Raw genomic sequence first — 57,572 nt, 5'->3', positions numbered from 1 at the left:
GTGGCAGCTCGAGAGAAGTCCTCGCTCACACGAGATGCGTGTGTGAACGTAAGGTGGCTGCGTGGCAGGGCGTGGGGCCATGGGAGAGGGCAGACGGTGGGGCCGGAGCTGCTGTACCAGCCTGGCTAGCGCCTGGCACGGAGAGGAGGCATTGTGGATGGGATTTCCAGGTGGCGGTCACCTCTGGCCTGCCCCGGGTCCTCTGTCGCTCGTCATCCGTCTTGCGGCTCCTTCTCCCTTCCTGCAGCCCGCAGGTGTTCACCATCGATCTCCTCGATTCAAATCTGCGTCTGCCCCGCAGTGAAGGAAACCCCCAGCGTGCGCGGGCGCTTCAGGCCTGGGGTTTTCTTTCCCCTCCTGGTGCCTTTGTCAAGAGCAGGCCCAGTTTGGGCCCAGGGGCTGCATCTGAAGAGCGTTTGTTTGGGGGTGTGAGGGGTGCTGGGGGGTCTGCGGGACCCCAGGGGCGGGGGAGAGGCACGGCAGCGGCAGCGCCCCCCCAGCCCCGCAGAGAGAGGGACTGCCCGAGGGGTGCAGGAGGTCTGACACCCCAAAACCACTGTTCCCAAGCCTCGCACAGAAACCCCGGGTTACATGCGGTTGGTGCAGGGGCTGTGTTTCCCCCCCAGCGGAGCCGTGCGGCGGCGGCGTGGTCCCAGCCCGGATGGCGGAGGTGCCGGGACCCCTCTGCCCATGCCCCATCATGCGCCTGCCCGTGAGGGACGCTGGAGCTGCACCCGTTAGTCACATCGCTATTTTAAAGAACGAGGCGGACCAGAGCAGAGATTAAACGCTAGCCTGACACAAAACCAATCCAAGTTATCAGCAAACCATTAAATTGCTTCCAGAAAGAAGAGTCCGCTCGTCTCGGTGGGGAGAGAGGTGAGACGGAGGTGTCTCCTCGCTCCCGCCCTTCCCGTCCCCATCCCTGCGGGATGCCTCCCACCTCCTGCCGGGCCAGCGCGGGGGGTTTTGTGCCACTGGCGGCGTTTGGGGTTTTAGTGCTCCTCGCTGGCCCGGTGGGAGCAAAGGCCGAACCGGGGAGAGGAGGGAGCCGGAGCGCCGGGATCTGGGTCTGCAGCGCCCAGCTTCTCGGAGAGACCCAACATAGCACGGTGCGTGCAGATTTTCCTCGCTTGTGCCGTAGTGCTGGTTTTCCCGCAGAAGAGAGAATTTGGCGATGTACAGCAATTAATCTTCGCACACGAGCCCGCGGGTAAGGCTAACGTCGGGTCCCTAATGGTACAGGGCGTTTGGAGGGAGCGCAAACGGGACGCGTGGACGCGGAACCAGGAGCCGCCGGTCGGGAACGGTGTATTTGTTCCGTCAGACCACGATGACTGGTCGTTGTTCCAGTTGGGAAGGAGCGATGGCTCCGGCTCCGTACCCTCCGGTCACCCCCCCGCAGGCCTCCAGGCCAGGCCATCCCAGTGACTTTGGAAAAAATCCCCTTTCCCGTGATTTGGGATGGATGTGCCGGTGGCTCGGGGATGCAGGGGAAACGTACGGGAGAGCACGGGGCACGCAGCACCAGCTCCACACCGGCCGGCGCTGGGCGAGGGTTCGGCGACCGACAGCCGAAGGGGCAAACCCCCGCGTGCCCGGCGGATCCCTGCTGCTGCCGCGACTCTCGCCGGCTTCCGTTTGGGGTTTTTAGGAGCCCAGCTTGCGGGGCGGGCGCCAGTGCAGCTATCCCGGGATCTACGGCAGGGCTGTTTACAGCGCAGCGGTGCCGCGTTCGGCCCCGTCCCGCGGGAGGCGGCGTGGGATGCCGAAGGTCGTGGTTTTCAGGTCAGAGGTCCGAGTCACAAGGGATTAAAAGAGATTAAATATCTGCTTCTCCAAAACTGGAGGTTTGGATAATTAATTGCTCCCTAAACATGAAATCCTTAAATTATTGCCCTCCGTACGTGCCAGACTCATCCTGCTGCTCTCGTTCTTTTCTCCACGGGGGAAAAGCCGTAGGGGTGTTAGAAATATTTCTCGTTTCGTAAAACACGGTCAGCGTTATTCAGAACAGCGACTGACTCTAAAAAGTCAAAGTTTTGCCAGTTATGCTTATTTGGTTTTCCAGGAAAAGCAATACTACACCTAAAATCTAGAATTGCTCAAATTCTGTCCGAACTGCCCGGAACGGCCGCGGCAGAGCGGCGCGCTGTGACAGGCGAGGGCCAGCAGCCTTCCCGCCCTCCCCGGCATCACCCCGAGCCGGACGGACCTCTTCCCGCGGGGGAAAAGGGGAAAATCCTCCCCAAAGGAGCGGCGGTGCTGGGCCCTGAGCTCCGGGGGACGGTGGCATCCTCAGGGATCGGCCGCACGCCGGGCGCCAGCTCTCCGGTGACGCGGCGGCCGCGTGCTGGCAGGGAGAGGAGCCCCCGGATGCGGAGAACACGCGTCGCTGGCGTTGCGTTTATCTTTATCCAAAGGTAAATGCGATGCGGCATGGCTCAAATTTACCAAGCGTCCTTCCTAGGCCTCTCAAAGAAACCCAAGGTTTTGGCAAGGGAGGGTTTTCACCTCCCCACCCCGTCTGTTCCCCCCCGGAGCCGGGCAGGGCTTTGCCTCCCGGCGTCTTGTGCGACTCCGCGAAGGATTTAAACGCGCGTTGAAATTAATCTGCTGGATAAAACCTTTTCTTCGCAGTCCTTCATTAATCACCCGTCCTCCCCATATTTCCTTGTAGGAAAATAGATTTTTAAGCCTGTCAGATGCGGTTTTGTGGGATTCATTTTGTGCCTTCCCGAGCTGTTCTGCTGCGCTGCCGGGGAGGAGGGAGACAATTAACGGATCTTTTAAAAACGCGGAGCGCTCATTGCTGTACTTAGCTAATAGATGTGAGTTATGTAACTGTTGGACGTGCTTAGGGTGTTAAATATAGATATTTTGGGATATGAGCTTTCCTAGCAAGGCAGGGGATTGGCACGGCTGAAAATTCACTTCCCAGTCCTGTGTAAAATAAGTAGCTGCAAAATCTGGGCCCAAATTTGCGGGGGAAAAAAGCAACCAGCAGTAAAATTGGCGTTAGAAAGCCGTATCGGCATTTTTTTGGACAGGGCAGCCCCACCGCGTGTGCTGGGGTGGCCGTGCTGGGCGTTCGCGGCGCGAGGGGGCTTCCCCTTCGGACAAGCGCCTCGGTTAGGCTGGTTTTAGCCCAAAGTGTGTGATTTGCGGCTAACTGCCCCAATTTAGTGCTCTCAATTCGACCACTCCTCTTTCTGGGTTAATCTAAATCCCGAGGGGCTTAAACTTGCCCAGCCACGCGCCGTCTGCTCCGCTCGGCGGGGGCCCGGGGCTCCGGCAGGCGCGGCGCTGGTGGCAGCGGGACGTGGATGGGGACTTGTCCCCGGGCCACCTTCCACAGGTGCTGATGGCAGCCACGTGTCCCAGCGCATGTTCGAGTGCCCTGCGCCAAAGCCCGCGCCCGCTCTGCACCCCGGGTTGGGCTGAGGCTCGGTGCGGGCCGTTTCCCCGGGCGGGTGAACCACGAGGCCGAGTGCCAACCCCGCCGGGGTCCCGCAGCGCTGGGGGCTCGGCCGGCTTCTGCCACCGCGCGCCCACGGCCCCGTGCCTGGCACCTCCACTCGCGCCTCATGGGGTGAGGCAGCTCCAGCCCCGAGCCCCCTCGTCTCTGTCAGCCTGTGACTAACGAGCACGCCGCGGGCGGGTCTCTGTACAAACACACATCCCTGTTACCCACAAACACGAAAGGAACGCCGGGTGGTTTCCGGGATCAGGCGGGATGTGATCATCCCTCGGGCTCACCAAAACCCGTGCGCACCAGAGCCCAGCTGGGGTTCCGCGCCGGCGGGGCACGTCCAGGCAAGAAATCACACCCTGGGGTCCGTTACGGGCTGGAAACGCGGGGATCAGAGGGGGAAAAACTTCAGGAAAGGTGGCAGCGGAGCCCCAGGGAGGGGTGTGATGCGAGGGGAGAGAGGCCGCTGCTCCCTAACGAACCGGGAGCGATTAGCGGCCGTCGCTGACGGGAAGGGCGAAGGCGCTGCCAAGCCGGCGCGGTGTCAGGCAGCTTTAACGTGTCAGGAGCGTCGCTGACGCCCTCCCCTCAGTGAGCGGCTGGCGGACGTGCCGTGGGGACCGCGTGGGTCCCCGAGGGTGTGGGGGGACCGCGTGGGTCCCCGAGGGTGCGGAGAGGGGTGCAAGGGCGGCTGGCCACCTGGCTCCAGGCCAGCTCTGGTTTGGGTACCAGGCCTTTTACAGTAACTCGTTAACGTTTTGGACTTGTTCTTGGCAAACCTGTGGCTCGTGCTGGGATTGCCGCGAATCTGAGTTGTGACTAGTTTAAACGAAGCGCTGTGTGTAGCGGAGGCCGCGAGGGTCGGTTGTCCCGCAGCATCGCCGCAGGATGGGAGCTGCGGTCCGGAGAACCCCCCCGGGCCGTTGACCAGCCGGGAGATGCAGAGCAGCGTGAGGGGGAATAACGGAGACCGGTATGAGCCACGGCTCTCCGGCGGGGGAAAGGGGCTTTGGAAAGGTTCAGGAGCACCATGCGACGGGAAAACCGGCACAGCGGGAGTGACTGCGCCTTTAGCCAGGAGGATTTGCCCGCGGGAGACCGCTGGAACCCCTGTGCTGGTCCTGCCCTGGCCGAGGGGACGGCGTCTCACCAGCCTTGGCCCGCAGACCGCGCGGTCGCACCAGGGCTCTGCCAGGCCGGAGCCAGCAGCCGGGCCAGAGACCTCCGGAGCTCCTGCCAACCTTAATTACTGATGGGTCTGTGACCTCAGCCTCGCAGGCAGACGGTGCCTCGCAGCAGGTCTGCTTCGGCATGGCTGGGGAGGGCCAGCTCCCGCGCTCAGCAGTTTTCCAGGCGGGCGCTCCCTGCTCCGCGGGGTGCAGGACGGTCCCGGCGCAGGTGCGGGTGGAGCACCCACAGCTGAGAGTGGGAACGGCGGAGCTGGGGTGAACGTGAGCTCTCGAGTGCGAAACGTCCTCACACCCGTGGCCGGTGCCCTGTGCCGGGCAGCCGTGGCGGATCAGAGCGGTTCCGAAGAGCCCTGCCGGTGCGCGCCGTGGCTGAAGACGCCCGTCACACGACGCACGACGTTGGTGCGGAGAAACCTGCCCTGCTCGTCGCTCTCCGGTGAACAAGTGTAACGCGTGGCCCCGTTCCACAGCTTGTAACGGGGAAGCTAACGTGTGCTGCTGGTGACGGCGGGCCTTCAGCGAGCACCGCCGCCGCCGCCCCGCCTCAGCTCCCCAGCTCTTTGGGTACGCCAGGATTTACAGCCCGCGGACGCACAGCATCGCTGCGCGGCCAAGCCCAGCGCGGGGACGCGGGAGGCGCAGCTGCCAGCCCTGACCCCTGAGTCACTTCTGCGGGCGTGGACTGCAGAGTCCAGCATTTCAGGTAACTTCTGCATCAAAAAAGCTACTTTTGGCCTGGCAAACGCGTAGATGTCCCTGCGTGATGCTGTCTTTGCAACTTCAGCCTTGTTTTAACGACACTTACCCACGCACCGGACTGCACAGCCGTCCGCGCCCCCTCGCACTGTGTTCACTATTTATAATCTATTTTCTGCCCTCGGTAGAGATGTTCTGCAAAAATCCGACAGCAGGTAACCGCACCCGAGCACCCTCTCCTTCCGCTGGGGTCAGGCCGGGATCGCGCTGTCAGTGTCCGGGGACCCGGAGGTTCCCACCCGGATCCGGAGGATGAGCCTGGGAAGGGCTCCGAGACTGCTCCGGGGGAGAAGCAGCTGATCGCTGCGCTCGTTTGCAACCGAGAGAAATCTATAGGCGCGTGGTGACATTTTTAGGGCACGCTATTTTTACCTCGGGAGTGGGCTGGGAAAATCAGAATGGCTTTCAAGAAATGAAAGCATCTTATTTATTGGGAGAAAACAGCTTGTGCCGATTATCCTCGCGCTTTTCCGCAGCGCCTCTCACGCCAGAAGAGTTAATCCCGTGAGATCGAAGGCGAAAAGGCCGGGTTTAGGGGGTGAGTTTGAAGATGCTGCGGCAAAGGGCCAGAACGGGTTTTAGGGCTGAAAACCTCGTGCAGCCGCTGAAGGTGATAAAACGGTTACCCCGAAGAGTAACCACCCCGAAGCTGGAGCTCCGAAGCTGTTCCTCAGTGGAGAGCGACGCGGCACAGCAGCGCGAGAAGTTAGGAAAATCTGTTCTCCGATGGAAGGGGATTTAGACAGCCAACTGAAAACGGACAAAGGAGCAAAAGGCAGAAAATAAATTATCCCAAACTTCCCCTCCTTCGTTTGCTCCAGAGTTTGCAAAATTTCTTGTGTGCATTGATTTTTTTCATGCATGAAATTCCGTGAAATTTATGGCGATTCTGGGAAGCGAGCGACGGCGCGGGTCGCCCGTCTCTGGGGGCACATACACGGCGAGGGGAATTGAGCTCTTCCAGCCGTCTCACGGCGCAGAGACGCACAAACTGCTCCCAGACTTTCTTGTTCTTTTTCCTTTTCTTTTTTTTCAGTGGGGATGATAATAACAGTGTCAAGGACACCATTCAAGTTGATGCCTGGAGAGCTGTTCAGTATAGACCTATTTACGGCCATTATAAAATGCCTGTGGATAGTTCAACGACCGATTTTCAAGAGCCTTTTTCTACCTTTTGAAGGATCAGGAAAATCTATCAAACTGGAGAAATTAAGCTATTTTTCTTCAGGGGAAGAGAAACGGAGTCGGGAGCTTCGCGCATTAAAATGCTGCCGTAGATTCCCGACGAATGAAAAATTGGCCTGCATAATAACGAGCCGGGAGATGGATTTTTAAACGGCTTAAACCCACTCTGCACAGGCGCCGCGGGGGATTTGGGGCGGCCCGCCCGGGTTTTGCCTCACAGAGTTGAGAGATGGCTGGCAGCAGGGTTCGGCACTCGTGCCGCGTGTCCCAGCGGGCTGGGAGCAGGCAACGCTCGTGGGATGCAGGCGGGCGCGGGCTGGGCTTCGACGGAGCACGGAGCGCAGCGTGACCGGGGCCGGCCTCGAGCGCGCGCGGGGTTCCTCTGGGCTTTGGCGGTGGCTGAGCCGCCGTCCCGCTGGCCAAGGCCCTCGCTCCTCCCTGCATCTTACGCGAGGCGAGCGCCCCGAAGGACAAAGCCGCTGGCGGGGGAGCGCGCCTTGGCGTGTCCTGGCCGCCCTGCCTGCCCCGCAGCCCTTCTCCTCGCCGCTGCTCTCTCAGCCGCTAACGTGCGTCGCCTGCAAATACCGCAGGAAGCCGTTTGCTTTAGGAAAGTGTGGGGTTTGAGTAATGCGCGTTAATTACTAGCGCGATAAAAGTGGATCGATATGCTAAGCAAACAACTCTCTGCTCAAATGGGCTCCCGGCACAGTTTTGTTATCAAGCGCTTGCCCTCCTGCCATCCCAAAGCTGTAAATGGAAGCCCATTTTCTTTTCCAGTGCCTTAAGCTGCATTTAATTGAGTGGGAAAGACATTTATTTTTTCCCCTTAAAAGACGCCAGTTCCCTCTCGCGTGCAGCCACAAAGCGCATCGTCTCCCGCTGCGCCGGGCAGGGTGCAGGCTCGGCTGGCCCGGACGGCGGTGTCGGCCCGGGGCTTCGCGTCAGCCGCCTGCGGACGCGGCCTTGCCTGCGCGTACAGCGCGCGCACCTTCCGCTCCGTGCGCGTGGGGCGCGGGCTGTGGGCCCGCGGGCGAGGATGGTCGCGGTGCCCCGAATCGCTACGTGCCTGCGTCTTTGTTACATGCTGCAGCCGCCTTGGCGGTGCTCAGCGACTCTCCGCCGCGCCGCGGAAGGTGCTGTTTGTGGGCTGGATTTGACCCCAGGCTTAGAACAACAATACCGGTGGTTGTTATTTTTAATTTTTATGACACACCAGTCATTGTTCACGTTTCTTCTTTTGCAGAAAATCTGACGTTTTGAGTTTTCAGGACCCGGTTTGCAAGATCCCGTTGCCGTTTCTCCTCCGCTTCCCAGCCTCGCCCTGCAGAGCAGGTTGCCTTTTTTTGCGCGTTATGAGAGGTAGCGATCGATGATGTCTCCCTTACGAGCCAAGGGTATGTACGAAGCGAATATTAATAAATAATGACGCTTGGATGAAGGGGATTTGGATCTGCCACATGCTCTTTGGGTAAAATTCTTTCCTTTAGACGTTAGCCTCTGCATGTGCCGCTTCTGCATTTTATTTTTTGCTGCGGAGGATATTGCTTCCCGTTAGCCTGTGTCTAGGAACCATTTCCAAGGCGTTCCTGTGGGACGAGAACTTGGACGGCGAATTTCCATGACTGACAGGATGCTGTAAGCGCTCCAGGACACGCAGCCAGCTCCTCGTCTGCTTGCTGTGCTGCACCCACGGCTCCGGCCGGCCGCCACCGCCGGGCCCCGGGCTCTGGGCACCCTGATCCGGTTGGAGATGTCCTGCTCCTGGCAGGCAGTTGGACTGAATGGGCTTGAATGCTCCCTTCCCACCCAAACCCTTCTGTGGTTCTAGGTCTGAGGGAGATGGGGCATCTGGGCTCTGCTCGCCCTCGCTGGGCCGGCACAGGCAGGACACCGGGTGTCCTGGTGTCCCGTGAAGACGTCCCTGCGTCCCACGCAGCCCAGCCCCTGGGGACCTGGGACATGCCGCACCACTCTGAGGTTTCCCCCAGTTTTTCGCCCTCTCGCAGCTTGTCAGCAGCTCGCCCAGGCTCTCCAGCCGCCCTGCAGGTGCTTCTGGCTCTTCCTGACCTGTGAAGAGAGGGGAAAACCCTTTGCTCCTCGGCGTCAGGCAACGAATTGTCACCGTTACCGGCGTCCGTTGGGCACAGCGCAGCGAGCAGGGAAGATCCACGTGGTGACGGTACACCCGGCTCCCCCGCGGCCCATCACAGAGCAGGTTTCCGAGCCCTTCACGCGGTTATCTCTGTCCCACAGCTGGAGAAACAGAGGCACGGGGCTCTGGCTCTGCTGGGGACAAGGGGGGCTGGAAGGTCCCCCTGCCCCGCAGCCCCTCTGCATCCAGCTCTGCCCCGCGCCCATCCCGCAGGATGATGCTTGGGTGGGCGAGGGCCGCCGCCGGGCAGGGGCTGCAGTGGGGGGACGCTCTGGGGGTCCCCCCAACGTCGGTGCCGCTCGGCCGGCGGCAGCCTGGTGCCAGTCCCCGCAGGGCAGCAGCTGGCCGCTCCCGTGGGAAAGGCGCGCTGGCGCGCGGCCGTGCTCGCCTGCCGTCCCCCTTTCTGCCTCCCTCCCGTCGCATGACTTTGTTCTTTGTTAAAAGACACACGGTTGAGGAGATGCAGCCGCTCTTTGTGCCAGCGATTTAAATTTGACCCTTTCCAACACCAAAAATCAATACTCCCGCGGAGAAGCCGTGGGTGCTATTTTTCTCAGCCCTGTTTACAGCAGTGCAGCCCTTTAAGGCAGATGTTATCGGCGCCAGAGCCCGCCGCATACTTTACCAAATTTTACAAAGCGTTTTCTGAGCACGTAATGACAGTATTATCTTTGTCCACCTGCTGAGAATAGCAGTGGGCTCACAATAAATATCTGCTTCCACGAAGTACAAGTAAGAGTCCATCTTATCTGGCCAGATGGGGGAAAAAAAGCCCCTAATTTACATCCCAGAAAGCACTGGGGTGTGACAAAGGTCATCGGCTGACACTGTACCCTCAGCCGGGATGAAAAATACATGAGGGCTGCAGTGCTTGGAGGGGAGATAACCGACGCTGGCTGCCGCTGCCGCCTCTCCCGCTCCTCCGTGTAGCGGTGCCATCCCTGGCCCCGGCCCCCACGGCACCCCCGGCCGGCGAGGGGTGGGCACGCGTCCCCAAGGCTGCCCCGGATGGAGGCGAACCCACGCGGCGCTGCCCGCATCCCTCCAGCGCCCGGTTCTCATTCTGAAAGGCGCGTGGTGCTTCAGCAGCGCTGCTTGGCCGAAGTCCCAGACGGCCTGGGTTTCGGGGTGGCAATGGCAACAAGAGCTGGAGCAGGCTGCCCAGGGCAGCGGTGGGGTCACCGTCCCTGGGGGTGTTCACAGAACGTGCAGACGTGGCACTGCAGGACATGGGTCAGTGGGCGTGGTGGTGTTGGGTTGATGGTTGGACTCAAGGCGTCTCCAACCTGAAGACTCTCTGATTCTGTGCGGAGGTGGGGAGCCCCGACCTTCAGGAGGACCGCCACCCCTTGCACTTGTTTAGCAGGAAACCACAGGAGCGAAGGGCCGGTGCACGACCAAACCAGCCTTGCGCCAGCACACGCCTCGGCTACGCGCGCTCGTTTGTCCCTCCGCTTGGTTTCTCCCCGCGTGCTGTGCGTGCAGCTCCTTTCCCAGGAGGACTCCGGCATGCCTCTCGGTGCCGGCGCAGCAGCGAGCAGAGCCACGTTCCTGCCCGTGGCAGGGGACCAGGTGAGCTGTTGGCACCCGCACCGCGCTGAGCTCGCCCAAGCGCGGACCGCCTGCGGAGCCGTCCCTCCTCACGGCAGCGCCCACGAGGTATGTTTTGGATGGCGCGTTTCCTTTTTTTTTGGGAAAAGCCCTCTTTAGATCTTCCCAGCACAGGTGTCACCTCCACGGAGCACGTGGGACCGTCCTAGCTGGGGCGCTCCCTCCGTTTCCTGCGTTTCCAGGAAATTTTCGGTGCTTTACCAAATACCCTGCAATTAGTTAATGAGCTAAGGAGGCCACTCTGGCCAGCTTCCCCCATGTCTGAAAGCCCGGCGGCATCCTCCCTCCTCCGGAGGCAAACCCCCCTGTTCTCAGCGCCAGCCCGAGCGAAACCGTCCCGGCGAGTCCCGGGAGGCAGCAGCCCATTACGGCGCGGCCGGCTTCCCGGAATTACTCGTTGCATTCAGAAACGCGGCCCCGGAACGAGCGAAGGCGCGTGCGGTGCCGAGGCGAGGCCCCACGGCAGCGCGATGGCTCCCGCGGGGCCCGGAGGAGCTGGGCGAGCCGCCGCGTGCCGTCGGCAGAGCCGGGGGACCGCTGGGGTGCCGCCGCGGGAACGCGGCCCGCCGCCCCATTAGAAATAACAAAAGGACCAAAAAAACCACACAGGGAGTCAGAGGGGAATATAAAATGATTAACAAAACTCCTAATACAGCAGGGGAAACGTCAATACGGACGCTGAACTAATGGGCCGGCCTCCTCAAAAATTTTATTATCTCTGAAGTTTTAAATAATGCATTGCATTCAGATCGCTGGCGTCCCTCCTGGCATTAATCTTTGATCTTCCAATTCAGCGCGAGGAAAGTGCTAAATCAGAGACGCTAACCCTTGTCTACACGTTTTGCAGGTAGTAATTGATCAAAGATTTATTTATTAGCCGAGCCGTGATTGATTTGTAGGAGTTGTGCCCGCTGGAGTTAATTACAAACAATAACTTACTGTTGGGGGTGCCTGGGAAGCCCGGCAGCCGGCCTTGCCGCGGCTCGGGGGTGATAACGCTGGCAAGGTGACAAGGGAGCGGCTCACCTCGCGGCAGATAAAACGGCCATCGCCGTCAGTAATCAACCCGCCGGGGAGCCGGAGGACCTAGCAGATCAGAGTTAGAGCCTGACTTCCTCGGGACGGGATGGGCCGGGACTTTGCCGTCAAACAGCAGCAGGAGAGGGGGAAACGGTGACTTATTTGTGGGGCTACAAAGGGAAAAAACCTGGGTGAGGTCATTCTGCTCTGCAGGAACAGTCAGTCCACGGCAGCCCTTGACTGGCGCTCGGTCTCCTCGCCCGTCTCCGGGCCACCCAGGCTTCCCCGAGGACCGCTGGGTCTCCTCCAGACCATCCTTCTCCCAGCGTTTCTTCCCAGTTCGTGTCTCTCAGAAATCCACACAAGCCAAAACCTTTCACATCACAACCTGGTTCCCGCCCAAGCTCGCCAGCGCAGGAACCTTCCAGCGCCGTCACCGCTCCAGCGAAGCACTCGCCCCCTTCTCCAGCATTTCATCCCGCGGCACGGTTGACATCCCTCACAGCAGCAACTGCCGGCCCACTGAATTGGGAAAAATCTGCGTGCGTTTGATTTTTCTCCACCCTCGGGGACCCCAACCGGGACCGGGTGCCGTGCCGAGACCCACCAGCAGCGGCGAGGAGGACGCCCCACAGCCGAGGCCCCGGGCAGGCTCCCTTCCCGGGAAAGGGAGGCAGAAAGCGGAAGCCAACCAACCGCCTCGTTTGTGAGCCAAGGCACATCTCAAAAATTAATTTGGGGCTGGGATTCTCACGATCTCGCGGGAGCGAGGCACTTAACCCAGGTGAAACGCTGGCGGCTTTGACATCTAAAAGCTCTTTTAAAGATCCTGCTCTTAATTGTTCGGATTTTTTTCCTACCTCGCAGCTGTGGTTCAGGCTTCCAGCTTCTTCCAAACAAGTTTATCCACCCTTAATTACTGCTAAGAAAGTGACCCCGCGCTCGCCCCGCTGCCGCGCTGCTCCTGCCTGACAGACAACTGCCAGCCAGGCAGGAGCTGCTAATTAGTAATTGATAAATACAAGCGCGCTGTCTTCCCCGAGCAGAGTCCCGCCTGATGACAGTAATTAATTGTTCATTGATCACCCCCGGTCGACGCAGGGCTGCCGAGGTGCCGCTCAGCCGCAGGTGGGCCGGGGGCTGGCGTGGGCACCGAGGAGCAGCCCATGGGGAGCCCCCGCCCCGGGCCAGCGACGCGTCCCCCTGCAAAACAGCGACGCTGGCTCCCGGGGCCGTGCCTGTGCCGGGTGATGGCTGACGGCGCCGCAGGGTGCACCGCTTTTGCCATCCACCCCCGGTCCAGCGCACCCTCACCCCATCTCACCGCCAAGGTGCCTTGTCTGGGCTTGGGACCCCTGAAACGCGCCCCGGGCCGCCCTCGAGAGTGGCACGCGCACGGCCGCCGCGCCCGGGTCCGTCCCCTCCTGCGGCTCCCGGGGGACGCCGCTCTCGCAGGTTTTAATTAATTGTCTCACTGGTTTTTTCAGCGTTTGGGTCAGGCTCCCAAGCGCCGCTCTGTTGGATGGCACCCCGGGGAGCCTTTTGTTCTGAATAGGTGAAAAATTGTACCCACAAAAAGAGTTCCCCCTCTAATCAATTCCCTCTAACAACTTTATTGATTAGCTGCAGTAACATTTTTCATTTATTAATTATGAAGAAGACGTTCCAGTGATTTCTTAACGTTAACCGCTGTGTTTTTCCCCGTGCCCTCAGCCCGCAGAGCTGCGGGAAGGCCCTGCCCGCGCGACACCAGCGCCGCAGGGACGGACGCCTCTGCGCGCAAACCTGCTCCGTCAGACCTCAGCGTGCTCGTATCCTCGCAGCAACGGCGGCTTCGGGTGCTTTTCTCAGCCCGGCGTGAGTTACCCAACTGTTCCTCTTTCCGAAAGCAGCCGTCGGCCGCCAAGCGGGACACGCTCCCCGCGGGGCTGCCGTTCGCCTCCGTTCCAGCCCAGGGAACACACCGTCCCCCAAAACCCCGGCATCGCCGGGGCTCGAGGGCGGTCAGAACCCATGCTGACCCCCCAGATGGAGAGCAGGAGTGGAAGGAGGGCAGGGAGCCCCAGAGCACGGTGGGCGGAGGAGGAAAGGAGGAAAAGGAAGGTCAGAAAGAGGGTAATTCAGGAAAGGAGAAATTAGACACGAGAGGATCAGAAGCGTACAGCCGGTGTCGGTACCTGAGAAGATAAATCGCACGGAGCTGGAAGGAGATGGCGCGGTGCTGGAGGAAACCTAAGGGTGATGGCGGACTGATTATGAGTTTGAAATTCGGCACGCTGGCAAAAAATCTGCTGTGATTTATCTGCTGTCACCGGCTGTCCCGGGAAGGTGGCAGGCCCTTCCCATACAGCTCTTCCGAGACAAACTCCAGCGCTGGATTGATTTCTGAGCCTGCCGGTCTGTGCTCGGCTGGAGATGGTAACAAATAACAGAGGAGAGAAGGAAGAATCGGGAAATCAAAGAGGAGATGACACTCGCAGGGAAACAACCGCGTCAGGCACAAGAGGCAAAGGACGAACGGAGGGCTGGGTACCGGCTTGCCGTTCGCACCCCCGTAACCGACTGTAACGCGGGCGATTTCCCAAAACCAGCCTTTCACTGGCAACCTGGGTGTGGGGGGGTTTCACGAGTTCTTCACCAGCCCCCTGGACTAGAACACGAAGGGCTGTTGGAACAGCAGTTAGGACGGCGGGGCGGCGGCGCGCACCCGCTCTGCCAGCGCTCATCGGCGCGGGACAGAGCCAGCGCTGCGCGGGGAGCCGGCGAGGGGCTCTGGAAAGGGCTGCTGGGTGCCGCGGGGACCGGGGAGGCAAATCAGGGGCCCGAGAAAAGCTTCAGCAGGAGGTGCCGGCAGGGAGCATAAACCAAAAATACGCGGCAGCGGGAGTAAAGGCGAGAGTGGGGAAAATGGAGAAGATGATCAATACCTGAAGACCATAAAAAAAAAAAAAAAGAGAACTGTGAACAATTTTTCTTCCTGACCGATGTAACCGGGGGCCTGAACTGAAGATCTGGTTTTTCTCAGAAGAAAACTCGCCCTGGAAGCAGTGAAGGCAGCACGGCCTCCCCAGCGCCGGCAAGGTCCGGGGTCCTCAGCCGGCTGCGACCATCGTGATCGCCAAGCCCACGAGCCACAGCACGACTGCGCCCGCCGCACCGTGGTGTAGCGGGAAGTACAGCGCTGAGCCCATCGCATTGGACAGATGGAAAGACACCAGCATGGTTGTTTTCATAAAATGGTGCGTACAGCTCAGGCGGGGGAAGCAGTGCCTGGAGACGGTGGTTCTGGCTTGCTCGCCACTATGAAAATTCCCCACATTTCCCAGAAAATTAACCTAAATCCTCCCCGCACCTCGTTAGCAGCTGCACAGCACCTCAGTTTTCCTGCTTTCCTACTTCCATGCTGGCTCCGTCTGGGTGACGAGGAGGTGGAGGGAGCAGCCCGGTCGGCATCACCGCGTGCCTCGTTGGAGCGGCCGGGATCAGAGCCGGGAGCCCCCGGCTTCGCGGTCCCTCGCCCGAACCGGGCTAAGCACAGGACTCCCGCTGTAAAACAGATGGTAAGGAAAAATGATTGGAGGAGATTAATAATAATAATACTGATAGAAAACTGGATCGAAGGGATCAGGACGTAACAGAGGGGCCGAACAATAATTCGATGCCTCTGCGGTAAATGAAGAGGACAGATGCTTGCTTAAATTTGGGGATTAGATTTTGTAGACTAAAGAAGATAATAAATGAAATGATTACAATATTAAAGTGTTGGTCCTTCAGCGGACAAGCAGTTTAGGAGGACCCTGGTCATTAAGAGCCTGGCCTCGGGCCCCCGCCGCGCACCCGGACCCCCGCTCCCTGTGCACGAGCATCCCGGAACGGGCAGGGCACGTTGGCTCCAGGCGTCGCGCTCCGAGAGGGGCCCTGAAGAAATTGGATTTGGGATTTTGGTTTTTCCTTGCTGTTGTCACCAGCTTTGGGTGAGGACGTGGCCTGAGCGGCACCACGTGTCATCAGAGCGAAGCCGAGGTGGGACCCCAGCCCCGTGGTGCCCGGGCGGCGGTGGCGGGCTGCGGGGCTCCTGCGGGTTCGGTAGTGCCTGCCGCGCCTGGGCAGGTTGGTGCTGCCCCCAAGAGCTGAGGGACGACTGCTTAATCCCGCTCTTGTTCTCGTTTTTGGCTGTCTGCTCGTTGTTAATCTAATCGGTACATCGAGGTTTACGACAAAGACCGAGCCCACCGGGTAATGGCAAGTGCTGTAGCTGCCCGGGGCTCATCTGCTGCAGTTCCTGTGTTTATTATCGCTAGAATTAGAGTTTCCCGTGGAGAACCGGCTAATGATCTCGCTAAAATACGAGGAGGGAGGAGGCGACTACAGCCACCCCTGCCCTCGCCGCTCTCGCCCGCGGCAGGAGCGGCTGCGGCGCTGGGCTGTGCCGGGCCGGCCCGAGCCGGGGAAGTGCTTTACGAGGGGAGAGTCTCCTCTCGGCGCACAAATATCTAAAAACTATTAATTTCAGCAGCAGCTAGGAAGAAATACATGAAAGGGAAATTGATTTCTATTTAAATGGTATGTTTTCATCGCCTTTTTTCAGAGCACGAACATTCATCTTTGAGTACCTGTGCTAATTGATTTCAAATGCAATTCAACACAAGCGCTGTAGAATAATAAATCCGGGGGCGAAGAAGTAAAAGGAAAGGAGGGACACCGGCACGGCGCAGCGCGGACGGAGGCTGCGGCCGGGCAGAGGGGCGAGCTGCAGTGGGGTCCCCGTGCTGACAGCCCCGGGGCGCGGGTACGCCGGCCCGGCTGCGCGACAGCCGGCTGCGAAAGGTGGGCCCAATCCCATTAGAGGAGTCATTTGAGGACCAAGGCGGTTTACAGCTAAGACGAAGGGTCCCGCTAATCCACCTGAGCTCTCAGAGAGAGAGGAGATTACGAGGGAGATGGGGCACGGAGCCTGAGCCGGCCAGGGCTGGGGACAGCCGGGCATCCCCGCGTACCACAGCCGCCCCGCCATCCCCTGGGTTCCAGCACGCTGGGATGCCTAATGCCACGACGCAGGGCGCTGCCAGACAGAAAAAGTCAAAAGAAGCTCTTTGTGTGCGCAGTGTGAGCCACTCCTCTCAGGAGCACTGTTAGTCCTCGCAAGGACCTGAATTAAATTTACTGCCGGGGATATTGGCTACAGTGTCTCCCCGCGCAGGAGAAAAAGTAAATAAAATTTCTTTCAGGCACATTGATCTTCACCGCCAGCCGTCTGATGGTTAGAAGGGAGGTAAGAAATGAAAAGAGGCGACCGGCCCGCGGGTGAGACGGTGACCGCTGGCTCTGCAGGCTGAAAAGCTGGGAGACAGTCATGGAACATCGTACAACTATAGAATCTAAAGGTTGGAAGAGATCTCCAAGATCATCAAGTCCAACGGTCAACCCAACACCACCACGTCCACTAAAGCGTGTCCTGAGTCGAGGAGCCGCGAGGGAAACGGTAAGACCTGAAGATGAAAATGAGTGTTACGTGCCGTTAAACACCCATGATGTGCGCCGGCCACTGCCGTGCAAAAGCACGGATCTCCTGCCACGACGGGGTCGCTCGGACCAGCGCACTCCAACTCCTTCCAGCGCAAAGGACGTGCACAGGAGGGCTCCGCAGAGGAGACTACACCGGGGAGCAACGGCCCTGAAAAACACCTAGCTTTTAGGTGTTTGTCCTCAAATAAATAATGGAACATGATACCCAAAAAGCTGCTGTGGGGAAACGAGCTAATGGAAGCCCTGGCTAAGCGTGAAGGCGGCGGGTGAGAAGGAGGCGAGCTGCTCCCGGCTCAGCACGCGGCACCCGCAGGCAGGCACTGCGGTGCTGGAGCCTGTGGTGGCACTTAGGTCTGCAGAGCATGTGGAGAAACTGGGGAGGGAAGGGAAAATAGCTGTAAAGATGACTTGCCAGCCAAAAATACACTGCGCAGAAACCAACTAAAGAGCCTGACGTGTGGAGCTTGTCAAGGAAAGACCGAAAGGCGCCCTGATTACGGAAGATGGGAACTTCTGCAGGAAAAAGGATGGAATAACGAGACGACTTTGCCCTGAGGCCAGCTCCACGAAGAAAAAGGGCCCCAAATTAAAGCCGTGGGGACAAATACCTGAGGGGACAGTTCCTTTGGTGTCTCCTGCCAGGCTGGATGCCCTTCCCCACAGACCTTCCACACGGGCACAAGCCTTTGGGCGCAACGTTGGATTAATGGGTGAAATTCAAAGACCTTTCGTAAATGAACACTCCTGGGACTTCGATACGGCGTTGTAGTGGAAGCTCAATAGCAATGTCCACATCGAGTTATCTCCGATTCATGGTGCAGAAGATTGACTGGTTTGACTCTTGTTTAATCTGCGTTGTCATTTCATCCATCCCTGCGAAGCAGACGTATGCAGGAACTGCCCAAAACTGAGATTATGCTGCACATTATCTGTTCTCTGGCACTCTCCAGTGCTGGGATGGAGCTGTGCGGTTTTGCCCACGTAATAGCTGGACCGTTACGAAGCAGCACGGTGTGGGCTCCACCTGCTCCAAATACACCCGGCTCCTTCGTTCCCATCCGCCCTTGACAGCAGTGCGGAACCGCGCTGGGCGAGGGAGCGGGAGCCCAGAGCCGCGGCGGCGGCAGAAGGCTGGTGCTTCCAGAAACGAGGATGAATTTACAACCACAAAAAGGAAAGGCTCTAAAACACAGGGTGAAAACGCAGGTGTCACAGCGTCAGCAAGAAGAAAAAGCCCAGGTCAGGAATTCACACTGTTTCACATTCCCGGTGTCAACAGAGGGAAAGGTCTCTCGAGTTTTACAGTTAACGTGTACGCTTTGCTGTGGGTGCCATGTGAAATGCAACGCAACCGCAGGCAACCTCAGGACAAGCCAGTGCCTTGAGAAAAGGAATAAAAGCAACAAATCAACCCGGAAACAAAATTAAAACCAGCGTGCTTCGCGGCCCGGTGAGGGCAGGGGCTCGCCTGCGGCAGAGGGAGTGGGACGTGGGGGTCCTGCCCCCGGCGCCGCAGCCCGGGGGACAGCAGCACCCTTCCTGGCCCCGCACACCGAACTCCCACCCGCAGCGCCCTCGCCAAACGGTACGTGAAATAAAGTTACGGAGCTACAGCGGCGCAAGGATGGGCGCGCCTCCAGCACGGCGCGACGGCCTTCGCGCCGCCCGCGCCACAGAGAGATTCCACTGCCAGTTCAGGGGGTGCGCGCGTGACAAACGGTCTCATATTTTTAAATGAAAAAACGATACTTCATCTTTCGCGTGACAGAAAGCTGGGAGCTGGTTTAGAGTAATATATGCCTTTTTTAATACACCGCTTGCATCCCACGCCGGCGGCTGCGTGAAGAACGGCGTCACAGGCAAGAGGTTAATAGAGCATTGGTCCTTTTTTAATTGAAAAAATGACTGAGGGACCACGGAGCCGGCCGAGCGGTGATGTTATTACAGGCCGTAAGTACTGTTCCAGAGACTTACTGGTCATCTGGGAGCGGGGAAACGCGCCGCGCGCTGCTGCTCCGGCCTCGGCAAGAGCGCAGGCTCGCTCGCAAACGGGTGCCGGCACCCAAGGAGACCCTGGGGCTCAAGCTGGAGGTTCCTCCTCCGGCACTGGGTTTGAACCTGTGTGCGCCAAGAGAAGAGCCGAAGACAATAAACGGAGCCAACAACGCGGGGAAAGCTCTCCGGAAGCCTGCAAAGATGGGCCTTGAGAATAAAACTGCCCTGGAATCCTCGGGGGGAAAGACGCTCGAACAATAAATAAAGGATGAAACTGGTGCAAGTTACTGCAGTAAATGGTAATGTGAAGAAACACTGAGCTTGACGCCCTGCGTAGGCTGCGAAGGGCGGGAGCAGGGCTGGCAGTCCTTCACCACCGAGCCCCCCAGAGCCAGGGGGGCTGCTGAAGGCATGAAAAACAGAGCAGCTGGGCAGGGACCCGGGGGCACGATGTCCCTGGCCCCACGGCAAGGGAGCGCGGTGGAGGCAAAGGCTAGAGACACAAAACAGCGGTGACGGAGGGGTCCGGTGCTGCGCAGGAGGTCGCTCGGTGCGGTAGGTGGCTGAGGAGGCTTTGGCGCCGTTGTGGGGTGCTGGTGGTGGGGCGTGCGACCACCCCTCAGCCCCCGCACCCCGGGAGCACCCTCAGCCCGCAGTGCCGGCTTCTCCAGAGGTTGGCAACGTGGATAAACGGCGCGTCGGAGAGCCTGCAAGGGGAGAGGGGAAGAAGGCTCTCCTGGACAGCCTGACAGAGGAGGGAAACCCACATGTCAGTGTGCAGGGACAACGGGAACCTCATCCCTCGATGGTGGCAAGCACGGGAACCTCGTCCCTCAGCGGTAGTGAGCATGGAAACCTCGTTCCTTGGCGGTGGTGAGCATGGAAACCCCATTCCTTGCGGTGGTGAGCACGGGAACCTTGTCCCTTGGTGATGGTGAGCACCGGACCAGCCAGGGGAAGAGATGGACAACCTTCGGTGGGACGTTCATTCAGGAGCTGGGGTCAGTGCCCAGCTCAGACCACAGTGGCCCCGAGGCAGCGGCTGGGGTGCAGAGGCCCGGGGGCGCGGGCAGGGCTGAGTGGTGAGGAATTGCCGCGGGAGTGCGGTGTCATCCCGAGGAGTTGAGCTCTGGGCTGGCTGGGGAGCCAGGCTGTTAAACCGGCTGCGGCGGCGCTCGGGGCTGGCGAGGATTTATGCCGCGGAGGAGCCGCTCCATCCGTCATCTGTGAAAAGCCTCATTTACAGAGAGACACCGTGAGGAAAGGCAATCAGCTTGAAACCTGCTATGCTGGGAATTTATAACCGCTCCGCAAGGGTGAGCTCGTCCCCACGTTTGGCGGGAGCAGCGGCGGGAGGCAGCCCCGGCCGCGGTGGGGACCCCCGGGACACGGTCCCCGCGGCGAGGCCCGAAGGCAGAGCCACCCTCCCGGGACAGCCAGCCGCGGTCTGCGCACGCTGCCACGTCGCGGGGGCCATCTGCGCCCGCCGCTGGAAACGCTCCTGGCCCGTGCCGAGCTGGGCGTCCGCACCCCCGGGGAATGTGAGATTTTTACCGTTTGTGAACGTTTGCTGGCGGGGATTATTGAGGGTGCAGAGGCAGCGGCATTAGCAGACCCCGCGCGCACCGGTGCCCGGGCCGGCCCTCCGTACGGCCCCCTTGGAGAGCCAGCGCCGCCATTTGTGCCGCATTTTTCTCCCCCGCGGAGGATGAGCTGCAGTTCCTCCCATCCATCTCACTCTTTCAAGCCATCTTCATGCTGCAATTTCCCCTCGCCCCGAAAAGAGTGAAAAATCGATCTGCTTCTTTCCAGTTTCAGGCTGGAGAGGAAAGGAGCCCGGTCAGAGGCAGAGGAAGCCTCTCACCACTCTTAGCGTCTGCCTTGCCGCCGTTCGGAGCGCAGCTGCTCGGGAGTATTGATTCCTCCTCGGAAAGTGCGGCGGGCTGCGCTCGCACCCTGACCTCCAGCTCACCCCGCCAGAGCCAAAAATACGCCGCTTCGGGTCTCTGCCAGACAAAAAACCCGCCGTTTCTCCACGCGAGAAGGCAAAGGCTGCCCCAGCCGGGACTGCAGCTCGCGGCCACGTGCGCCCCGGGGCTGCCACCAACGCCGCGCCGCAGCCCGCGGCCGGAGCTGCTCTGCCTTTCCGCTGTTTCTGCATCTCAGCAACGTTCCTGCACCATGTTTACAGGCACCTGCGTGAAAATGATTGATCCTGTGAAAATCATCTCCTCCTTTCAAAAAATAAGGAGAAAAAGAAAAAAAAAATTAAAAATAAGCCCGTTTCTCAAGCAGTCATTCCCATCGGCGCCAGGGCGATAAATCCCGATGGGCACCAGCGCTTGAAGAGCTTCATCCCATCCCAACCCCGCCGTCCGGCTCCGGAATGGCCCTCACGGGGCAGCAAGGCTTCAGGCCAGGAAGCGGAGCCATCCCGTGGGAAGGGGACGGTAGGAGCCAGAGCCGAGCCCTGCGCTGGCCCCAGCCCCTCCTGGCGCGGCGGCAGCCACCGCGGTGGCCGTCCTGGAGGCCCGGCCCTGGCCGTCCTGCGACACTGCGGAAAGGATTTAGCGAATGTGTCACATCCCTTACCTTGCCTTTGATTCCAGGCGCCCTGCACGGCCCCACCGCGGGGTGGGACCCCGTCCAGCGCTGGCGGCGTTCGCTCCGGCGTAGCGCGTGGCGCTCGTAGGCGTTTAAGAGGGTTAATGAAAGTCAAACACACGCCGGCACAGCGTTCCAGAGGCAAATGTCTTTGCCGTAGCACGGTTCCTCTCACGCTGAACTTGTGCTGTACTGCATCACCGTTGCACCTGACAACAAATACAATTTGAGGTGTCGCGCAGCCGGCGGTTCATTGTCGGAGACACGGACCTGGTGGTATTCATGGCACAGGGTGGACGGTACCGACGTGTCCCGGCTCAAGGAGACCAGACCGCGTGCTTCAAAACTATCTCCTGGTACCAGGTAATTGCACAAAAATGGCTAAACGAGTCCGATTCAAACGAGGTCTGGTTTCCTCATCCGATCCATCGATCCGAAAGAGCCAGCGCCAAATACCAGGAGTTATTGCACAGCCCGGCGGCTGTCAGGACAACGGGAATAGCCAAGACAAATACACACCTTTTCCGCCATTATTACTTTAAGCCTTTTATTATCATTATTATGGGTGATTAAAAATCCCATTAATCAGATGCTAAACAGATTAAAGCCTATGAATTAATTTTCTGGAAATAACGAAGACAAACATTCTGTGCAGAGCTCATTTAATGAAATAGAAGCTGTTTATCTGCAAAATTAGGGCTTGCGCCTATCGGAGCTTCAGCTGGAAAAATCCGCTGCCGTGCGGGCATGGCGGGCGCGGGCTGGAGACGCCGCCGATTTTTTACCCGTTCTAAGTAAAAGAAGGATCGTGCTGTAAGTAATTTATGATTCATTACACAAAGAGCTCATTAGGTAGGGCTAGAAAATAAAATTACCGTCATTTCAGAAATAATTCCTTGATTTAGTGTTTGAGACAAGGAGAGAGAGGAAGCGCGCAGCCCGATGGGGACGCGGAGCTCTGCCCGCGGCTGGGGGGCTGCCGGGAGGGCGCGAGGCCTGGCTGCGCGGCACCGCTGTGCCTCTTCCAGCCTGGCCAGGGCCGTGACACGGAGCGGGAGACGGAGCCACCGCCTCCCTGCCCCGCGGTCACCGCATCCCCTCCAGCGCCGCGCACCCCGCGTGCGGCGGGACGGCACCACGTCCCCTCCGCGGGTGTCGCCAGCGTCCCGGGGAGCACCGGCTCAGCGGTGCCGGTCATCCCATGCCAGGTGAGGGGTGGCCTCCTCCAGGTATGCAGGAACCCGCCTCCTCAGAGCCGCTGCCCAATGGCTCTGCCCAAGATGTCCTTGGCAGAGGACATCTCCAGGACGAGTTGTGTTTTCTTGGAAGCGATTTCATAACCCTGTTGTTTCATTATCGTGAATAATTGCCGGCATCTCTTTAACCTGACTGTCTATCGCACAGGTCCTTCCCACCGCCGCTGGGTCCAGCCAACCTTCTGCCTGGGGCTGCAACAGGGATGAAGAACGGTGGCCTTGCAGGAGCACCCTAAAATAGGATGTCTTCTTCTGGTACGGCAGCAAAACATAAACCTGGGGAACTCCACGCTGGGGCCAGCCTCAGAAGGTGAGATTTACATAAAAATTAACACCTTTTCCTCTAGGCTGAAGCACATAAGGCAGCGCAGGAGCACGGAGTTTCATCGCATTCAATGCTCAACGGTCTCCAACCAACCCCTGAAGCCCACCGACTTAACGGCAGCGAGTCTGTAAGTCAACCTGAGGACCTGCTTGTTGGTTCACCTCCATCTGCACTCCCGTGCTAGTCACACCCTCAGCCTTTTCTCTGCCAACGGGAGGTAAACAATTAAAGCAGAAGAGGGTTCTCGGCAGTTTTGGCATCAATGACACAGGAAATGAGCATAACTGATTTTTCACCAGTACCTTTCCCTCCCACAATGATGGAGCTGCCGCTGAGCGCAAAATACTGGCACCAACGTGCTAAACGAGCTTCGTCTATGGCGGAATAACGCCCAGGCTATGATGAAGCGGCACGGCGGTGATGTAATTTGCCTTTATAGCTTAGGTAGGCGCACGACATGTGAAGCCCCTGCGTGTTCTCCTGAAGTCACCCAGCTGCCCGCTGCCGTTATCCCCGTCCCCGGAGCGAGGAGCGATCCCAGGAAGGCCTCTCTCCGGCTCCTGAGCAATGCTTTTGTGTTAAAAAGAAGCGCTGAAGGGGCTTTCAAACCCAGCGCCAGCCCTCAGAGCACCGTCAGAGCCAAGTGGGCCTTCTGCTTGTGTTCATTTCCAGCCTTCTCCAGAAGTTGCCTATTGAATTACTGCTGCTTCTGCCTGTTTAAATAAATAGGCGTATTTGTTACTGCTGTTGAAAGTTCCCTGTTTGGCCTTTTTAAGTCATTTGATTAGGAAGTAGAGAGAATATTTTAGCAGCAAAGAAGGCACTGACAATCAGCACGAGTAGGAATAATCCAATTTCCTTGGCAAAGAAGGGCAAGGGTCCTCCTAGGAGGTCAAAGCTCCCTCAGCGCAATTAGAACTTTAATTAATGAGATTGCCTGAGCCCCCGCTAGCGGAGGCAGCGCGTTTGTCCCTGCCCGGGCGGGGCGACGCAGGGTCCCCGTGCCAGCCGCAGCCGGACCCCCGCCCCGCCACGGCGGCCCTTCGCTCCGGAGCTGCGCCCTCGGGGCCCTTCGTTTGACGGGAAGAGCAGAACGGGCTCTCTGTGACGCGCGGCACGACTCTCGGTATGTTGTGCTGTTCAGACATGCTGTCTGCAATTAATATTGCATAACGGCCTCCTGATTCCTAAATTATGTATTTCTCCTTCTCAGCACCGTGCGTTTTTGTACAGGGTTAATTATTTTCCATTATTCTGCCTTTAGCGACGCTCATCTTAATTAAGGGGGCCAAGCTCCACTCGCATTTCTGCCTGGCGGATCCTAACGAAGTTAACGGAGCCGCACGGTGTAAATGGGAGAGGGACGGTGGCCACCTACCTAAAAATAAATTGTTGCCTCTCCTGTTGATTAATGCGTAAAGTTAAACCAATCTCCAGCCTCTGACTAAACGTCGCAGAGTAAATGACAGCAAAACCCCTGCTCAGAGCAGCGTTTCCGTGCGCAGCTCTTGCTCCTTCCCCTCCGGCCGCCCCGGACCGCTGAGGAGGGGACCGAAGCGGGGTGGTCTCTGCATCCCCTGCCCCAGTCCGCCCGCTGCTGCCGGCGGCAAAAGGCCTTGTCTCCAGCTATCCCCCGCTCCTCGCGTTTCCCGACGGCCGCCTCCTAAACCTGCCCCGCGCCCCCACGCCAGTGAGTGGATCCCCATGCAGTATGGATCTCTTCGGGACGGCCGCAGACCCATCACGCTTGGCAGCAGGGCGGCGTGCTCCTCATGCCGGGCTTAAGCACCTTTTTGAGCCGCAGCCGTGAGGACGGCCACGGAGCTGGATCCGCCGAGTGGCCGCGGGGCAGCAATGCCCGGCTGAGGCCATCGGAGAAGCGCCCGGAGCATGGCGAGCCCGGCCGGAGCTGGATTCCCTGGCGCTGGGAAAGGTTTGTTTACCAGCTCCTTGCACCACACCGCAGCCCCAAAACCCACCTCATCCCCCAGGATTAATTTTTACACAATCGTTCCAGAGCCTATGATAATCACTCCATAAAAAAAAAACTGAGAGATTTGGGATTTTTTTTCCAGGCGGAGGATTAGGTCTAAATACGCGTAATCTGCGGGAAGCTCAGCTGCATGCACACCACTAATCGCTGCCTCGCTCTTCCCAGCTCCAGCCCGCTCACCGCTGTTTTCCGCCGCAGCGCCGTTTGTCCTTGGCGAGGTCAGGCCGACGCGGACAGACGTGTCCCCGAGGGCCACGGCCATGTGCCGGCCCACGAGGGTTTGCACGGGGGCTGCAGAGGACAGCGTCCACAGCAGCAGCTCGGGCCAGCGGCAGGGCCGTGCATCCCTGGAGTGTCCTGCATCCCTGCAGTGCCCTGCATCCCTGGAGTGTTCTGCATCCCTGGAGCATCCTGCATCCCTGCGGAACCATGCCACCCAACTCACCTGCTGCTCACCTCACCCCCGGCTTGCACTTCCAACAGCGGTGAGCCGAGGGGGTGACCGCAGGCGCACCGCTCCTGCCCCGTTGGCGCGCCAGGATTGTTCCTGGGCCTTGGCATCATTCCCTGCTGGGGCTCGGGGCTGAATTCCCACGTGTTCCAGGTAGGACACAAGCAACGGGGCGCAGGGGGACGGGCAGCGGGCTGCAGGAGGGCTCGAAGGCCGAAAGAAAACACGGCACACGGTGAAGTCAGATGGAGACGCGTGCCCTTTATGTCCAGCGAGCGTTTTTGCCAATATAATTAAAATAAACACATACCTGGGACCGCTCTGACCGCAGGATGCAGTGCCAGATTTTTAAAAGAAAATAACTTCAGCACTTAGAAAAGGGCTCGAGCAGACTTCGGGTACTTACGTTCAAAATAATTGTCCCAGGAAGCCCGATTCAGCAGCCACCCGGGCTGAAAGCACTTATGCGCGCTCGGGCAGGCGTTCAACAAAGCATTTAGCTGCCCCCGCGCTGCGTCAGCAGAAACCTGCGGGCCTCGGTTCAGGGCGTGACTCAGGGAAACCGCACGGGTCTGGTGCTGGGACGGCCGGCGTCCCGCACGGGTCCCGCCTGGGTCCAGCCCGTGTCCCGGTCTAGGCCCATGTCCCGTGCGTATTCGGCCACCGACGAGCAGTGTTTGCAGGCGTCCTCTGCCGCTGTCAGGGCCCAGGGTTGGTGCCATGTCCCTGCCAGCCACGGGTGGCAAACCCCGCGGGACGCCCACCCCGTTCCGGGCGGCTCTGCAGTGTCCTCCTGCCCCAGGCCGGGCTCCGGGTGCGGTCGGTCAGACCGAGACCCCGCTGCGCTTGGAGACCCCAACCACCGCCTTCAAAGGAGGGGAGGAAACGGCAAAGACAGCCCGGAAAAGGTGGATTTCAGTGGGGGCAAATCTTCAAAGCACAGCTTTCCTGTAGAGTTAAAAAGACCACGTCCCGTTTCCATGAATAAGTCAAAAAGCGGGAACCTTCCCTAAGCGCCCACCCGACCCAACGGCTGGGAAGCGAACCGATGCTCCTGGTTTTCTTTTTAATGTCCTTCTCCGCCCTGTGCCTTCAACGCAGCTTGCAAAAAAACCAACGTGTGAGGAGTGAAAATTCCGGCTCGCCCACCCACCGCCTCTTCCTCCGCTTCCCACGAAGCCAAGCCACCTGACCGAGGAGCAGCGCTCCCGGGATCCGGGGTACCCGAGCCTCCCCGCTCCTCTCGCCCGCGGCCTCGGGCGAGCCGAGGCTCCGTGTCAATTACAGGAAAATCAATGAGGATGCTGCTCGGGACTCCTTCTCGCCATTCCGCGCGGATGATATCCTTCACTTTCTAGCACTGATTCATTTACTTCCCGCCTCTCCAGGGGCTCCTGACATATTGCTATCATCTGGGAAGAATCTGAAGCAAGAACTGCCTTTGTTTCCACTGCAACCTGTCGGCGCGCGGGGGCAGCGGGGTGGGGGGCACTGCCGGGGTCAGGGGAGAGCGGCGGGGTTTTTAAACGTTTCTCACCAGGGTCCTCTCATTGTGCAGGGAGAGTGGGCAGCGCTGGAGCGCAAAGCGGGCCCGAACGCGGCGCCAGTGCGCCACTGACATCCACCCTCCGGGACGGCGTTCGGTACGGTGGAGCCCATTTCCGAAAGCGGATGGCATGCCCCAGGACGCCCGGCCGGACAGGCTGAAGCTGGGGACGCCGTGCGCTATGGGGACAAGAGAGAAACCACGCGAAGCGTGAGGTAAAAACCCTATCTCCTGCCCCAAAGCGGCGTTATTGCCCATGTTCCCGTCCTTTTCTCTCCGCCAAAGCTACAGGCGTCCCTCGGGAAGCGGGTATCGACTCCCACTGAAGGCTGAAGAGCCACGCTGTGACGTAAAACCCAGCCCTGCAAGCTTCCTGCCCTTCAAAGAGAGCCTCATGCGCGGAGAGCTTGTAGGATATCGCCCAGAGCAAGGCTGGTGCTACAAAGACGGTATTTATTATTGATAAGGCCCTGCTGTGAACTCAGGGCTCAGAGGCAGAGCTGTCCAGGGGGGGCGAGCTTTATAAGAAAAAATAAAAATCGTAGCTTGAAGAAACGCTGAAAGTACTGCAGCGTGCAGGAGCCGTGCTCACAAGAGGCATCACTCCGATTGCAGAGGTCAGGCTCTCTTGGAGCTCAAGCGAAATTCGCCGTGCCATTCACGGGGCAGTTTAATTACCGGTGGGGTTCTGTTAGGCCGTAGCGTGCCCTCGACACCGGGCTTTTAAAAAAACGCGGGGTCTCCTGAGCCAGGTTTGGTGTTGCGCAGGTGCAGGCCCCGGCGTCGGCTGCGCGGCGTAGGCTGTGCGCGGCGTAGGCTGTACGCGCCGTCCGGTGATCTGTAGGGTCCCAGGGAAATGCCGCTGCCCCCTGTGCCCACCCGGACACTGCTCACCTGGCAGGGTCCCCAACGGCACGCTCAGCCCCCGCATACGCCCACGGGGCTCGGGGGGCACTGGAGTGGCCAGGTTGGACCACCTGCAGGGTTTTGGTGTGGGGGGGTTACTGCGGGGCGCGGGAAGGCACTCTGGGCACCCCGGGGATGGCGGGGTGGGCACGCTGGGGATGGCGGGTTGTATACCCAGCACTGCTGGGGGGGGCACCCCAGGGCTGTCAGAGGGGTGCTGGGGCTGCTGGGGTGGCACTGGGGCTGTTGTGGGGCACGCTGGGGCTGTTGGGGAGGAAATCTAGGGCTGTTGAGGGGCACAGCAGGACTCTCCAGGGCGCACTGGGGCTGTTGGGGGGTACCAGGGCTGCTGGGGTGGCACTGAGCTGACACAGAACTGTCAGGGGGCACTGGGGCTGCCGAGGGGGGTCAGTAAGGCTGCTGGGGTGGCAGTGGGGCTGTCAGTGGGGCACGCTGGGGTTGCCGGGGGGTACCAGGGCTGCTGGGGTGGCAGTGGGGCTGTCAGGGGGACACCCGGGCTATCGGTGGGGCACATCGGGGCTGTGGGGAGCACGCTGGGGCCGCTCGGGAAGTACCGGGGCAGTCGGTGGGGCACAAGGGATCGTTGGGGGGCACATCGGAGCGGTCGGGAGGCACAGCGGGGCCGGCGGGGGGGTGCCGGGGTGGCCCCGGGGCCGGCGGGGCGGCCGCTCCCGGCTGCCATTTCCCCGCGCCGCCGCCCGCTCCCTCCATTTTCTCTCCGGCTGCCGGCAGCGCCGGCCCCGGCCCCGCGCCGTCCCGCACCCGCCGCCCCCGCGCCCTCCGCCCCCCTCCCCCCCCGCTCCATGTAGCCCCGCGGCAGCCCCCCCCCTCCCCGCACCCGCACCCGCCCAGCCGCGGGGCCGCCTCCCGGCATGCGGAGCTGCAAGATGGTGCGGGTGGCCAGCGTGCTGGGGCTGGTGATGCTGAGCATCGCGCTGCTCATCCTCTCCCTCATCAGCTACGTCTCGCTGAGGAAGGACAACATCTTCGGCGCGCCCCGCGCCGCCGGCCCGGCCGGGCCACGCATGTACATGTTCCACGCGGGATTCAGGTGAGGGCGCGGCGCGGCGCGGAGGGGGGGTGCGGGGGGGTGGGGGGGGTCGGCCCTTCCCTCTCCCTCCCTTCCCGTCCTGTCCACTCCCGGGGAGGCCCCGCGGCCCGAGCGCTTCCCGCAGGGGGTGCGGCTCCCCCCACCCCCCACGCCGCCCCGCACCCGGCCCACGCACCCGGCCCCGGGGCTTGCGGGGAGCGGGATTGATCTGCGGGGGCTGCGAGACTGGGGCGGGGCGGGGGGAACCGCAATGTTTCGGGGGAACGGCCCGGCACCGCCCTGCCCGGTACGGCCCGGCAGAGCGCGGCCTAGCCCGGTAAAGTCCAGCCCGGTTGAGCTCGGCCCAGCCCGGTTGAGCTCGGCCCAGCCCGGTAAAGCCCGGCCCGGCAGAGCCCAGCCCGGTAGAGCCCAGCCCGGTAGAGCCGGGCCCGGCGGGGCGCGGCGGGCGCTGTCCGTGGTGCTGATGCCGGCCGGCGCTGGGCACCGCGCACGGCCAGTAACCGGCCGCGGGTGCGTGTGTGCGCGCGTGGGTCTGTGTGTGCGTGGGCCTGTGCGCTCCTCTCCAGGTCCCAGTTCGCGCTGAAGTTCCTGGACCCCTCCTTCGTCCCCATGACCAACTCGCTGACCCACGAGCTGCAGGAGAAGCCCTCCAAGTGGGTCTTCAACCGGACCGCCTTCGCACATCAGAGGTGAGCGTGCGGCCGGCCACCGCGCCCCCTCCCCGCCCGCCCTCAGGCTGTCCCCATCCCCCGGGATTTAAGAAAATACGATCAGGGACTGCTAAATACTCTGGGCTCCGAGTAATTTGCTGGGCGGCGAGAGACAAAGGCTGAATCAGAGCATTTCCCCAGATGGTTACCGCTATCTTGGAAGAATTGATTATTTCAGAGCAGGACACCGGGCTGCAACACAGATTATTTTAGCAAATAGAACGTGGCCTAGTTTCCCGGGGTACAGTGAAACTGTCATTACTTTGGGATAAATGGCTGGGCTTTTAAAACTTGAAACAAATCGGGCTGTGGCAGCCATGAAACGCTGTGCTCATGGAGGCCGACACACGCCCAGCTAAACTTCCCAGCTAACAGCAGTTCTGAGCAAGTGCAGTGCGGCTCTGCCTTCCAGCGCTGCTCCGGCTGAGGGGGCGGGCAGAGCGAGGGGCTTGGATGGGGCCCTGGAGCCCGCATCCTCCGGAGCCGCCCTCCTTGTGCCTCGCCGGCTGTGCCCAGGTTGCACGGACTTCCCTGGAAGGGGTTTCCGAGTTCCTGCAGCTTCCTCAAGGCTACTCTGCATTTAATGGGAAGTAAAACGTGCTTTCATTTTGCTTACTGTGATGGGAACTTGGTGGTAGCTGGCCAGCCTCTTTATTTATTGACTTTACTGAGATATATAAAAATATATGTCAGTAAATATATACTTTATACACTTTATATATATATATTTACTGATATATGTGTATATAAAAGGCTTCTATAACAGAAAAGCAAAATATTTAGCCATTTAAGATAGCCACTAGCATCTTGGACCGACGATGCCGGCTGGTTTTGGGGTCGCCCCGTAACTCCGCTCACCTATCCCACTTGAGTCGCAGGAGCCCCGGCCCGCGGCTCTGCAGCCAGGCAGCTGGCGGAGCCAGGACGGGGCTGCTGCTCCCCCTCGGTGCTGGCAGCAGGGCTTGGCCTTGGGCTGAGCTGGTGCCTCAGGATCTGCCTTTGCACTTGTCCGTTAGCCATCACCCATAATTAGGGCGCCCGGTGGGACTCCATTACCGCTTAGACATCGGAGGAGGCGAGCTGGGAGAAAGGTTGTTTGTTTTCCGTAAACACGAGCAAATAAAGTGGCACTGGTTTTCTAACTTGGTGCCCTGCAAGGGCAGTTCCTGAGCAGGGTTGGTGTGGTTTGGTTTTTAAGGATCCCTGATAACCCTGGTAAAAGCACCAAACGGAGCTCTAGGTGAGGAGCCTGCTCCAGAATTCCCGTCTATTTATATGAATTTAAAAGCCACTGCACCACATTGCTCAGGAAACCACTTTACTATCTTAAAAAAAAAAAAGAAAAATGTAAGTCTAGCTGGAAAGACAATGTCTCCACCGCAGAAAGAGAGTAAATGTAACCCCATGTTTTCTTTTTCTGTTTTATTTTAGGCAAGAAATCCTTCAGCATGTCGACGTAATAAAAAATTTTTCTTTGACCAAGAACAGTGTTCGGATTGGGCAGCTGATGCATTACGATTACTCCAGCCATAAGTATGTTTTCTCTATCAGCAATAACTTCAGATCGCTGCTTCCCGACGTGTCGCCGATCCTGAACAAGCATTACAACATTTGCGCCGTGGTTGGAAATAGTGGGATCCTGACTGGGAGTCAGTGCGGGCAAGAAATAGATAAATCTGATTTTGTTTTTCGTTGCAATTTTGCTCCGACGGAGGCTTTCCAAAAAGATGTTGGAAGGAAAACCAATCTTACGACCTTCAACCCCAGCATCCTGGAAAAGTATTACAACAATCTTTTGACCATTCAGGATCGCAACAACTTCTTTTTAAGTCTGAAAAAGCTTGATGGGGCCATTCTTTGGATCCCAGCTTTTTTCTTCCACACCTCAGCAACGGTGACGAGAACGCTGGTTGACTTCTTTGTTGAGCACAGAGGGCAGCTGAAGGTCCAGTTGGCCTGGCCGGGAAATATAATGCAGCACGTCAACAGGTGCGTATTTTTGCCGTGCGTTTATCTTGTCAAAACACGTCTCACTGTACAACTACCTACCTGTGCCCAATCTGGTAGGCACCATCTAGCGAGTCGGGACCCGATACCGCTTGCTTTCAGAGCAAGCGTGGTGTTGGTGTTGCCTCGGGGAGCCCCTTGTCTCGTTCTTTACGGATGTGTACACGGCACAGCGGAGGCGGGCTGACTGTTGGCGCCGGGCACAGGCCATCCTGCAGCCGGGAGGAGCGCGGGGCAGCTGGGTGGGATGCTGCGTGAGCAAAGCACGGCGTGTGGAAGAGCTTGCTCTTCTCCGCCAGCAAACAGGGATGCTAGCAGGCAGCCGCAGGGCGCTCCAGGGAAAATAAATCCAGGTAAGGGTGCCACCCCTTTAGCCAACACACGTGTGCACAGGAGCCAGCGAGTCGTGCTTTCTTGGACAAGGCACTGCCTCTGCTCGTTAAAACCCAGAGACGTTCAGAAGGGGACCACAAGAGATTCTGTGCGCTTCGTTACCAACTGACCTGACGCGCAGCCTTGGCCTCGTTCAGCTGCCAGCGCTGGCGGTCGCCAGGCAGCACATTTTGTTCCTTCGAGCGAGCCTGTGGCGTTACTTGCACCCCGGACTAACCAGCCTTTATGTTTTTCACAGGTACTGGAAGAACAAACACTTGTCACCCAAGCGGCTGAGCACAGGTATTCTCATGTACACCCTCGCTTCCGCCGTATGTGAGGAGATCCACCTGTACGGATTCTGGCCCTTCGGGTTCGACCCCAACACGCGGGAGGACCTGCCATACCACTACTACGACAAGAAGGGAACCAAGTTCACGACCAAGTGGCAGGAGTCCCACCAGCTGCCCGCGGAGTTCCAGCTGCTCTACAGGATGCACGGTGAAGGGCTGGCCAAACTCACCTTGTCCCATTGTGCCTAAGAACCTGAAGCTTGAAGTGCCAAATGATTGTCTAAAAAGTGCCCAAAACCCAATTAAACATTCTTCAGATAGAATTCTAAAAAAAAACCCCAACAAACCCACCCTAAAATATTTTCCATGATATAAAGATGCTTTTTAGCCACCCGTGCCGCTCTCATCAAAGGCTTTAAGCCTATTTAGCAGGGCGGGAGCATTTCTAAATTCTGTGGATGCTATTCATGCAGCGGCAAAGTCAAAATATTTTGCGTTTATAGCTCTGCTCCTAAGTATGATTTAAGATCTTTTCGTATTTTAGCATTCCACTAAATGCCCTCAATCTCTTAATTTTATTGCCCCCTCCCTGTTAGAATTAGAAATGCTGGTTTTAAAAGGTTTTGCTTCTCTTGTTTATGTTGCTGTCGATAGCTCAGCACACACAGACTGCCGCTTGAGAAAGCCGCTCGCAATTCCAGTTCGTCGCCACTTGCAAGCTCTTCAGTGTGGATCCCGATTTCCACCGCTTGCCTATTTTCATATTTATGGAGTTTTACATTTTTTTTAATAACGTGAGGAAGAGGGTCACGATACGGCTCGTACCTTAGCTAGGCGTTTATGTCCCTCCCAGAATACTTCAGCATTTTAATTCCGTTTGGGCCAGATCCCACTCTGAATTAGCCAGGCTCAAACTTGGCCATTCCCATCCGAGTGATACTCTTCAGTGATTTTTCAGTTAAAACACCGGATAATTGGAGTTAATTCTCTGGAGATGCTCTGGGTGAGAGGAGCCCAAAGCCTGGCTCTCCGCACCCTCCGATGGCGAGGGGATGATCTCCCCCGGAGCCCGCCGGCAGTCCCTGCTGCCCCCTCCCCACCCACACAGCCCCACCGCGGGCTGTGCCCCGCAGCGCTGCGGGGCGAGGAGCCGGCTGGGCGCAGTGGCCACCCCGGTCAGCCCTGCCGGGGGGCACCCGCCGTGGCGCAGCCCGTCCTTCCCCTTGCAGAGCCGCTGGCCCGCGGGCATCGGCGCGTCGTGTTTCCGTGCGTCCCAAAGTGCCGTCCCGCCCGCGGTGGCGATGGGGGTGTAGCGGGATTTTTTTTTAAATGTTTTTTAAAGGGAAGCGAGCGCAGCAGGAGTGCAGGGAAGAGGAAGCGTAGTCACCAGATTTCCCCATCACCTCTAGATCCGCGGTCGGACAGCTGAAGTAGGGGCCCCGTTTCCCGGTCACCGCCAGCCGTCCCAGGCGCTCAAAGGAAGACGCAGCTTCCTAGGTCCCGCTGACAACAGGCTGTTCGTGGAGAGGACAATCCCGAGGGTCACTTACGGTTTGGCAATGTTGGCCGTTACGTCTCAGGATGGAGGAGCCTGTAAAATAACCGCGTTTCCTATTACGGCAGGTACGCTGACAAGTATTTTGACATTTTTCTACTGTTCTGTATGATGCTGAGGACGGACTGAAAGAAGATGCCAAATCCCATGTAAAAAAAAAAAAAAAAAAATCCCACATTTTGATTTTTCCCAGCCTCTTTACCTCCAAGCAGACACGGGAGGTGAGGAAGAAGATGTCGAGTGCAACACCCGCAGCATCTCCAGGTGCCTGCCACGGCACCGCAGCTCCGCAGCCCCCACAGCCGTGTCCCCCCCATCCCCTGCGCCCTGGGCTGAGGAGGGGCTGGAGGCTTCCTTCCCCATTTTAATTATCCCACGTTTTCTGGCTTTTGCTTTTTCAGAGGCCGCTGAGGGCCGGGGTGCGCTGTGGTGGGGCTTGGGTCTCCGCTGTGCCGTGGTGCGCGTAAGCCCGTGCTTTTTTGGGGAAGCGCAGCACTTCCCTCCCCAGCTGCCGAGCTGGGCTCAGCGTTCGCGGGGCTCCGTGTCTCCATGCCATCGTGTTGCCGCTCCTGCCGTGGGGTACGGCCTCTAGCAGCCGCTACGGTGACGGCGTAGTTGTGCAGTGACGGTGGCGCCCGGTGCCGTACGGTGCCGTACGAGTTGTTTTGGTACTCTCACCTATGCTTTGTGTCGTCATCGCACGCGAGGGCGCGGGAGCAGCCAGCGGCACCGGTCCTGACTGAGTCCTGCCGTTTCAGGTAGCGCGTCCCGCTGAGCTGTACAGCAGACGCGTGTTGGTGAGGCGGGCGGACGGCTTTGCGCGGCGTGGCGGAAGGTGCGCCCCGCTCGGCAAAGAGCCCTCGGTCGGGGGACAGGGACCACCCCAAACCCTGAGTGACTCCCGTTGGCCCGTGGCTAACGCCCGATATTTTTATTAAGAGGCAGGTTATACATTTCACGTAGGGAGTGATCATTTTGAATCAGCAAATCGAAGAAATGTGAGCTGTTATCCTTTGCTTCAACGTGGAGGCCACGTGTTCCGTACAGTTTTTGGCTGCCGGCTCCCAACGGGAAGCTGTCCTGGCAGCTCTCGCTTGGCTGCTGCACGGCATCGAGGTGGCGTAACCCCTTTACATTAGATGTGGTCACAAGGAAACACTCCTTAGCCTAAAAAAAACATATTTCCCGTGTCCCGCCGCTCCCCCAGCACCCGTGTGGGAAGAGAAGGCACGGCTCCGGCGTGCCCCAGGGCCGGGTGAGCAGCGCGAGGTCCCTCTGGGAGAGGGACGGGACCCCCGCCGCGCCGGGGACGGCCCTGGCGGCACGGCCGGAACTTTCCAGAGGCACCGAGTGCAGAGGAGGAAGCACGAAGCCGACTGCAAATATTCGGAAATGGGAATACAGAAAAATTATTGACAGAGCGCCATATTATATCATTGATTTTTAAGCAAAACTCCCCATCGATTTTTCAGAACCACATTGAACATTTCAGAATCATTGATTTTAATGGGGAGTTCTGCCCCAAAATCAATGGCGCAATACAGCCCAAAGTAAATTGCTTCTTAGTATCAATATTTTCTGTCCGAGCTGTTGCAACGTGGAAAACCGTCTTAAAATGTGCATCTTTTGGTTCTGCCTGTGTTCTTGGGTGCTCTTTGAATTCTGCTTTTACAGCGGGACCGGAGCGGAAGGGCAGCTCCGAACCCCAGCAGCCCAGGGCGGCTCTGCTTGCCCGGCGCTCAGGCTGGGCTCCTTCCCCAAGCCCCGTTTTCGGGATGGTTTTCTTGTAGGACCGCGCGTTCGGGGCACTGAGCATCCCAGGGCGGCAAAGTGGGGGGACCCCCCTGGTGTGGGGCCACTGTCCTTCTCACCACGCCGGGCTTATGGCTCGCGTAACTCTGGTTTTGTAGAGAATCGGGTCTCCCGTTGAGCTGGGGCAGCGGGTGCCGGGGGGCGAGCTGCTTGGCGCGGCTGGTGTCCCTCGGCCCGGAGCTGCACTCAGAGAAGGCCCGGGCTTGGCCGCTCGCCGTGGTTCGTGCTCTGGAGGAAGGCGGTCGGCTGTGGTGTCCCCTCGGACTCTTCCTCCCGCTCCGTTTGGCCCAAAATCGTCCTGTGTCCGTCTGCTTAAATGAGTTCCTGGTGGTTCAGGGAACACGCTCGCTGTCGTTACGGAATGTCTAGACAAGCGAACACGGCTAAATGAAGCACGCGTAACGCAATGTGGTCGATATTTGTAAGTACAAAACATTTTCATTTACAAAACCGAGCGGAGTCCTGACCAGCTCCAAGGGAAGGGGCCAGCCGCCGAGCCCACCCGGCCCCCGGCTGCCAGGACAGCGTCCCGGGCGCCGCAGGCAGCCGGAGGCGAGCGACAGCCGCATCCTGCTCCAGCCGCTCTGCCGGGGCGACGGGCACTGAGCACCCACCGCGGCAGTGGGTGCCGCGTGGGGCCGGGCGCCGCGGCCGGGGGGATCGGGCTCTGGGCAGGGGGTGTACATAAGAGTGGGAACGCGTGCGTTACCTTCTCTCCTTTTATACATCTCGGGTTCGTACTTTCGTTGCTTGCATCTTTTCAGTGAATGGTAGCAAGGCACATGAAGACAAAAAGTCCTTTCGGCTACCGGTTTTAGTTGTGGAGTATACCAAAAAGCAAGCGTTTGTGAAATGTAGCTGACTGTGAACGGAGGCTGCAAAAACAGGTCCTTTAGAGAAAAGCAGGTTTTCTGTAAATGAATGTGTCTTTATTCTAATGGCTGTACAGTTCAATGCCTGATGGAGTCGTTTTTGATTAAAAAAAAAGATAAATATTTTAAAAAAAGAAAAAAAAATGCCATAATTGTAATAACAGGTTCATTATTTAACGGCCATACTGAAAGCATTATTTATTTTTAAATGGCTAACGTTCATGGAGGGCCAGGGCACGGTCTCAGGTGGGCGGCAAAGCTGCTCGTGGGGTGAGGTGCGTCGCAAGCACGGCTGGCGCTGGGCCCTGCGCCCGCAGAGAGCCCCCGCGGCGCCGGATCGGGCTGCCCCAGTCGGCGGCAGGCGGCCCCGAGCGCAGCCTGCGCCGCGCGTCGTGCCTGTAAATCGGGGGCGGGCGGGTGAGCCAGGCCCTGGCTCTTCTCGCTGGGGAGTACCGCGTCCTTGTCGCGAGCGTGGCTTGTGGAGAACAGCGCGACGGTTCATTTGGGGTCTCTCCGCAATGTGACTCTTTGGTGTGAATGTGCCTGCCACATTGACTCGTGTGCCAAAACCCAATATTGAATGCGTTGTTTTTAAATAAAATGTTTTATTGTGCATTGAAAGTCTGTAAAACTCAGCTGTGTCCGCCTCTTCCTTCTCAGTATTTCCTGAGCCGCCCGCTGTCCGCGGTAAGGACGGGCTGCCTCGCCCACGCCCCGCGCCTCGGCCCCGCGCTTTGGGAAGTTCTCGCTTGTGGAGTCCCCGGCTGGCGGGGCCGCAGCGGACCCTGGGTCAGGGGAGCGTCGCGCTGCCCACGCACCTCACGCAGGGGCTCGCCTGCCGTGCCCGTGCGCCGCGGCTGGAAGGCGGTGCCGGTGGATTTAAGGACTCTGGGATGTCCTCGCGATTTCGTAAAGGTGTAAAAGGATCTGATATCGAGTAGTGAGAACATTCTCCTGTACCTGCAGGTTCGTGCATACCCACAGAGATACCACGTATCACTCCGGATTTCCACTTTCCCAGTTCCCCCTGGATGCCTCTGCATCCAGGGCCCTTCTGCTCCCAAGATAAATATTGCAAACCGGGCCCAGATTTAACCTTTAACCACGGCCCTCGCCAGCCATGCGTGCCATCAGCCCCGCCGGGACGGTCCTGCTGTCCCTCTCGCGGCTGGAGCCGGCCCCTCTGCCACAGAGAGCGGAGTTCCCGGAGCAATTTCAAAATGCTAAAAGAAAACACTTGCAATATTTGTTTAAAAGCAGGTGAAACTGAGGCGTGCGGTCCCTGGCCAGCTGGTGCTAGCTGTTTGAAGGGAAAGCTCACCCACGCCTGCGCGGCATCCCGCACCGAGGTGAGCGGGGTGCGCAGGGCCGCGAGCGCGGGTGACGAAGCCCTGGATGGGCCCTTTGTCGAGCGGGTTGGGTCAGCCATTGAAGAAACCTCCCTGCTCCCTCCGCCACAGGGGCCTGGGTGCCGAGGGACGCCGGGAAAGGCTGCGTGCTGGCGCTTCTGCCTCTGTGGGTCGATTTCCGGGAAGATTTTGACATCAGTTTGGGAAGACGCCAGAACTAGACGCTAGCGTGTGAAATATAATCCAGGGAAGCAATAATCGGGAGGGAGCTCCACAGCGCTTTAAGGAAATAAGGCAACCTAAAGGCGGTCAAAATGCACCTGGCGTTAACAGCAGCAGTAACAGCAAGCGGTTCTCGCACAGCAGCTGCCAGCGCGACTCGAAATGCCCGACAAGCCTGCTCGGTTCTGTTATCCGCGTCTAAAGGCGGAGGAGACTTCGGCTCGGGGAGCCGGGAGTGGCAGCCGTAGCGTTCACCCGCCACGGTCACAAACCACCGCGCCAGCCGCAAGCCTCAGGGTTCCCGCCGGGTCGCGGCAGTGCCAGGTCCCACGCCGGCCAGCGCAGACCCCGCTGAAGCCAACAAAAAGGGGCCGGGCGTCTGCCGAGAGCGCTGACTGCAGCTGGCTTCCCGACAGCGGCGGGGATCAATGCGCAACCGAGCCAAACAGCGCTGTTCGGTTTTTGTTCAACAGAAAGTTGTCTTCCCTTTAAGTCATGAAACGCGGTAGGAGACCTTCGCAAACCTATGGAGCTAAAATTCAAAGTATGATTAATCTTAATTTTTCAGTCGTGGTCCCCACTCCGTAAGAGAGTACTGGTGGTTCCCGGGAACGGCAGGAGCGGATGGGGCTGAGCGTGCAAAATGCACGGCCTGCACCGGGACGCGCTTGGGCGGCACGGTTTGGGCAGCGGCTGGAGTGCCCGCTCTGCAGAGGCTCAGCGCTCCAACCGCAGCGCTTCTGGGGCAGGGAAGGGGAAAAGGGGAAGGGGAAGGGGAAGGGGAAGGAGAAAAAGAAGAGGGGAAGAGGAAGAGGAGAAAAGGAAAGGGAAAAAAGGAGAAAAGAAAAGAGAAAAGGAGAAGAGAAAAGGAAAAGGAGAAGAGAAAAGGAAAAGGGAAAAGGAAAAGGAGAAAGGGAAAAGGGAAAGGGAAAAGGGAAAGGGGAAAGGAAAAGGAAGAGGAAAAAGAAGAGGAAAAGGAAGAGGAAAGATGGCAGCACTTCCACAGCACCTGGCTGCCATCGGGGCCTGCCCACCCGTGGCCCTCCCCGGACGGCACCTCCGCCTGCGGAGGGCTGCACTTGCCCCTCTTTTCCCCAACTCAGCTGCAACTTTTGCCTCCCTTTAGGAAGGACAAACGGATTTCACGCATAACTTGCCCCGAACAAAGGCACCTCACGCCAGGGCTTGCTTTTTTTCTTCCTTCCTTTCCTCTTTTCCAGGGCGGGCTGACAAGTGCAGGGGTAGCTGGGGTTGGGGGGCTCCATTTCACGCCCGCTTGGGCCAAAAGCAGCTTGGAAAACGCCGACAGCTCCAGAGACGCATGGCGACGGCAGCGTGGAGAGGAACGGATTGTTACCTTCAGGATCCGTCGCGGAAATCTGCAGGGAAAGCAGGTGCTATCGTACGCGACCCGTTAGAGAGGCGGCTGTGCACGCCCTGGAGCGGGGCCTGGTGCCGCATCGCGTCTTACCCTGGGTCAGTACAAAATACAGCCATTTCTGGACGGGACCCAGACATTTTCACCCCCCGGCTGCACTTCTTCACCAGCCCCAGGGTATTTCTGCCTGTCCCAAAGCAGCGGGACGCCAGCACCCACGCCGGCCTGCGCCCAGGCCCGGGCGCCTTGGCTCGGCACGCCGCCCGCCCCGCGCTGCCCACCCTGCCGCGGCTCTCCGCAGCCCCCCGCCACGTCGCCCCTGCACGCCTCTCCCCCTTGGCCCTTTTCGGAATTCTTCTCCTCAGTCTCCAGCCCGGGCTGAACTCTCGCTATCGAAAAGGTGACATTTCTCCCCGTTTCGCCCCATTTCGTTACCAGAAAGGCACCGTGGGGTGGGACCTTTACGGACACAGAGACGGTTAGCGGGGCCAAGGTAAGGACGACACAAAGCGCAAGGACGCGGCTGCTCGGGGCTGCACTCGCTGCGTTACTGATTAAACGCGGGGGAGGGCAGCGGAGGGAACCGCACGGCCGGGAGCAGCCGCGCGGCCTGGTACGGCACGGCGCGGCTCGGCCCAACGCACCTTGACGCGGCACGGCCCAGCACGGCCCAGCCCGGGCGGGCAGGAGCCAGCCCGGCAGACACGGGTGGCCGGCAGCGGGGCGTGCGGCGGGCACAGGCCCGGGTCCCACCCGCTCCCGGGGCCCAGGACGGCCACGGGCTCGCCCCAACACGGGACATGGCGCTCGGGGCTCGGGAGCCGTGCGGCGGGCGCAGCTCCCGGTGAAGGCACGCGCCGCGCGGGCACGAGGGACGGCAGCTCCGGACCGATGGCCCCGCCATCGCGCACCGTCCAGCTGCGGGGGCGCGGGGCCCCGGGGAACGCTCGCTCCCTCGGAGAGAGGGAAGGCGTGCGTGGCGGTGCGCGTGTGCTGGCGGAGGGCATCACGCGCTCGCGCGAAGGCAGCGTGCGGCGGGCACACGCGTCTCCTTCGAGAGCGCACCAGTTCTTCGCTGCGGTTTCACTGCGCCGCGCTTTCTGCCATGTTTAATCCGTGACGCGGATCGCCGCCGCGCTTGGCTTGCAAAAGGCAAATACTGAGGTGGAGGGCCGGCGGAGCGGGCCAGCACCGCCTGCGGGGCGGCTGCTGGGCGGCAGCGGGGTCAGGCTGCGGGGCCGAGCCCCCAGCTCCGCCGCGCCGCGGGGCAGCTCCCGCCCCCGCCCCCTCCCCGCTCCGGGGCGCTCTCCCCGCGGGCGCGGCGGCCGACGGGCCGGACCCCCTGCTCGCCCTGCGGGTGAACCGGGTCACGGCTCCCCGGCCCCCGCACAAAGGCGACATCCACCCCCCCACCCCCCGCGCAGGAGCCCAGCCGCTGTCACGGCCGCCGAGCCCCGGCCGGCCCCGCACGCTTACAAAGGGCCGCGGCACCTTTAAGGGCCCGGCGGTTCCCGCCCCGCTCCGCCCGCCCCGCGCCGCCATTGGCGGTTCCCGCCGCGCCGTTCCCGCCCGCCCCGCGCCGCGGCTCGCGCCGCCCGCCGGTGGCGCAGGCCCGGCCCAGCGGGCGCGGCCAGGCGGTGCGCGCGGCGCGCCCTGGACAGCTCCCGCCGCCCGCAGAGCGGCGGCGGCGGCGGCGAGGCGAGGACATGGCGCGGGCCCGGCGCGGGCCCGGCTGAGCGCCCGCTGCCCGCGGGGGCCGGCGGAGCGGGGCAACCTCGGGCCGCGGCGCGCTGGCCCCCCCCCCCGCCCGCCCTCCATGAGTGACTGAGGAGCGGCCGCGGCGGCCGTCGATGCCTCGCCGGGGAGCCGGCTGCCTGCGCCATGAACCCCGAGATGGCGATGGAGCCGCTGGGCAGCCTGCACGGGGCGGCCGGCCATGAGCCCGAGCTGATGGGCAGCCCCAGCCCGCACCGCGCCGCCGGGCCGCTCCGGGTGCCCGCGCCGCCCCCACCGCCGCCGCCGCCGCCGCCGCCGCACCAGGAGCTGGCCCCCGCCGGCGGCCGGCCCGCCATGGTGTCCAGCATGGCCTCGCTGCTGGACGGCGCCGCCGAGTACCGGCCCGAGCTCTCCATCCCGCTGCACCACGCCATGAGCGTGCCCTGCGAGTCCTCGCCGCCCGGCGTGGGCATGAGCGGCACCTACACCACCCTGACGCCGCTCCAGCCCCTGCCGCCCATCTCCACCGTCTCCGACAAGTTCCACCACCCGCACGCCCACCCGCACCACCACCACCCGCACCACCACCACCACCACCACCAGCGCCTCTCGGGCAACGTCGGCGGCGGCTTCGCCCTCATGCGGGACGAGCGCGGGCTGCCCGCCGTCAACAACCTCTACGGGCCCTACAAGGAGATGCCCGCCATGGGGCAGAGCCTCTCGCCGCTGGGCAACGGGCTGGGCCCCCTGCACGGCGCGCAGCAGGGCCTCCACGGCTACGGGCCGCCGGGCCACGACAAGATGCTGGGCCCCAACTTCGACGCCCACGCGGCCATGCTGGCGCGGGGGGAGCAGCACCTCTCCCGCGGGCTGGGGACGCCCCCCGCCGCGCTGCCGCACCTGAACGGCCTGCACCACCCGCCGCCCCCCGCGCCCGCCCTGCCCGCCGCCCGCGAGCGGCCGCCCTCCTCCTCCTCCTCCTCCTCCGGCCCGCAGGTGAGCGGCTCGGGGCAGCTGGAGGAGATCAACACCAAGGAGGTGGCACAAAGGATCACGGCCGAGCTGAAGCGCTACAGCATCCCGCAGGCCATCTTCGCGCAGCGGGTGCTGTGCCGCTCGCAGGGGACGCTCTCGGACTTGCTGCGGAACCCCAAGCCCTGGAGTAAACTCAAGTCCGGCCGGGAGACCTTCCGCAGGATGTGGAAGTGGCTGCAGGAGCCCGAGTTCCAGAGGATGTCGGCCCTGCGCCTGGCAGGTGGGTCCGCTGCCCGGCTCCCCCGCACCCCGCGGGGCGCTCCCCGCCTCGCCCCATCCCCGGCGGGGAGCAGCGCGGGGGCCCGGCCCCGCCACCTGCAGCGCCCGCGGGGCCGGGTGTTGGGGGCGCCCCGCGGAGAGGGGACACGCGCACACACGGGACACCGCGTCCCCGGGGCAGGCGGGGCCGGGCGGAGCGGCTGAGGTGCGGGGGGGAGGGGGGGGGGGGCTCGGCAGCCCCGCGCAGCCCCGCGCAGCCCGGCCGCATTGTCCCGCGGAGCGCGCGCGGGCGCCCCCTGGCGCAGGCGCGGGGCGCCGCAGCCCCCATTGTTCTGCGGGCGCTGGGTTGGGGTGGGGGGGGTGGCAGCGACCCCCGGGGTGCGGGGATTGGGGGGGGAAGCCCCGGTGAAATCCCTTCCCACGCGGGGCCGCGCAGCCGTTGCCTTCCTCCCGCCCGCGGCTCAGTCCCGTGCCGCGGTCACGCAGACACGGGTGGGCGATCGCAGCGGTTTGGAAATCCGACGGGGGGGGGGGGCGGCTGCCTGCTCCGGCGGGTCCGTTTCGGTTGATTCCGGCCCAAAAGGAATCCCCGCGCGATAGTGATGAGCGTGGGCAGGCACCAGCGGCCTTTCCACGCCCCCCCACCCCTTCTGCATGAACGTCCCGAGGTTTGTCTGCAGCAGGAGTGTCGGAGGAGCAGAAAAGGTTTGGAGTTTTTTGGGGTTGGTTTTGGTTTTTTGTTTTCCCCGTTCGCCTCTCTGTGTTGTCACCTTGTCCGGCGAGCGCGTGTCTGGAGGGAAGTCGATGCGCGTGACGTTTAGAAGATTAAAAGAGCGTTAATGCTGGCAACGGGAGCGCAAACGCGTGGACCTGGGGTTTCATTGATCTGGAACCTGAGCCGCCTCATTTCCAGTAACGCTGCCAGTGCTTTTCCTTCCAGTCCCGAGTAGGGGGGTTCCCCACGGAGCCCTACGTAGAGGGCAGAAAATCGGAAATCGCCTGTACGCACCCGCCGGGCGACAGCAAAGCTGTCGCCCGGCGGGTGCGTACAGGCGATTTCCGATTTTCTGCCGTACCCACGCATGTATAATTCTGGATTTCCACTTTCCCAGTTCCCCCTGGATGCCTCTGCATCCAGGAGCAAAGTTCAGAGAGAGCTCGCTGGCCGAGCGGCCACGGGTTCCCCGTGGAGCGGGAGCCAGCGCGGGAACGACCTTGGCAAATCACCGTTCCCTTTGGGAAATCGATTATTTTATTATTATTATTATTATTATTGTTATTAGCACGTGTGAATATGCAGCCTCGTTGCCCCGGTGCTTCCTCCTCCCCCATCACTTGCCTGCTTAAATTCCTCTGAGCCAGGGGAATAAGCTGCAAGTATTTCAGATTCCTGAAAAGCGGCCTGTTTGCCCTGTGCTGTGGCAAGTTTTTCCCAAACGGGATGAAAATACGCCGTCCTCTGGGGAGAAATCCCCCCTTTCCCCCGGGAGCTGTAGCAGTGGGGTGCGCTTATTATTTCCTGTTACTGTAGAAGATACAGAATAATATTGTATTCTGTCCTGTCCCGTTCTGTTATTTCTTCTTGTTACAGAAGCACAGAATAATGTTTCATTCTATCCTATCTTATTCAATTATTTTTATTATTATAGAAGATGCAGAATAATGTTCCGTTCTATCTTATCCCATCCTATTATTTCTTACTATTGTAGAAGATGCAGAATAATATTCTGTTCTATTCTGTTTTGTCCTGTTCTATCCTCTCCTATCCTATTATTTTTTATTATTTCAGTGCTTTTTTTTTATTATTTCAGTGCTTTAAGGCTCCGAAGCTAGCGAACAGTGCTCGGGCGCGCTTCAGGGATGCGAGGGCAGAGCATCGTTTTGGCGTGACCGTGCCGGTGTCTGGCTGCGGTGGCAGCTGGGGGAAGCGGCGAGGGTCCTCCCGGGGACATCGCGCTCCCTCCGGGGCGGCTGGGGCAGGGACGGGGTTTTTGGGGAGCTCCGGGCGAGGGCTGATCCCGCAAAACGTGAACGGGAGAGAAACCCCGGGGTCTCGCTCTTCCTTGGCGAGGCGCGCTCACCCCGCCGCGTTCGTGGCCCTTTGCGCGGGTTTTTTAGGGGGTTGCCAGCCCCGCGCCTGTGTGCCCGGCCGGGGGCGGGGGGGGTCCCGTCAAACCCCGCCTTGTCGGGGCAACCGGCCGAGCCCCGGGCGGGACGGGAGCGGCGGCACCGTCAGCACCACGGACAGCGGCGGCGGGGACCCGGGGAGGGAGGGGAGCAGGGGGTGGGGGAGAGCAGGAGAGGGACGGGAGAGGAAGGGCTTGAGGAGGGAAGTGGGGGGATGGAGGGGAACAGGAGGAGGAGGGGTGGAAGGGGGGGGGAGCAGGAGAGGGATGGAGGGCAGAGGGAGGGATTGAAGGGAGCAGAAGAGGGATGGAAGGGAGTGGGGGTGATGGAGGGGAGCGGGAGGCTGGAGAGGAGCAGGAGAGCTAGGAGGGAAGGGCAAAGGAGGAGACCAGGGAGCAGGAGAGGGGCGAGGCACCCCGGGGCAGGCTCTGTCCTTGGCACAGGCCCTGCTGCACCAGGGGGCCCTAATAGCGGGGCGAGGGGTGGTGGGTCCGCACCCCTGACCCTCCTGCACCCTTTGACCCTCTGGCACCCAGGAGAGCCCCTGCGCTGTCGCTGGTGGTGAGGGGTGGGTTGTGCACAGACGGACAGTCGTTGTCCCTCCATCCTCTGCCTCTTTGTGCCGTTCCCGACTTTGAGACTATCTTGCTGTGTGTCGGTACAGCTGAAAATTAAGGTATAATAATGTCTGTATCAAATGCATCGTCTGTATGAAACTCTGTCTAGCGTTGAACTAAATACGCAGGTACATAAAGAATCTGAAAGGTGCTTAGTGGCTTGAAATATTGGTGCTCTCTTCAGCTATAGATTAGCGGTTATGTTTGAACAATCCATGCGGTAAATTGTGGTGCTGGGTGATAAATTATATTTCTCTTGTACCAACTTTCTGAAATAATATCCTGCCCTCTCTTTTTTGTTCTGGATTATTTCTGGAGACATTTCTGCCCTGCAGAAATTTGCATACCTTTTTTTAACCAAACAGTTTTCATCGGTTTCTTGACTGGTTGATAAAGATAAATCTGACCACGTTTGTCATTAAATGCATTTATATCCTTTTTTTCCCTTCTACTTTTTAAAAGAAACAACTAGTTTTATCAACATGTGTTACTCATTCTGAGCTTTTCCAAGCTGTTCTTCACTATTTCCTTATTAGATTTTTTTTTCCCAGCGTCTCATTTTTTTCCTAGTATCTCTTGGCCATCACCATTTGAGCTGAAATGTCCCAAGCGTTTGAAACTGGTGGAATTTATTTGTGGTGAGGAACACAGGAGGGAGAGGGCGTTTTTGCCAAAAGGATTCTTTTCCAGCAGCTGATGCTGTTTCTTCCCTTGCTCTTTGCAGGGGCGTTTTAACTCAAACCCTGTCCTTCCTTTTTGTGCACCGTGCCCCCGTCCGGAGCGCTCCTCCCTTGTACCAGTCGCCAATTCTCATCCTACATGTTCCAGCCGTCCACCACTTGCAAGTGGCTTTTTCAATCCCTCCCGATTAGACGTGACTCGGAGATGACAAGCTGCTTGCCAGTAGCCCGGCAGGTCTGTTCTGACTCTCCAAGCACTAAAAGTAGCAGGCTCCTCGCATCACAGGAGCTCCCCTGTGGCTGCCTTCAGAGTGGAAACGGCTCTGCAGGTGTACGGAGAATTCATCCGACAGGGAAAGCGGGGCTGAAAAGGACCGAGACATCACTTGTCCTGATAGTCTGCTCCCTTCTTCAGGAATCTCCAGTGGTGGGGATTTCTCGGGCTACCTAGGCAATCTCTTCAGGGCTTACAGGTACAAAAAAATCCTTAATGACTAGCCTTAATCTCCCTTTTTGTCTTTTAAATCCTTTGCTTCTCATCTTATCCCTGCTAGACACAGCAAAAAAATTACTCCCTTTCTTCCGATGGCAATCTGTTCCTATTTAAGACTGCTGTCTTGTCTCCCGTCTGCCCTAGAAAAAGCCCCATCATACCTTGGAGATGAACATGCAGCGAAAGCATTACGTCCAGTGGGACAGATAATACATCTCTTTTTTTTTTCCAAGGTAAACATTTTGTATCCAGCTCTATCAATCTTGCAGACTTTTGCATAAAAGCCTCTCTGACTTAGAGAGGATTTTTGTACGCAGAAATCATACAAAACAGACTAATCTCAAATGGGTTCACTGATAAGATCAACAAGACAACTCACTGATGGCAGAAAGAAAGGCAATCAAAAAAGAAATTGGAGTGTTTTGGGGTTGTTTGGGTTTTTGGAGCTATAAAATCAAACTACTCCATTGTGGGAAAAGGGGACTCGAGCCACTGGTAAATGCTGCACAAAGGAATTATTAGACAAGCGAGAGAGGCTGGCAGTTTCCCAAAACGCAAATTGTCTCTGGGACCGAAATATCTCTAAGTAAGCAGGGAACATATTTATGAGTCGTGGTGATTTTCCAGCAGATCTCATCTTGTCATAATGGGCATTTAAGAACGGGGGCCTGTGCTGAGGCATTAAGCTTTGGCAACCAGCACGTAGCTGAAGAAGATGAAGCAAGGGCACGAGGAAGCCTTCCTCGCAGAGCTTCCCACACACCTTCTTCTCCGCTTTCCGTCTCCTCCGTGCCGTCATGCCGCTCATTCCTGTATCAGGTGAGGGCACCGCTGCCTTCCTCGGCAGCCCGTGTCTCGGCACAAACGTCTGTGCTCCAGCTTGCCTCTCCTGCCGCAGCTGCACTTTAGTGAACCCCTGGGGAGAAGGGAATAGGAACCTGGCCGTACGGCAGGGAACATCACCCTCCCAGGACTGCTCCTGCGTTCTGTATTCAGCAGTCGTCATGCGAAGGGCAGGGAGAGCTCGGAGAGCCAGGAGGGCGACGCAGGTCTGCCCTTCCCAGATACGTCTGCAGAGCTTTGCTCCTGTCCTTGCCCGTTCATCATTGCGCCCCAAATAACAGCCATCAAAAGGAAATAACCATTTCCCGCTTTCTCCCGCGAATTTTGGAAAACAGGCTGGTTCTGGAGGCGCACAGCAAGAACGCGGTAGATCCAGACCTTCCTTTGCAGTGGGGCCCGTGGGCCTCGGCTCCCGGCTCTGGCTTGTGAGCGTAAGGTGCCGGGAGGGAGCCGCAGCACGGGACGGCGTCAAAGCGACGCTGCCGTGGGACAGCCGCTGGGTGCCATCTGCAGAAAATAAGATATTTCCCATTCAGGTTTTCGCTAAGATTTCAGACTCCTATTCAGAGCTCGCTCACCTCCCTCCGCTTTAAATTCCCAGTCCTTTCTCGGAAAAGATGCCGGAAGCGCTTCCCTTTCTCGCGGGGAGAAGGTCACGGCTGTATCCTGGTACCTGAGGGGATCCTTGCGGATGCTGCTGCGGCAGGCAGGCCGCTCGGCGTGGGGGAGGCCTGGTTTCCGCGCTGCACTCTGACAAGGGGAATATAAATCCTCGCTATGGAAAAGCGTTATCATTCAGCTGGAAACTATTTTGGGATTCAAAAGGGAGAGTCTCCAGAAGAGGAGGGAACATAAATCTCCCCGGCGTTAGCCGCGAAGGACTGGCAGAGCGCGGTTTGAAGGGTCCGACGTTTTGCTGTGAGCCGGTAGAGTACCCAGCAGTCTGTCAGCTGGGACAGAAACCTGTCGGCAATCGGGTCTGTTGCTTTTGCAGCTCGCCGAAAAGCTCCTCTGTAGAGAGGACTGGATGCTGACGCCCGCTGCCTCGGCCGCGGGAGCGAAACCGGGGGGCTGTCTGGCAGAATCGGCTCCAGCGCCGGCTGCAGCTTGCAGCCGCTGGGTGACAAAGGAGCGCGTTGAAACCGTGCTGCGTGCTCGCCGAGCCCCCGCGCGTTCTCGCCCTGGAGTGCCGTAAATTGGCCCTACCCCGTCTGTTATTTATTATTCCGTATTAATGATGGAAGTCTATTGCGATGGCACTTGGAGGCCCTCGTCGGAGATCCCGCACTGCGATGGGTGTTGCGGCACTGCGCGGGACGAAGCAGCCCCTGCCCCGCAGAATTTACAGCCCAGTTTCAGCCCCCCGGCAGATTTACAAGGGCTCTGACACAAGTAGCCTGAGACCTGCTACGTGCCGGAAAGAAATACAAAAAAACCAAGTCCCCAGAGCCATTCGTCTTTCCTTCTCAAAGAGCTGAAGGGTGCAAGACCTAGACAGAGGGAGGCGTTCCCTCCGTGACAGAATTAAGAGAGAGAAAAATCAGGATGAGTACCGAGAAAGCCCATTCCTGGCAGGAAGCAGCAAGGCTGTGCGCTTCTTTCTGGGAGCGTCGTAGGGATCCCTGTACTCCAAACAGGAATTGCGGTGTAGGGAACACCTTGCCATCAGAGGAGGGCTGGTCAGGGTGAGTGAAGAGATCTTCTCCGAACCTTCCCTGGAAGAACGGAGTTACCCCTTTGTGCCGCACTTCTCGTTTGCGGGCGTGTGCTGTTTTCCTGGGCCAGTGCCGTCAGAGGGCACTGGCAGGGATTGCACGGATCAGGAGCGTTCCGTGTGCGTGCGCCGGATGGAGGTGGGGGGGCCAGGGTGCACCCCCTGCACACCCCGACAATGGGATTATTTGCATCTTCATTCAAATTGTTTCTTGTTACATAATGATTTTGTACGCGGCGGAGTACTTAACCTAATTTGTATTGATCTCCATTGCTTTCATTGTGCATACTTAATTCAGAGAGGTAATCAAATGGATCTTCGAGGCCTCGTTTTTAAGAGATTGTAGCAACACAGATATACAAGAGGTTGCTTTAAGTGGATCGCAGCAAAAGGAAAACATTTCAAACCTTTGGAAAACCTTTTGATGGCCATTTCATTGTGTTCGGTATTACTAGCGTAATGAAATTTCCTTCACGTGGCGCTCTCTCCGAAATCAAATTGAGCAACGTTCTTTAGTTCCATCAGACAGATAACTGGGTTCGGTTGACTTTGTACTACGCCCGCATGAAACCGCAGACGAGAGATCAATATTCATGGCTTATCCTTACGAGCGATGGAGAGAAATGACTTGCTGCTGGATTCAGGGAACGCTGCTCTCTGCCTGGCTCCCCCCGAACGGCTGCTCCTGGTTTCGTAGGTCCGTTGGAGCGAAAGCTTCATAAATCCGGTGATTATCGGGGGGCGTTGGTTACCTTCAGAAAACGCAAGGAACCAAACTGCAAGGAGGTGAGGACAAAGGGAGGCTTTTTTTTGGCAAAAGTAGACTGTGAAGTGTGGCCTTGAGAAGTTTCAGGCTGCTGAGCAGTCCTCCGGGGTTTCTGGCTAAAATTGCGTTAAAAGCAGAGATAGCTGCACGGGAGATGGATGGGTGGCGGATTTGTGCTGGGGCTTGTTTGCGGTAGGAGCCGGGCTTCCAACATCTCGGTGCTTCACAGGATGGAAACTCACACAAACTCTTTCTTTAACATTTTCCGTATCCAAAGGGAACTGGTGTCAGGGCTCGGAATGAAACGGGACGGCCCCTGTGGATCCCCCTGCGCCCGTCTCCGTGGTTTGTGATGTTAAAGCCTGGCTGGCACAGCCCTCTGCCCCTAAGCGTCACCGCCCGGGGCCCCACCGCCGCTTTTTCCTCTGCTGGAGCGATCATCTATTTCTACGTTGGCAGCGCTGATGCAGCCGAGCGGAGTTCGCCCCAACCTCTGCCAGCGGCACGGTCCCCGTCCTCTTCCTCAGGGCGGGCCGTGGGCTTTCTCGGGATGCGCTGGCCGCCGGCGCCGTTCACGTGAGCACGCGCGTACGCGGGCTCTGCAGGTCCTACTTTGTGAAACGCCTGCGAGACGGTTCGCATCCGCACTGCGGATCGCTGGCTCCGAGCCGCGCAGCGCGCCAGCCGTCAACGGTGGGGCCCGGTGGATCTCTTTTGGTGATAGAAGGTGTCGTGAGACAGCGCCTGATCAGACCCCTTGCATTTCATCGAGCTTTTTTTTTTCCTTTAAGCGGCAGTTCTAAAGACAGTGCTTACCAACTGAAATGCTAGAGATTTTTCAGGATTTATAGCTGTTTGCAATGCAGGGGCTGGCTAGGCTCGTCTCTTCTCAGGAACAAAATGGAAAATAGGAGTCAGTGTTGCAGAAAATTAGACAAGTGAGCTATTAGTAGAAATATCCAATGTGACGATACTCAGTGACCAAAACTGGAGCTTAAATTAGAAGCGTGTCAAGTTCACAAGGAAAGCAATACGCTTTTCTAACGCGAATTATATTGAAAGCGCTTGAACGTGGGCAGTTTAGAGTCAGCGTTCTTCGGGAAAGAGAGGTGTGTCCGTCCCCGCTGCCACCCGCGCGCAGCGGGGCGCTGACAGGGCACGGCACTTGGCTGGCCCGTTTCGGAGGTGGGCTTGGGTGAGGCTTCCCAGAGCGGCTGTGTCTGGCGGCTGGAGGGATGGCTGCCCGCCTGCCTCTGCTCTCTAGCAAAACATTTCAGCACGTGCTTAACCTCGGGCTCGCAACACACTAATAAGAAATCGATGGAGCGTCTTGCATATTTAAAGTTGACCGTCGGCGTGGCTGCTGTCTCTGTGCGGGGAACTGCAGAGGGCCCGGGGCTCGTCCTGGCCTGCAGCCCTCCCGCCTCTCCACCCTTGTGCTGAATGCTTTTTTAAATTTCATTTTTTAATTTGTGAGCAAGACCTGATCCTCTTTTAAAGCAACATTTTTTTTTTTTTTTCAAGCGTTTCCCTAGTTCTAGCTGCAGGACCAAGCCACGCGGGCTGCGGACAGATTGTCCCTCCCTGCGGTCGCAGCCCCGCGGCGCGGCGGCGGGTCGCTGCTCCGCTCTTCATGCCCCGTGAGCCCACGGGCTCCTGCTTCCGCCAAATCCAGCGGGGCAGCACTGAATCTGTTCCTGAGCTCTTCCTATATTGTTTCTACGTAAAGTGTCTTCAGGCTGGTGTAGAAGAAAAGAGAATTTTATTTTTTTTTTTCCCTACAGTTACGGCTTTCAGTTCTGCCGGTGGTCCATTTTCTTCCGTGGAAAATGTCCAGCATTAGCTGCAGTTAATAAATCAAATTGTTCGTAGCATCAAGATGGCCGCTTCCCTTCCCTTTACTATTAAAACGTTTCTCTTTCTGCGGGCAGGTTTCCTGGATAATAACTTTATTTTATTAGAGTGCCCGCTCCATTTTTCTCCTCTGATAAATGCACGTCAAGGAACAGGGTTTGCCTTTATGGTGCCTTTTCGAGAGCAAACTTAACAGTTCAGGGAAAGTATTTACTGACTGCATTGAAAGGCACGTACCTTTGCATTATTTATGGTGAGATACCAATAACTGTAAAACACAGAGTATCTCTGGACATAAATTAGTGATGGTAGGAAACGCTAGGCTCTTCCCAGTGTCCGGAACCTATTAGAGACTGCGGCAAAGCGCAGGCACTGGTCCCGTCCCCGGCGCTGGGGGCACCGCCGCCTGGATCCCAGACGAATGCACAAATGCAGCCCCAGACCTGCATTTCTGGGGTCAGGCCCAGCCGCTCCCACTAAGTGTTCCAGCTTCCTGCAGAAACTGGGTGAGGACTGGCCCACGCGCCCAGCTAAGCGGCTCAGCGTGGTCCGTTATGCAGCCAGCACAGGGAGACGTGTGCGCTCCTGACTTCGGATTAATTACAGACGTTTCCACGGTCTGAGTTTTACTTTTTGGAGCAGGTTCTCATTTCCCATTCGAGACCTGCAGAATTATTTAATAGAGCTGCTTCAAAACCCGGCCGCTTATCAATTCGCTCCGCTTATTTTGTCCCAGCGCATTACCTAACCATGTCAACATATGGATTTTTTTATCTTGCTGCCCTGTGCAGACAGCCTTATCGGGCTATTTTTAAATCTGAGTATGCTACGGCAGTGGTATTGGTTTCAGCACTTGATGTTCTCTCTGTGCTAATAAATACAGAACAGCTATTAATATGATTTTTTTTAGGATGCATTAGCACGGCTTGGCGCAGCGATGGGCTGGCGCTGCTGCCCCGCCTGACCTGAGCGCTGACGGGCGTTTCGGGCCGCCGTCGCCCTTGCCCTTGGCTGGAGCAGCATCCCCGGCGCGTGATGGGCTGCTGCCGCGGCTGAGGGGCCGCAGCCGAGCGGGAGAAGGACCCGGCTGAGCCGGTGCTGGCCGTGCCGCTGTGGAGGCCCGAGCTCTGGTTGCCGCCGTGGACCTGGGGACGCGCAGAGACCTAACCGACCTTGCCGGGCACCGCTCCCCTTTCATCTCAGAAAGCTGCAATGCCACGTCTGTCTGTTTTTCTGTAGCTTTTCGGCATTGTGAGAGACAGCGTGGAGGCGCAAGCCCGCAGAGAGCTGTGGGGTCTGAGACGCACTAGCTGGTCTGGTTATTTCTACGCCAGGCTGTAAGCCAACAGTCCCGCAGCAGAAGTTACGAGTTCATCTCGCAGCAGATGCCCGAAGTTTTGGCAGCTTTTCCAGAGAGCAGCAGTGGCTGGAAACCACGAGTGAATGGGTAAATGGGTAAAAAGTGGCCACAGGAGTCTCTCTCTCTGGAGAAGACAGGCGAACAGCAGGTTCAGCTGGCCCGTGGCAGTCTGTGCTGGCAAACATGGGTTTTCCACACTGGTGCTCACACGAAGTTGCTGCGACGGGAGCTTTGAGCGGGGTTTGCTGTGGGGTGTTTAGAGCAGTAAAACTCCTGCACAAATGTTAGACTGAGCTGCTGGGGAGGCCGAACCGGGCCTCCCTTTGGGAATGGAGACGATGAACATGGGCAGTGCAGCAGCCTGTCCCGGCTCAGACAGCGGAGTGGCGTTCAATGGTGTGTCCTCCCCTGCCGCGGGGTTTTACCCATCCCGCCGTGTCCGCGGGCGCGTCCCAGCACCCCTCCGTCCTGCGGATGTGGCGCGGGTGCTGCGAGCATCCCTCGTGGCCGCCCCGCCGCCGGGCGGGAGTGAGCTGGGGAAAGGGGCGCAGAAGGGCGTGCGGGCACCGGTGCCCGGGGAACGGCTGGCAGGAGCTGGGTGCTGTCGCTGGCGGGCAGGAGGGCAGCCCGGGGTGCTGTGGATTTCAGTTTTGTTAAAAAGTGGTAATCTGGAGGTGTTACATTGCATGTGAGAAGTTTCTGGAAATAACTAACCTTTGCCTTAGCTGTTGAGGCGGAAAAAAGGATGCGCTTGGTATTTTTGTTCCTAGACTGGCCTCAGATAAGCTAAATTTTTAGTTCTAATGCTTCTGTGACAGACAAGCAAGGCATTTCTCAGTGATGGCTTTATGGAAAGTGTGGGAAATCTCAACGTTCTGCACTGTCCGGAGATGGCAAGTGAATGTGAGGGGATGGCTGGGGGGAGCGCTCTGATTGCCTAGAAATTCAGTGCCCAAATGCCCAACAATCAGGCGCCCGTCCAAACTAGTTTCTGAAAATGGAAAGGTCGTGGGGATGTGAGTGGAAACACCAGCGTAGCGCCCGTGTAATTCTTCCCAGAGCCCTCGGGTCCCACGTGCCGGCGCGGTGCCGGCTCGGCCGGCAGCTGTGCGCCGCTGGCTCTGCGGGTCGTGCAGGAGGGTGACAGCTCGCGCGCACCACGCGCCGCTCTCCGTGCCCGGGGTGGCCGGCGGGGTCTGCGGGCAGCCACGCGCGTCCTGACCTTCGCTTTCTCTCTGTCTCTGCCCACCCCTTCCCCAGCCTGCAAACGCAAAGAGCAAGAGCCGAACAAAGAGCGGAACAACTCCCAGAAGAAATCCCGCCTGGTTTTCACGGACCTCCAGCGCAGAACGCTTTTCGCCATCTTCAAGGAGAACAAGCGCCCCTCCAAAGAAATGCAGATCACCATCTCCCAGCAGCTGGGCCTGGAGCTCACCACCGTCAGCAACTTCTTCATGAACGCCCGGCGGCGCAGCCTGGAGAAGTGGCAGGACGACCTGAGCTCCGGGGGCTCCTCCTCGGCCCCCAGCACCTGTACCAAAGCGTGACGGGGAGCGGCCGGCGCGGCACCGCGCGGTGTGGTGCGGCGGAGAGAGCGGCTCCGCGGCGGGGCCCTTCACTGGTGACGTAAAGCACAATCCTCCCGGAGACGACTCCCAGCCCAGCTGTAACGGAGGACACTCCTTACGGCTTTTAGTCCGTCTTAGCAGGCGCAGGTTCAGCATTAACCTCTTTCTGTACGATACTACGCTCAGGACAGGCGAAGCAGGTCTGAAAGGTAGGGGAGTCGTTCGTGAGGCAAGTTTCTCCTGAGCCCCAAAGAGCCCCGGCCGGCGGGGGTGCCTCTGCGAGCCCGGGCAGCCTGCCCGTGCCCGGTGTTTGCCGACAGGGCGCCGGTGCTGGCCACACCGCCCTGCACCAAAGCTCGCCGCTGTGGCGCGGCCACGCCAGAACGGAGCACAAAGTCTGACACCTAGATGCTGAAGAACCCGTTTTTAAAACTCAGGCATGGTTCTGTTAAGTGTTTTAGGGACAAAAAAAGATCAAATTTAAGATTTTGTTTGTGGTTTTTTGGGTTTTTTTTTAGTTCATTTAATTTAATCAGCGAGTATAGCTTGATGTTGGATGAGAAGAATTCCGTTGAGTTGAGCTCAGAGTATCAAGCACAAAGCCGGTCCCTACAGAAGTAGGGACGGCCCTGGACTCACTGCAGCGATTGTTTGGAGACGCGGTCTGGCTCCGCAGGTCGCAGGGAGCACCTCTGCGGCCACCGAGCCGCGAGCACAGTTTGCAGTCTGTCACAAGTTCTGTGTTTGTACCTGATGCAGATGCACACTCAGGAGGTCAGTTTACAGTACACGGAGCAAACACGACGTTTTCAAAGATCTAGATTTTTTTAGGTCGTTAACACGTCCGTTTTAGTTACCAGGGATCTAGTTTCTCCTCGAAAGCCTCCGTTACTGAAGTGTATTTAGCGTTCAGTGTATTTTTGTTGGTTTTTGTTTTTTTTTTTTTTTTAATTTTGTGGTACTTTCAAGCAGGAAAAAACCAGAAACAAGCCCTTCAATGCCACTCACCATTTCAGATGTGCCGCTTGTGGCTTCAGGACACCATCTAGACCTACTGCATCCCTAAGTTCCTTTCATCCGCCAGCGGCCCAGGCTGGCGGAAACACAGCACACCAAAGAGACAGGATTCCTGCAAGCCAAAGATGTTTATAACTTGCCATTTTCTCTTCGTCATCGCTGGTGCAGGTGGTGGTTTGGCGATGGGGAAGCCTCACAAACTCCAAGCCCTCTCTCCACCTCCGGCGGCTGCCGTGCAGCGGAGCGGGCGGGCAGCGCTGGTGGCTGACGTGAGCAGAGCCCCGACCACCGCCGCCGCGCTCGCAGCCGCACCGATGCTGCGGCCCCGCCCGGCTGCGCCTCACAGCCCCGACCCCCGCCGCCGACACGGCCGCAGCCGCTCGATGTGCGCACTTACCAGTGAACCGCCCCTCCCGGAGCGCCAGCCGGGTCTGCGGCAGCGAGCAAGCGCGGTCGTGGTTCTTTAGAGACATTTGAGACTTTTTTATGTACTACTTAATCGAAACCAAAGAAACGTTTTCTGCACCTACTTCTGCAACAAACTGTTCCACTGAAAAATAAAAATAAAAAAAAACCAAGGAAGCACGTCAGGAAGCAAACGAGTAACACACTGTGTTTTGACAGACATCTTGGACATTTTAGGAAGCAGATCTCAAAGAAAGGGTTGACAAGAACAAGAACAAAGCAAAGCTGGTACGATTGCTGCTTCATTTGACAACTCAGTCATCTTAAAGTTGAAGATTGTCTTTAATTTGTGCCTATGCAGTTTTTTCAAAAGAACAAGGAACAGAGCAACCAAAACCTCAACAGCTACAATACCAAAGATGAGGATTCTCACTACTTTTGTTTCAGTTCGCTATCTCCTCTTGCACGACGAAATGCGTGTAGCACCGTTGTTCTGTGTAAGGTAATCACTTTGTTTCTTCGCGCAACGGAAAGAGTGGGTTTATTTACGTTTTTCCTGTTTCTGCCTCACACGGGATCTCTCCAAGAGCTGCGTGGACTCCAAATGCAAGATGCTGGGATACTACGCCGGTACGTCTCCTCTCTCCAGAGTCATGCCGGGGAGACGTGTCGGCTGTGTGTGATTTGTTTGTTGGGTAGAGTTGGTCTCTTGTATGTCTACAGCGTTGAACGCCCATCCTTCTGTATGTGACATCGGTTGAGTAACCCCCACCCTTCTTTCTCTTCCCCGGGGATAAAACTTGCAATACACGTACCGATTTACATCCTTGTAAGTGCTGAGCGCTGCCGCGGGCTGGCTCGCTGAGATCAGATCCCGATCTGAACCGGAATGGGGGCTTCAGCAGTTCAGTAGGCCATTTTCATGTATCCGACACGTTATGTCGGTTGATCCGAGTCATGATGACCCAAGTCATGACGTGCGGACCTAAGTCCAAATTTATCTTCAGAGCCGGAGCGCAGGGGTACCGTTTTGCTCCATCTCTGCATTTGAACGGAGGCTTCTTTTTAAATGCTTTGCAAAACTGCTGCAGTCATCTTCCGATTTTTACATTGGAAAAAAAAGAAGGAAAATCTGCTTAGGTCAGGAAAGGTTCCTGTGAAGTCAGCTCAGGATCCTCCCAGCTAAACCGGCAGCACGTACCAGCGCTGGGAATCAAACCGTGCTTTAACGTAGAGTTCCCAGACAGATCCTGCATGATTCAAAAGTGATCCAAAGAAGCCTTGCAGTCAGACATGGAATAAAGCTGCCAAAAAATGGTTCAGATCTGGGCTGATGCCTACCAACGCCTCCGGGTGTTTGGGTGAGAAGATCAGAGTCAGCTCGCTGTAGAGCTGAGGTGGTTTGGTCGTGTTGAGGTTTCACCTTCATCCCCACCCAAGAGCGCCCACTCAAGCCAGCCTCCACATGCACGTTTTGAAGGTGGCATTGCCCTCCTGGGAGATGTCTCGTTCTGAAAGTGTCCTCCAC

At 58.7% G+C, this 57,572-nt stretch overlaps 2 protein-coding genes across 7 annotated transcripts; both read left to right on the top strand.

The window, feature by feature from the left end:
* The first annotated feature begins 28,854 nt into the window (after positions 1-28,854).
* Positions 28,855-36,452, top strand: ST8SIA3 (ST8 alpha-N-acetyl-neuraminide alpha-2,8-sialyltransferase 3). 2 transcript variants are annotated; one of them, XM_086769753.1, is made up of 5 exons: positions 28,855-29,060; positions 29,627-29,749; positions 31,202-31,759; positions 32,409-32,650; positions 33,097-36,452. In XM_086769753.1, exons 1-5 carry the CDS (start codon positions 28,882-28,884, stop codon positions 33,120-33,122), a joined length of 1,128 nt encoding a protein of 375 aa, XP_086625879.1. In that variant the 5' UTR covers positions 28,855-28,881; the 3' UTR covers positions 33,123-36,452. The 2 variants fall into 2 exon arrangements, with proteins under 2 accessions (XP_086625879.1, XP_086625878.1); XM_086769752.1 differs by having other exon boundaries at positions 32,409-36,452.
* A 5,044-nt stretch (positions 36,453-41,496) lies between these two features.
* Positions 41,497-54,679, top strand: ONECUT2 (one cut homeobox 2). Of its 5 annotated transcripts, none has more exons than XM_086769750.1 (3): positions 41,512-41,555; positions 41,652-42,601; positions 54,315-54,679. In XM_086769750.1, exons 1-3 carry the CDS (start codon positions 41,512-41,514, stop codon positions 54,599-54,601), a joined length of 1,281 nt encoding a protein of 426 aa, XP_086625876.1. In that variant the 3' UTR covers positions 54,602-54,679. The 5 variants fall into 5 exon arrangements, with proteins under 5 accessions (XP_086625877.1, XP_086625876.1, XP_086625874.1 ...); XM_086769748.1 differs by having other exon boundaries at positions 41,512-41,622; positions 41,674-42,601; XM_086769749.1 differs by having other exon boundaries at positions 41,512-41,648; positions 41,712-42,601.
* The last annotated feature ends 2,893 nt before the right edge of the window (positions 54,680-57,572 follow it).

Source organism: Chlamydotis macqueenii, chromosome W, assembly GCF_036417535.1.
Source record: "Chlamydotis macqueenii isolate bChlMac1 chromosome W, bChlMac1.mat, whole genome shotgun sequence".
NCBI lineage: Eukaryota > Metazoa > Chordata > Aves > Otidiformes > Otididae > Chlamydotis > Chlamydotis macqueenii.
The sequence above is the reverse complement of the archived record's forward strand: the minus strand, read 5'-3'. Positions and strand labels throughout refer to the sequence as shown.

Bases quoted from the DNA above. Each gene is read 5' to 3' on its own strand.
- ONECUT2 (XM_086769751.1), top strand. From the start codon at position 41,512: ATGAACCCCGAGATGGCGATGGAGCCGCTGGGCAGCCTGCACGGGGCG. The intron at 42,602-54,314 runs GTGGGTCCGCTG...CCCCTTCCCCAG, and splicing joins GTCGGCCCTGCGCCTGGCAG to CCTGCAAACGCAAAGAGCAA.
- ST8SIA3 (XM_086769752.1), top strand. From the start codon at position 28,882: ATGCGGAGCTGCAAGATGGTGCGGGTGGCCAGCGTGCTGGGGCTGGTG. The intron at 29,750-31,201 runs GTGAGCGTGCGG...GTTTTATTTTAG, and splicing joins ACCGCCTTCGCACATCAGAG to GCAAGAAATCCTTCAGCATG. The intron at 31,760-32,408 runs GTGCGTATTTTT...TGTTTTTCACAG, and splicing joins ATAATGCAGCACGTCAACAG to GTACTGGAAGAACAAACACT.